At 39.8% G+C, this 71665-nt stretch overlaps 2 protein-coding genes and 1 long non-coding RNA gene across 8 annotated transcripts in view; 1 reads left to right on the forward strand and 2 right to left on the reverse strand.

The window, feature by feature from the left end:
* LOC117877728 overlaps positions 1–1042 on the reverse strand; it is a 73085-nt gene extending 72043 nt beyond the window's left edge. Inside the window, exon 1 of the long non-coding RNA XR_004645799.1 lies at positions 1–1042. This exon is cut by the window's left edge and continues 159 nt beyond it. This is a non-coding gene — a long non-coding RNA (uncharacterized LOC117877728).
* Positions 1043–7400: 6358 nt separating this feature from the next.
* On the reverse strand, positions 7401–18295 carry RWDD4 (RWD domain containing 4). 2 transcript variants are annotated; one of them, XM_034771131.1, is made up of 8 exons: positions 18107–18295; positions 16939–17019; positions 14793–14902; positions 14544–14688; positions 10316–10433; positions 9817–9866; positions 9662–9664; positions 7401–9008 (listed from the first exon to the last, which is right to left on the reverse strand). In XM_034771131.1, the coding sequence occupies exons 1-8, from the start codon at positions 18128–18130 to the stop codon at positions 8976–8978; spliced, it is 564 nt and encodes a 187-aa protein (XP_034627022.1). In that variant the 5' UTR covers positions 18131–18295; the 3' UTR covers positions 7401–8975. The 2 variants fall into 2 exon arrangements, with proteins under 2 accessions (XP_034627022.1, XP_034627024.1); XM_034771133.1 differs by lacking the exon at positions 18107–18295 and adding an exon at positions 17611–17906.
* A 177-nt stretch (positions 18296–18472) lies between these two features.
* Positions 18473–59685, forward strand: TRAPPC11 (trafficking protein particle complex 11). Of its 5 annotated transcripts, none has more exons than XM_034771542.1 (30): positions 18473–18556; positions 19746–19969; positions 20866–21035; positions 21491–21561; positions 22713–22827; positions 24239–24338; positions 25369–25442; positions 26913–27009; positions 28049–28182; positions 29054–29201; positions 33284–33377; positions 34951–35030; positions 35123–35201; positions 35292–35346; positions 38274–38419; positions 39598–39659; positions 39752–39884; positions 40606–40736; positions 42741–42896; positions 43394–43581; positions 44306–44454; positions 45849–45970; positions 48739–48858; positions 49131–49196; positions 49304–49460; positions 53916–54027; positions 54645–54736; positions 55292–55425; positions 56872–57039; positions 58656–59685. In XM_034771542.1, exons 2-30 carry the CDS (start codon positions 19766–19768, stop codon positions 58698–58700), a joined length of 3402 nt encoding a protein of 1133 aa, XP_034627433.1. In that variant the 5' UTR covers positions 18473–18556; positions 19746–19765; the 3' UTR covers positions 58701–59685. The 5 variants fall into 5 exon arrangements, with proteins under 5 accessions (XP_034627433.1, XP_034627432.1, XP_034627437.1 ...); XM_034771541.1 differs by having other exon boundaries at positions 18510–18665; XM_034771543.1 differs by having other exon boundaries at positions 18511–18592.
* Positions 59686–71665: the final 11980 nt, after the last annotated feature.

A 71665-nucleotide genomic window follows, 5' to 3' on the forward strand; every position in this document is an offset into this window, starting at 1 on the left:
GGAAACCACGTGGTTCCAGGCAAAACACTCTTCTGAGCAGCTTCTTAAACACCTTCCAAGAAAATAAAATTAGTAACAGGGTAATAGTAAAGACAGCTGACAAAACATATTCAAGGTCCTCTCATTTAAATGAATGAATGTCAGCATATTACAGCCTTTCAATGTTCCACATTCCTGAATTTTGCCCAGAAAACAGGAGCAGCAGCACTTATTTTCAAAATGTCCATAAAATGAGGAGGTGGTGTTGCCCTCTCATAGATTCTCCTCAAGCAGCAAGGGGAAAATATTCATCCATTTCTCCTCAAGTCCTTCTGACCCTTTAGGAGGTTGAGTTTACTGGCTCCTAAGTAGCTCTAGTCCATAGCAGCATCCTCTTGCTCTACCTGTTTTGGTGGTTTGCGCCTTCCACACACATGGAGTTTCTCTGCTAATTATATCCACCCTTTCAACATACTCAGCTTATATGCAAACATTACTGCTGTCAAGATTCATAACAAACCATTCAACAGGAAAAAAACTTCTGAGTTATTTCTCCAGATGGGGAGAGGCAGTAGAAGACCAATATTTTTTTATTTTACAACTCAATTCCACAAGTCCCCTTTCCCTCTGTGAGAGAGAATTTTTTGTTTAAGAGCTTGTGTATTTTGTTTTTCTGATAAAACATCTACTTTTTTGAGGACAATCTGTCTCTACTAGGTACATATAAGGTGCCTGTCACCTCAGTATCTCAGCATCAAAACAACTACAAATGTTTTGTGCAACTGTTTCACAGAATCATAATTAAAATGTAAAAAGAAGCAGAGTTTTTGTTCTTACTCCAACTTTTAGAATACAGTACAGTCACCTCAGCCCACTAGTCAGCAAAGGCTCCATCATCCTAAATGAGCTCTGTATCTGCAGACATTAGTCTGCTCTAAGAGGGGAACAACAATGTAAGCCAGAATTTAGCCTTATGACCATGGGCAGCACATGACTCCTGCATTTAGAGAGGCTGGACATGAGTGCTGGAATCTCCCTAGAAGAGTGGGGGATGGGGGGGGGAAAGGAATCAGTGCCTGGATTGTGGCCCCACCCCCTACCCTAAGGCTCTGCCCATGCTCCACCCCCACTCCACCCCAGGCCCGCCACTCATGCCTCTCTGCCCTCTCCCTGAGTACCCCCACCCACTGCTCATGCCTCTCCACCCCCTCCCTTGAGGACCCCTCACCCGTTGCTTGCACCTCTCCACCCTTTCTGCCAAGCCCCCTCCCGTGCCCACCACTTCTCTAAATTTAAAGTGATTACTGGGATCTCATTAAACCAGCACAATGAGACTCTATATTGAAGTACATAACTACAAGCATCACTTGTGATTGTATTGCTTGAGTATCCTCTGGCACTGGCCAGATTACCGTTCCAGAATGCACTGGGCTCTGGGTAAAACATAGTCCTATATTAGGACACAGACTAACTGGAAACAGTACCTTTTCTACTTGTTTCAAAATCCTTGTCAAAAACCCATCCCAAGATATTGTATACTGTATCAACTGAGAAGACGTCTCCCAAATTAAGCTCTTAAATTGGCCTATTTGAGCATTCACACAAGTATATACCCAAATTAGGTATTTGTCTGCTCATATCACAAGCAGCTCTCCTTGATACTGAATATTTTTAAACCTTAAAATAAAGAAAATATGATCTTGGAATTGCCAACAATCAAAAATGTACAGAAGTATAAGAAACACAAACACAATGTTGCTGATTTTAAAACAATACCTTTTTAACTCTTCCAGACCATTTGTAATTTCTGCTAATCAGGCCATTCCAGCACTTTTGAAAAACATGTGTTTTGATTTCTCTCCCTCCATTTCTTGGAATAGACTCCATATGCTGAACTGTCCTTCAGCCAGTATCTTTCAATGAGAAGTAAAGAGGTCACATGAATTCATTAATCTATTAGAATCTGTGTCAGTATTTACAAAACATGCACATTAATTACAAAAATTTAGTCATGTGTTCTGGGATATGTGACAACTTGCAGTGTGTTTGTTGTTAGAAAATCTGAACTATTTTGGAAAAATGTTTTTTAAAAAGTGCATTTAGTATTTGTAAAATGTGTTAACCTGCTTCTCAATGAGGTACTTGCCCTAAAGAACTATATTCACCCCAGTCCTGTAAACAACCTCATTCGCTGCATGATGCTAGTTCATTTGCCTAGCACCATCCATCCTGAGCACTGTATGAGGCAGGAATCTCGGGGGGAGGGGGAGTAGTATGTGATCATGTAATTAGAGACTATCACAGTGTACATGCACAAGAGGGCAACCTTCATTCTGGCATTTCCTCACTTTTGAGTGATTGACTTTGCAACCTTAGCACTAGGGTTTTTTTTTATGTGAGATTATATGGGCTATTATAAGGAAAAGATATGGGGGGGAGGGGGGAGATGCAAACAAAACCATGGTGTATATCAGCAGTTTAGCTAAAAACTTATAATACTCTTGTGACAATATTCATTGGAGAAAAAAAATAAAACTGATACTACATCATCTTGAGTTAGCTACAGAGTCCATGTACTTAGCCCACTGATGAAAATCTGATATGTTATAATAGCAAAGGGGGGGACATCTTTTCCAGGTCAAGGGACCAACAATCTTCCAATTAGTAGAGACCAAACAGCTCCCTATGCTGGAGATTGTATCTCACTAGATTAAAATGTTTTTCATTCTTATTTTCCTGACAAGAAATCATAAAATGTATTACTGACATAAAGATACTTATTTCATTTAAACTAAAAGTCTACTCTTAAAAGTGAGTCTATATAAGATGCATCATAGAGTTTGTCTCTCAATGACACCATAACAGATACTTGGATTATGAGAAAAATATCTATTCTGAATGATACTCTGCAAACTCACCGTGAAAGTCATTGTTCAACTCTGTCACAGATAATTATCAGAAATAGAGGCTGCAGACAAAATTATGCCCTCAGACACCTGCACAACCCTATTAGTCTCCAATAAAGTGATGGTTATAATTTGGCCTGCTGTCTCTGCCATACCTTCTAATGCTGTGACCTTATCAGCTCTCACAACCTAGACAGCTTGGGATCCACATCCAGATGAGAGAGAGAGAGATCCAGATCTGTCAGAAATTTGGGGAATGGAACAAATTTATGTATCAAGCACTTGAAATCACACATGCTGCCAACATGGGTGCTCCCATACTATGGTGATGTGCAGCACCAGCGTATAACCTCTAAGGTATATGGGGGTTGGAGGAAGCCCTTTGAGTTCTACAATGACTGTCTGAGCCAAACAGTGATTGGATTTAGACTGTCATGTGACCTGTTTTGGGGTCATTCCTCACTCACTCTGGGCACTGGTACACAGTGGATGCAGTCTATTGTTTCTGTCACCTTCATTAAATCTCTTAACATGCCTCAACCAAAATAAATACTCCCTATAGCTGTTCTTATGGGGCTTACGGAGCATGTTGGTGAGTGTGAGACACTAGATTTTCAAACGGAAAAACTGACAGCTAGGACAGTCTATTTTGGTGTGGTCAGGGAAGCTAGCACAGGAGCATTTATAACGGTGGGAAGAGCAGTGTAAAGGGTCCCTCTGCAGCTATGCAACACCCAGACCTCCCTTCACCACAAATCCTCTCCCATTTCAAAATAAATCTGGAACCATGATATATAGAAAAGGAATATGTTAGAATGGTAGGAAACTGTATCTATGCTTCAATCTTTTGTCCTATCCCAACATCATCACTGAATTTTCAGCTCTGTAGCTGGAGGCCCAGCTTTTATTTTAAGATTCTGGAGCAATGCATATTGATTGTCCTCGTTCCTTCTGAGTTTTGTGCTATATTCTGTGCATTTGTCTTTTGCTCATTTTCTACTCTAATCTCCTCTAATGCTCCCTTTTTCCATCCCCAATTCTCACCCTTTATAATATTTAGTTACTTAACTTTATACTTTACATGCTGTACAAACATTTCCTCCTCACTCTCTCTGCTGTTCCTATTCACTCTCTCATTTGGTTTCAGGCCTGGTCTACACTTGAAATTTAGATTGACGTAGTTACATGGCTCAGAGGTGTACAAATCTCACATGCCTTAGTGCTGTAGCTATGCCAAACTAATTCCTGCTGTAGACACAGCTAGATAGAGAAAAGAATGGTTCTGTTGACCTAGTGACCACGACTGGGAGGAAGTGTCTATGCTATGGCACTGCACTGGTGTAGCTGTGCCCCTGTAGTGCAGACATAGCCTCAGTCCTTTCCTCAGCAGGCTTCCTATTGTTTCCTCCTATGTCTCTCCAAATGCTAATGTGAGAAGCATGGGCACAATCACTGCCTGAATGTGGTGGTGATGCAGCTGAGTTCCTACAGGCTTGCCAGCAACACTACGACTGCCTGAAATCAGAGTAAGTCTCTGAATTTGACTAAGGGGGGGGGGGGGGCAGAGGGGGGAAGAGGGGAGTAGTAACACGTGACAGGTCTTCTGGTGATGGCAATAGTTTCTGCAAGGCATACATGCACTTAGTCATGGTGCTGTCCATGTTTTCCCAATTCTGCTTCTTCGCAGCTAGTGCATCCTGGCTATAGAGTTCACAAAAACCCAGGACAAACATTGCTTGTATAACTGATAAGAACATCCAGACAGCTCCTGACAAAGCGGATGTTCTGGGTTTGTCAAGACACAATCCCCCCCAAAGCAAAGGATATACATGAACTGTGTTGCTACCATGGAGAGGCTGGGAAGTGCACTACCTGGCAATGTGGCAAGGGATGAAGGGAAAGGAACATAGCAGAGAAGGGAAAAAAATGTGACCTGATGCTGAGATGTTTTATTTATTTTTCTAGATAGAAAATGAAGTAAGTTTTAACGTATAAAATTTGAAGAGAGTTGTAGTGTGCCTGAGCTAAACTAACTTCACATAGTACTAGGGGATAAATGGAATTATTCTAAAAGTTTACCATGGACAAAGGTGGCTCACTAAGCAAGCTACTAGAATAGGGATGCATTTTAGTGTTCAGAAAACAATTTTCATTTGAAGTATTTTTTCCTCTAACACACAAATATGGTACTCAAAAAACAAACAAAAAAACCCCCAACCTTCCACCCAAGAGACTGAATCTATCAATTTTCTGCTCTTCAAAGCATTATAAAATTAAGAGGAGGAATCAGAATTTGGTTTAAGGTGTGGCTGTGGCATTACATATCTTGTCTAAAAGAGTAAAAACAACTATCCTGCATAGTTTCTATTAAGGAAAGTACTGGTAAAAGAAATATGTATGAGGGTCCAAGTAAGTGCTGTTTATAGCCCATACTTCACTAAGTTTTAAAGACTCTTTTTAATATTGCTTTCAACTGTGCTCTGGTAGAACGCATCAGGATGTCTGTATGATAAAGAACTACATAAATCCACTTTCCTCTTCATTCCATCCAATAAAACCCTCATCTGAGCTTTTGATCATTCTGCACATTGGATGTTGCAACTTCTTTTCTCTGGCATTCCTCACTCATCCTCCTCCATCATTCCACTGTAAAAAAAAACCCACTCCAACTTTACCAGATATTATGGCCCTACACTCAAGAAACCATTACCCCAGCAAATTCACAGGTTGCCTGACCACCCTATTCCTGCTGCCAGTAATGCTACTGGTTTACCAAGCGTCTTAAAGGTCCTCTTCCTTCAACATGGTTTTAGTTCAGCTTGCCAGTAGCAGAGATCCCTTACTTTCAATGAATGTCTTTCCAGCATAAAGTACTGGAGCTTCTTTTTCAGTTATAAGAGTTTAGCTCTTGTATAATATCAAATGCTTAATTCCAAATGCATTTTCCTTCCCCCTCCCTCCAAACCCCATGATAAACCATTTTCTATTAGAACAAATAACATTACCTTTCCAGCTCCCCGAGAAACCAGCAAGTGTATAGGGCTGAATTGTTCCTTCTCCAGACTACTGTCTTGGAGACAAGCTTGCTACATCTACTAAATTAGTAGAAAGAGAACAGAGCTGGAAGATGGGTTGTTTTGCAGTTGCAGATCTCCTTGAGGTATAAAGTGCCAGGATAACTTCAGAACAGCCCATACTCTAGAAGCCAGCCCAGGCAGCTGATGATTAAGCATACAACTGATCTATTCAGAAAATTGTCATGGTTACTAAATTCATAAACCAAGGAAACCAAAAGAGCACTCAGGAGCTTTTGAATAAAAAAGCCAAATCCTTTCTGAACCTGGGAGAGAGTAAAGTTGAAGTGGTGGTTTTTTTTGTTTGTTTGTTTTCCTCTCCTCTGAAATACACCAGCCCACCGAAGGGACTTTCTCCTAAGGTGTTATTGCGTTACTGGTGTCCTTATCTTGATTTCTTATACAAAAGTACTTTTAGTTTAAAAAGCCAACAAATATATTTGCAGCCATAAGTATTTAGTTTCAGTCATTTAAATTTCTCCAGATGTAATCTTATCTAGTCTATTTTAATTTTTGATAATTGTGGTTCAAAACTAAAAAACTATATTTTCTGATGATTAAAATTCCATCAGAACTAATGGTTGGTGGTTCCTTTATTAAAAGAACCTGCACGTTCAAATCCTGTTCACTTTTGGTTTGCACTGACCTATACATCATTCCAATACAAAGTGCAACACCTTAAATCATTATTTGAACAGAGGTGTGTCAGATCCCACTGTTTTATAGGTCTCCTGGACCTCCCTCTCTTTTGTTGGAATTTGCAACTGCATTCATGTTTGCAGTTTATACTCCCTCTAGTGGTATACTGCTACCCCGATAAAACGCTGTTCTTGGGAGCCAAAAAAATCTTACCGCGTTATAGGTGAAACCGCGTTATAATCGAATTTGCTTTGATCCGCCGGAGCGTGCAGCCCTGCCCGGATCACTGCTTTACTGTTATATCATAATTCGTGTTTTATCGGGGTAGGTGTATATCAATAACCTATACCGTCCAATAATCAAACAAGCCCATTGGCTGAAAATGTAAAGTTAAATTACGCTACTGTCTTTACGGGGGACCTCTCTAGTACTTGGCTGCTCAGAGGCATGACTCAGCCTAAGTCTTCTAGAGGTACTCAGTCTGCATCCTTAACACTAAATGTTGTGATTATTACATGCAACAGGATGCACTTTTTAAATGAACTGTGGTTGCTGCATGCACACTTTGGCATGACATGCAGCTCAGCAAATGTGTATCTGATTGCTGCACACCCAAAAGTGTGACAGACAGTCCCAAATAAGGGAACTGCAACAATTATCCTGAAAAGTATACAATTCACATACTGAAGAAAAAAGGATTCTTAAAGTTGTCAAGAGGATCTCTTATAATGGGAGGTATTTGATGCAAACCTAAATATACAAATATATGCACAATAGGCATTATGCAAGAAGCCTCACACCATGGCAGTTAAATAGGCATTTATTAAGATCAAAATCTCAAATATTAAATGACATTAAGGCATTTAGTATTCAGTTACCATTTATACAGTAAAGAGGATTTTTTTCTTTGATACAAGACAACAAACCTGTACAAAAAATGTTTCCCATCATGGGAGAGTGGTTATTTTTTTCCCCCCCAGTGTCCTGTAATTCAGGAAATAAAATCCTCATGGTAAACCACTGATTATCCAATGGAAAAAGCCACCAAATCGTAACATTCAGAAATTCACTATCAGTACGACAGCTCCACGCAAACACCCTGACCTCCTCTAAAGATATATGTGAGGAGGACTACAACACGTGCACACTGGGCTGAACTGACAACACACACTGGTATTGTAACCACTCATTCTTTCACTTTGAATTTGTCTAGACTAGGGTGTGTGGTCCTTTTTGCACTAGCATTTACAAGTGTCACATGTTGCTACTTTCTCTACCCTTGTCTAGCTGAAACTTTGAGCTAGTCAGTCAAAATCAGAGCCAGAAACTTACTCTGATTTCAGGCAATAGTGTTACTGGCAAGTCTATAGAAACTCAGTTGCATCACCACCATATGCAGGTTGTTTTAACTAGAGTTAAACCAGGACCAAAAACTTCAGGCTTTGTCTACACTAGCACTTCTGCTGGTAAAACTTTTGTTGGTCAGAGGTGTGGGGGGAAAAAAACAAACCCCTGACCGACATAAGTTTCACCAACAAAAGCGCCAGTGTGGACAGTGCTAGGTCTGTGGGAGACTCTCCCACCAACATAGCTACCACTGCTCATTGGGGGTGGTTTAATTATGCCAGCAGGAGAGCTCTCTCCCATAGTCATAGAGCGGCTAGATTGGAGACCTTACAGCAGCGTAGCAGCAGTGGTACAGCTGTGCCGCTGTAAGGTCGGTAGTGTAGACAGAGCTCTCTCCTGGCAACAAAGAGCAGCTACACTGCGCACCTTACAACAACGCAGCTGTAGCCGCACAGCCGCACCGTTGTAAGGTGTGCAATGTAGACAGCCTAGACCTAGACAAATCATTTGATATAATTGTGTTGTGTTCCCTTTCTGCATTTGTAGAGGAACAAATCAAGAAGGCTTTGTTTAAAGGGAGTTTATTTTAAATGAACTATGCTGTCAAGTGATTAATCACTTTTAATATTTTTATTCCATTGGAATGAGAACTTCAGGAAATAGTCACAATATCAGAGGATTCACTAACAGAATTTTACTATATTCTTACTACAGAGTAAAACAATATAAATTAACACGGCATATTTCACTATTCTTTTCAGCATTTGACAGTTAGAAACCAAATAGGCTTTCTAAAAGTTCAATATAAAAATGTCGCACTTATCTTCCCTTTAAGGCAAGTTTTTGTTTGTGAAGAAAAATGTAATAACAGAATAATCTCTGGATAAACATCTGTACTCAGGTTTAATAATTAGGAAATTGTCCTTTTATAAAATGTTCCACTCTGACAAGAGAAAAAAGCTATTAAGAGAGAGATGTTGACCCAAATTGCACTGTATTAAAAGGTGAAGTTTCCTTGTATCAAATTCCATTATTCATCATCTTTAGAACCAGTTTTGCTTAACTATAAAAGACAAAGAAAAAATGTTCAGACATATTGCATTTATGAGGAACTATATTTCTATTTTACACTACATACAGGCATATTAGGTTGAGTTTGTACTAACAACTGAATGCATCAAAAAGTTCAAATGACTCAAAACTAATCTTTTATAGCTTATACATTTGACTCATTGTCCTCTGAACTTAAAACTCTGCTTTCCCATATTTTTATGAACTATTTTACATCCAAAACATTCTACAGTTAATCTTAGAACCAGTTTAAACTTCGTTAAAGACATTAGCTGAAGTTACTAATGTTTCCATTTAATAAGAAAAGGCTGATACCAGTCAACAAACATTTTGGAAAGTCAAACAGATGCAGTTCTTAAAAGTATCCCACACATTTCTGCAACAATTGTCATGAGTGGATTTAGAGTTTAAAAACCTTGATAGTGCCCATTTGCTGCAGTTTCAACACTATGCTCGGAGGTATGCTGACAATAGGTTATACCAATGTTAAATCAAATATGTTTTGTTATAGAGTAGAACTTGTTAAAAATAGCAATGTTAATTTATATTCCAGCAGCAGAAGTAATGGGGTGGAAATGGTAAATGGAGGAACTCACAGACCAATATTGTCTGTTTCCTTGATTTCTAAAACTTGAAAATACTTACATGCTGGATGTATACAGAAATTAATGCGAGACCACAGTCAAATCCAAATGTTGTTAGGAAGAAAAGCAAAAAGACAGATTAAATATAATTTATCATTACATCTGCAGAAAAACAAATGTTATGCAATAGTTTCACAGTTGTAACAGTCATGTTACCTTAATTACATCCACCCAGTTCCATCCTCGAGGAAGCTCCCCTTTGTGATCTATAGAAGAAGCAGTGTTTATTTTCAGCTCTGACTCTAGCAAGATGTCATATCTTTAAAAGCTGAACTCTCATATTACTGATCTTGCCAACACAATATCCAACAAGCGAATGCATGGAAAGCAAGGAACTCTCAGTACTAGCTTGAGGCAGGTGTAGTGTGCAAGTCTGTGCAAACTTCCCCATTCAGGAATTGAGGTGAATAAGCAGACCTAACTGCCATATCACTGCTATGCCAGTCAGTTTCTGCTTCAAGCTGTTGTCACTGGTGAAAAATTGTTTGGTAGCTTTATGAGCAAAGCAAATGGAGACTGGGATGAGACCCAATGCATTCTCACTCATGACTCAAGGTGTATCTGAATCTGTCTTTGAAGGTAGAAAACTATCCTGAACACACTGCACCATTTTCCTCAAGTCTGGAAAAGGAGGAGTAGACTATATTGCACAAACCTGTTTTGTCTGCTAGCTTTCGTTTCTGGGTTTTGGACAACTGCTCCTTTTTGTCTCTTTTCTTACTTGATGGGGCTATTTCATGAGTTCCAATTGCGATGTTATTGCCTACAGATGTCTGAGAAAAATAAAGTATAATTTAAATGTGTCTCCAACGGTGACTGAACTGGCAATTGATATCTAGGTATCACCCTGATGGGTAAACTACAAATAATGTTTGATTATGTCCGATTTCTTATTGAAACATCCCAAATGTTTTAAATTACATTAATACTGAAAGATGCTTGTGTTTTATCACACAACCACCATGATGACCATTCTTAGCAGTTAGTTTAAAAGTAGTACTAATTTCTAATGTGCTTGTGACCGGTTAGATCACAGAACTCCCCTTGAGAGCTGCCACCTGATGTGCCAAGACTACCTCTGCCCCTGCTTTCCCTGCCAGCTCGGGACCCCAGCACCCGGTCTTGCTGAGCCAGACACACCCGTCTGCTCCAACACAGACCCAGGGTCTGCATTACTTGCCCCAACAGCTGCAGGCTTAACTGAAAGCAGCTTACAGAAGTGTTCTGGTCTTTAACACTCAGATGCCCAACTCCCAGTGGGATCTAAAACCCAAATAAATTCAATTTACCCTATATAAAGCTTATACAAGGTAAACTCAAATTGTTCGCCCTCTATAACACTGATAGAGAGAGATGCACAGCTGTTTGCCCCCCCCAGGTATTAATACATATTCTGGGTTAATTAATAAGTAAAAAGTGATTTTATTAAATACAGAAAGTAGGATTTAAGTGGCTCCAAGTAGTAACAGACAGAACAAAGTGAATTACTAGGTAAAATAAAATAAAACATGCAAATCTAAACCTAATACAGTAATACAACTGAATACAGGTAAAATCTCACCCTTAGAATCATTTCAATAAGTTTCTTTTCTCAGACTGGACACCTTCCTAGTCTAGGCACAATCCTTTCTCCTGGTACAGCTCTTGTTCCAGCTCAGGTGGTAGCTAGGGGATTCCTCACGATGGCTGCCCCTTTGTTCCTTTCCACCACTTATATATTTTTGCATACGGTGGGAATCCTTTGTCCCTCTGGGTTCCTACCCCTCCTCACTGGAAAAGCACTAGGTTAAAGATGGATTCTAGTTCAAGTGACATGATTACATGTCACTGTAAGACCACAAGCCTTCATTCCTCCCAGCCTGACTCACAGGAAGGCTTGCCTGTAAACAAAGCCATCCACAATCAATCGTCCTGGTTGATGGGAGCCATCAAGATTCCAAACCACCATTAATTGCCCACCCTTGCATAATTACAATAGACCCTCAGAGTTATTTCATATTTCTAGTTTTAGATACACAAGTGATACATTTATAGAAATAGGATGAACACACTCAGACTGTAAGGTATCATTACAAAGCTTAGAGACCTTTTGCATGAACCATATTCGTTACATTATATTCACTCATTAGCATATTTTTATAAAATCAGAGTGCAACATCACAGTGCTTACAGTGGTAGCTTGAATAATTACTTCCATAACCCCTGCAATTGCATATGTTCTGACTACTGCTTAGTGGGGATAGAAGTGGTTCCCTATCAGTGTTGCCAGTACAACTAACCAGTTTAAAAGATCCGTGAAATGAGTTGGAACTGTGGATCGGACTCCCTACATGCTCATACAATTCTTTATTCACAGCACAAATATACAATGCCACAAGGGCTATTTATAATGCTGCTTGTACAGTAGTGCCAAAAGGCAGAGCCAAAATGGAAAGGCTGGGAGAGTCCACAGAAGGAACCTGTGTGATCTAGGACTGAAAGACAGTATGATTGTACAATCATTTCCAAGGAAGGTTTCAGTAATGTGTTTGAGACAAACACTATCACTTTAAGCAGAGTTAAAATTCCAGTTTCAAAGTCAAACATGAACCAACTCTGCAAAAATTAAATTTTTCAATTAACTTGGTCAGTTTATTTTCAAACCAAGGGCAGGTCTACACTTAAAAAAACTGCATTGGCACAGCTACACTGATGCAGCACTTTAATGAAGATGCTCTATGGTGACAGGAGAGAGCTCTTCCATCTGCATAGTAAACCTACCTTCCCAAGAGGTGATAGCTGTGTTGATGGGAGAAGCTCTTTCTCTGACACAGCACTGTCTACCTCGGAGGTTAGGTCGATATAACTGTCACTCGGAGTGTGGATTTTTCATACCCTTGAGTGACTTAGTAATACCAATGTAAGGCTTTGTCTACACTGGCACCCCGTTGGACAAAAGTTGTAACAACGAAAAGCACCGGTGTAGACAGCACTTCATCGGAGGGAGCCGCACTCCCAGCAATGAAGCTGCCACCCCTCGTTGGAGGTGGTTTTATTTTGTGGGTGACTACACAATGCACCTTACAATCCTGCGGCTGCAGCGGCATAGCCCAGCCCTGCCCGCCGTTGTAAGGTGAGCAGTGTAGACATAGTCTAAGGGCTTGTCTACACTATTGGCTGGATCGATGGGAAGTGATCAATCCAGCAGGGGTTGATTTATCGTGTCTAGTATAGACATGATAAATCAACCGCCGATGGCTCTAGCATCAACTCCAGTACTCCACCTCAACGAGAAGCGCAAGGGGAATAGACGGGAAGACACCGTGGTAAGTAGATCTAAGTATGTCAACTTCAACATTATTCATGTAGCTGAAGTTGCTTAACTTAGCTCAATCCCCACCCCTGTAGTGTAGACTTTAGAATTTGAACTCTGTTAAATTTAAGGCTCTTAGGATGCCTGAAAACAAAGGCCCTTTGTTTTCAAAAAAAGAGTACATTTACTGCTCATCAAGAAGGAAATAGACTGATAGTCATGGAGTGTGAACTCTTATTAACACACACAAAAACCCCTCAGGTACAGTACACCTCTAAGGTCAAAAGCACCATTTAGTTCTCATGCCCATTTGATCCTTGGTCTCTTTAGTAAGGTGGATAAAAGATCTGAATTACTTCCAGAAGGTGGTAGTTGTATTTCCAATATTGACACTTGTTCCATAGGAACCAGCATGAGACCACCAATTCACTATCTTCTGGCCACTGCTAAAGTATGCGGATTTAAATCTAGTCATCTAGGCAGCTAAGGTTCAATATTTTAACCAATACCATTAGCCACTCATCCCAGTCTCTAATCTTTCCTACCTACATTTAGCTTCTTGCTTTCCCAGGCTCTCTACAGGGAAAAACTACATCAACAGGGGCCCAAGCCTAGAGGCTTCTCTAATACAAAAGAATAACCGCGAGCATGGAAAATTTGAATAGGAGGCTGGATAATATGAAGGATAAAGCTTCAAATTTTCCTGGCTCAAGTGGAAGCTCAGGAGTTCTCATAGGTGTTCTCAGGAGTCAGAACACCTATGATAGGATAATTCTAACCTTGTTCTGAACAAAATTATAGATGAAGCAAATAAAAATTGGTGCATATGTGCTTTCTAGAAACAGAAAGTTGTTAAGTTTCCCACTCCAGGTGAAATACTGCTTTAACAGATCAGGTTAGAAGTGAAAGTCTCCACTCAAGCCAGCTTGATGAAATCACTTTGAGCAGAGTTAATGTGCTTGGCATGTGCTTCATGTTCTAGACTACTGAGCCATTTAAAGTAGAATCAAGAAGTGTCATCTAACAAAATGTAATATTTTTATTTCCGTCAGCTAAATAATTTTTACATTGATTGTAACTGATTGGTTGCTTCTGCTAGTCCTTTCCTCACTCTTCTTGTCAAATATTTAATTGTTCAGACCACCCAGCCCACAAGCATAGCTCATCCATTCTAGAGACTTTCTTCACACTGCAAGTCAAAACCCAGATTGGCTCTCATTAACTGTGTCTTGCACTAGTTCTGTAGTCACCATTGGATATCAGTTGGCTGTGTTAGATTAGGGAGTGTTTCTAATCACTGCTTCTCTCTCACTTCTCTTCCAGAAATTTTGGTAAGGTGGCTGAATACCAAATAAACATCCAGGTTACAACCACAGAGCAGTGCTACACTTCCTTTCATCTACTTTTTTTCTAGTCACTATATTAGGGACATAGTATACTGGCTTGCACCTCACAGACATGCTCCAGAAGTTTTCTGTGGCAATGTGAGATGTTTAAATGTAGAGTAACTAAACATTCTATTCCTTTTGTTGTATTAAAAAAAGTTCATTTATAAAACTAAAATAGATCAAAATGCAAGTTATACACTTACCACAATATGAACAGGTTGATTTTCCATGAACAATTCTTTATTATCTTTGGCATATTCAAAAAGTGTGTATGTCATGGCCGTTCCAAGATTAACTTCAACTTCTTCCATTAATTTATCCAATATACTTTGTTTTATAGCTGAAGATCTAGAAGAGACCATAAAATCCAATTACAGGCCCAAAAGAATTCAAGAATATTGTAAGAGAGAGACCACATGTAAAACAAAAGAGGAAGTAACTGAAATACTTACATGGTGTTGTTGAAGAAAGCATTCATGGATATGTTTGGAGCTGTCTGGGGGTATGTTTCTGGCCACGAAATTTCTATTAGGAAGGCTTTGGGATCGCCATTTTCACCTATCTGAAAGGAGATGAAACACTTTAAAATGGGAAGCCTCAGTCTGTTATCAAACCTTAGAGACAAGGTGGGTGAGGTAATCTTTTATTGCACCAACTTCTGTTGATGAGAGAGACAAGCTTTCAACTTACACAGAAGCTCTGCCTCTCAGAACTGAGAGAGAGCTTCTGCCTAGGTCAAAAGCATCTCTGCAGACAATAGCTCATCTTAATTAGCCTCTTAGAGTTGGTAGGGGAACTCCCAGCTTTTCATGTTCTCGGTGTGTGGAGATTATTTCCTCACTATGTTCCATTCTATGCATCCGATGAAGTGGGCTGTAGCCCACAAAAGCTTATGCTCAAATAAATGTTAGTCTCTAAGGTGCCACAAATACTCCTGTTCTTTTTGTGGATACAGACTAACATGGCTGCTACTCTGAAACCTGTCATTACTGATAATCATTTTTAAATTTAGATACACAATAGTATAATCTATACTCAAACTTTTTACAAAACTCAATAGATATGTTTAAAATTTCTATAAAAAGGCTTGTGCAATTTAAACATTTTCTGTCAGTATCTGTAATCCAAATATTCTAACATTCTACATGAGAACCAGAAAATGAAGCTTGCTTTCTCTTCATTGTCTAATCTAAATACAAACCAAGCAGCATAATGCTGCGGGGAAAAAAAAAAAAAAAAAACACATGTTTTAGCTACCTTTGATCTCAAAAGTAATGGGTAAGATTTTTAAGACTTATTAAATTGCAATAATTGTCTCTAGGGGATGGGAGGCAATGAAGACCAACTAACAAGTCAGCTCATAAAAATTGTTCACCTAAGCCCATCATACCCAGGGAAAGCCTTGTCCACATGAAAAGCTTGCATCTAAAGGTGTCGTTATAAACAGATTTAATTAAACCTGCATAAATCCTTCTGTGGCCACTTATTTCAGTTTCTGTGGTGTATTCCTATCCTTGCCCCCACAGGGGTTTTCACTGGCCTAACTATATTGATTTTAAAAGCATCAAGTAAAAGTGTGAAAATTTTCCTTGTGGACGAGGCCTATTCTTTGCAGGGCATGCTGCAAGGCTAACTCTGGCTTTGTTGGATCTATGTGGAAGGAGCAAGAGAAGGGACACCAAAGATTATGTAAAGATGATTGTGAGCAGTAGGAACTTAATATACTCAATATATAGTTTAGATTTACATTGATTCAAAGTTTCAAATGTCTTTATAGTAAGCTTTTCGGGAATAGCATGTTGCATTTTGCCATTATTTGAGAAATCTTTGTCATGTCTTCTTTTGGTCTTATTTTATAATTAACTGTAATCAATGTGCTGTGCAGTACACTAACTATATTCAGGAGAATGGCAGACTAATCCTTTCAACTCTATTCCACTGACTTTCTACCTAATGAAAAGTACATATTGCCAGATCTGATGCTACCATATTATTCTTCTGTTTACAATAGATTGGTTTTCTTTGCCTTTCAGTAAAGATTCAGCAACATTATTGCATTCACTTGACACTTTCAGTTTTGAAAGTTACGATGCTATTCAGATTTTGTTTTTAAATATCATGATCTATTTTCAACATACCTTGTGTGTCTGTAGGTCCCAAACCTGCAAACACTTACAGACATACTTAACTTTACTCTTGTGAGAAAAGTCAGCAGTACTATTCATGTTAGCAAAATGAAGGAAATCTGTGTTTGCAGGACTGGAGCATAAGTTATTTACTTAATCTCTCAGTATTAGTTCCCTACAAGTTCAATTATAGTTGCTCATGTTTTTTCATGACAAGTTATACTTTACTTGTTCCTCTAACTGTGATAATTGCTATTGTAATGTTTGCTTTTGTTCAAAAAGGTAACTTTCATTACATTTAAGTTTGTCATGGCAAGTTATTTTGAAATTATGTAAAACGGCACTTAATGCCTTTATTGCTAAATAGGTGAATATCCATCTGTTTCAAGAAAATGCTTTGTAATGGAAAATGTGCAGAATAATTTTAAATGAATGATATATTACATCTAATTAAAGCTTGATGTGGTCTTACCCTATACTGAAAGGAAACAGGACTAAGTTCTTTGAAACACTCATCTCCTTCATAAATAGAATGTAATGCTTCTAGCTCCATCTGAAAAGAACAGATGGAGAAAAAGGTTAGCAATTTCAATTGGATACTGAACAGATATAAACAGATGAGTGTCAGCATAATATACAGAAATCCACATATTCTGTTTTTCATTTAAAAAATAAACAAATTAAGTTTTAGGCAATAATTAGTCTAGATATCTGGTCTGATACTTCTGTAATCCTATTTTAGGTTAGTGGAATGTGAGTTCAACAAACCTGGCATGCTAGTCTGAATTCAATTTACTTTCTACAAACCCACTACCCATCTTAGCACATTTTACTGAACTCTAGAAGACCACTTTTTTAAAAAACAAAAACTTTATTCTTAACTTCCCCAAGAAAATACCAAACATCTGTTTCAAGAACATTTCCATCCTTCCTGTATTACTTGCTACAAAACTACAAGAAAGGGATTTCATAAGTGAGTAGGGACCAGAATATCTATTAACCCCCAAGTACCTATCAGAGAATGACTTTCTGCATGGTATTTACAGTTAATAAAATCTAACATGCCGTTGGTTGAATTAATACAATCACATATGCTGTGTACATGGATCATATACAGTGTATTAAAATATTTTAAAGAATTTACCAAGTACAAAGATAAGTATATAGGACTATGCCACCTAAGAAACAATATGATTGATGTAGCATTCAATTAAAAGTGAAAATCCTCTGCAGCTGACGGAGGTCTCTCGGAGAGGAGTACGGGGAAAGCGCCTGCCGAACTCTGTCGGTTCCTAGCACAGGACACCGCTGGCTGACTCTGTGTGCAGCTGGTTAGCTAAACTTCGGCAGTAGTCAGGCGTGGTTGCTGCTAACGTTACTGGCTTATTTTTGCATCACTTTCCAAGTTACGTTTATTTGGATTTAAAAAATTCCGTGATCCCGGGGGGGTGGGGGGGAGGAGCGGTCGGCGCCGCGAGTGGCCGAGCAGGGCGGGCCGGAGACCTCGGCGCCCGGGATCACGGAGCGAGGTAGCCTCCGTCCCCGGGCCAGGCAGGGCAGGCAGTAGCCCCAGAGACCCGCCGAGCGCGGTGCGGCTGAGCGGCAGCTGCCGCCGCGGGGAGGCGGGGTCGGTGTCTCACCTCCTGGTCCTCGTTCGCCGCCATCGCCCCGGGCCGGGAGCCCCCGCCTCAGCCCAGGGACTCTCACACAGCGCAGCAACCGGCCCCCGAACCCACACGCGAGCACAGCGCGCATGCGCTGCCGACCGTCACCACAACCCCCAACTGGTTCCCCAAGCCACGCCAGGGCTGCTGTGTTGACTCCTATTTCGAGCTATGAGCTATGATTGGGCTCGTCTTCCATAGTATCACCAATCCCGCACGACAATTGGCTAAAACTTGTGGCCACGCCTCTTTTCTCTTTCTCTCATTGGTTCCTACGACGGTTCTCGAGACCCAATGGTTGACTTTGTCGTTGAGCAGGCAACGCTGATTGGTGGAATGGACTGTCACTCTTATCCCCTTGCTGTGGCTTCCGGAGGCGATTCTCCATCTCTGTTGCTGCCCAGTGGCAGCTTGCGGGCGGCGCCGGTGGGTAGGGGTCTGCGGAGAGCTCACTTCCTGGAGGTGGTAGGACGGAGCTGCTGCTGGCCGCGCCGGCGGCTGTTTACTGTGTGGCTGCCCCGTGCGGCGGGGAAAGGTCCGCGGCCGGGTGGGGAAGGCGGGTTGCCGTGGGTCGGGCGCTGGCGGTGGGTCAGAGGCGGTGCGGGGCTAGGCGGGGCGGGGGACTTGCTGTAGGGGCTGAGCCTGGCGGGTTAGCCCTGGGTGACTCTCCCGCCGGGAGCTGCTCCTGGTCATCCTGCTTGTCACTTGCTCTATGCGCCTTTGGCACATAGTGTTAAAGAAACCCTTTGTCCCCCCCGCCTATGTCCGTTACTGGCAGGTTGGGCTATGTCTGTGGTCAAGCTGCACTGACAAAAACACACTTTGCCTTTAGTGAAAACAGAAATGACCCCTTAATGTAATTTTATAAATTAAACAACAGTCCGCACTGTTGTTCTACCTCTGTTTTTCTCAGTGCACCATGTCTATAGACGTCATGCTTTTCAGAGCAGGGACCATCTTTGTATAGTATACTGCATCAAACGTGAGATTGGTGCTAAAAATGACAATGCCACCGTGAGGAAGAACATGCTTGTTGTTATATACAGTATCTGGCCGATGCAAACCTTATTTAAGCAGACTGTTTCTTATAGTGATAACAGATATAAGCCCTAGCCTGCAATTGACTCTGCCTGAGTAGAACCTGGGCTCTGCAAGCTCATAGGTTTGTTTATGCAGATCCAACTGCAGGATTGGGACCATCAGAGTTCTCAGGCCAGCCCCTAATCTGCCTCCTCAACTTCCAGTGGCCCTTTGGCTCACAACTTTGCTAATAGTGCCAGTGTCTGAGCAATATGAATAAAATCAGAAAAGTTTGATCTTGCCTGAGATGCAATGATTGTCGTCCCCCCCCACCACCACCCATTTTCTGGTTCTTCTCACCCTCCAAAAAACATTATTGACTGATTCTTATCTGAGTTGTTTTTTTTTAAATCCCTGCATCTTAAAATTGTTTGTATTCCTTGCATTTTAAGTTGAGTGAGCAGACTGTATTTAACTTGCGTCTTAAGTAAAAAGACTAGTTTAATGCATTTTTCTTAATGAGATATCATTTGTATCTAATCAGAAATTGCATGTTTGAAAAGGATTTGAGATATGGGGTATTTTTGTTTTTCAGGCATTCTTTAAAACTTCAAGATGAGCCCAACACAATGGGACTTCCCTGTGGAACTATGTTGTCGGCCTATGGCCTTTGTAACCCTCACTGGCTTGGATGTAGTATATAATGCTGTTCATCGTGCGGTTTGGGATGCCTTTTGTGCAAACAGGAGAGCTGACCGAGTACCAATTTCTTTCAAAGTTCTTCCTGGTGACCATGAGTATCCCAAATGCAGAACAAAGGTATATAGTCTGTGGGGTTTTCTTATAAAGACTTAAAATACATTTAACATATTATGCAAACTATAAAATGACGTACTGTAAAGTGTTTGCTGTTTGTGATTATTCTGTGTAAATCTTCAGTCAGAATAAATTAGCTATTAGAAAGTTAATTGAAATCTGGAAACATTGCATGCTAAGGGAGCATCAGTCTTACATCAATAATTTGGACACTTTTCATTTCAAATATCAATTTTTAGATGTTCTGGAAAATTTTTAAAACAGCTGTTTGGGTGAGACAGAGTAAAATACAGTATGTACCTGAATCTCTGCAGTGAAACTGAGACATATCAACTAGTGTGACACTTGATAAGCAGCATAGTCCAGTGATTACTTATTACAGTGGAGAGTTGGAAATAAAGAAACCTGGAGTCTATTCCCTAATTTTGTTTTTAATTGTGATTTAGGACAAGTAACTTGCATCTTTGTCAGTTTCCCTCTCTGTAAAATGCGGGTAATACTTACTTAACTCTATAAAGCATGTTGTGATCTTTGCATGACAGGTACTATGTAAGTTCAAAGTATTTTATATTTCCTGAAGTTGACTTTTCTTTAGTGTCAGAATCTCTCCTTCTGACACTCCTTCTTCCCCCCCCCCCAATGTAAATCTATTTTTGATGATGTTTCAGTGGCATACTTCTGGCTCTTGAGCCAACAATGGGGTGTGATGGTTTTAAAAAAAAAAAAATCCTGCCACACCTTCTCCATTAGGAAGCAGACACTTGAGAGCAAGATTGATAGAGGAAAGATCAAGTCCTCAGGACTGATCATGGACACGTGGAATTCCCCATGCACATACCACAGCGGGAAAAAAAACAGGGTTGGTAGCTCGTTTTAATAAGTTAAATTAATATTTTCAGAGAACATCCTATGAGTGGTACATTCCAAAAGGGATATTGAAGACTGGCTGGATGAATAAACATCTGAATCTGGTGCCAGCTCTTGTTGTGGTGTTCTATGAACTGGACTGGGATGAGCAACAGTGGAAAGAAAAACAGTCAGAATGTGCTACCAGAGTTGAAATTGTCAGGTACAGTTGTTTCAGTTGGGTTATAAGTATTAACTTGTATTTGTATTAAGTGTAGGTTGTAAAGTATTTGTATGTACCGTAAAGCAGTTTCATCTTATTTTTTGTTTTAAAAAATATAATTTTGTGTTAGGTTGATGGGGCTCTTTCTAGATTAATCATTATTGAAATTTTGTTTTGAATATTAGATATATATTTAAGGGGATTTAAAGATGTCTTATTTTAGAATGTAAATTGGCAAAGTTGCTTGGGAGCCACCTTTACTTCCTGTTTTCTAAAATCAGTGAAATTAAGAATGCTGTTGTTACAATCGATCTGAGAAAAGGAGAGAGAATATGTATCTCGTGGATGGTGCATGTGCCTTTTATATGCAATTTTTTAATGACTTTAAAAGTAGACTGAAAGTCATTGTATAAACATGAAATATTGAGCTTGTCATTGCAACTCTTCTATTTCAGACAAAGTTTGCAGGGAAGAAACACAAAAGTTGCTGTGGTTTTGATTCAAAAGAAAACACCCTTACCTCCAGGTACTAAAAGGCTAATCAAACTGCAGTGTATGCAAATATGAGGACCACATTTTCAAAGGGACTTTACCCTGGTCATCATTTGTGCACTTTGCATGCTGTTCTCATGCACGATTTGTGTGAACAAAAATTCACTTGCCACTACACACACATACACAATGGAAAATTTGCTCTGAAAAATTGGCCCTAAAGTCCTGGTGCTTTTTCATTACCTTCTTTTGGTTTTTTAACCAATTTCAATTCCTCAAAAAAAATCATTAGTTCTATGTCCAGCTTCTGATACTGTGTATCAAACCTATTGCAAATATGACTGTAACCTATCCTACAAAGCAGTTGTCCCTTAACGCTTACCTGAGATCAATTAAAAATAAACTGTAATTACAGCTGATTTAAAAGCTGCTCTGAAGCATTTGGTAACTGCATAAGCATTTTAGTGTAAGAATATTCAATTGTCATTATGAATATTTCCTTATTAAAATGTCAGATTGGAACAGACACAAGGCTTAAGGCTCTTCATTAAGCCCATGCATTTTACCATTCTCAGTACTTATTTCTGCCCAATCAAACTGTTATGAGAGCCCCATTTTGAATGGGGGTGAGAGGTGTTTGTTATGAAGTGTACACAGTACATTTTTACCCCCATTGCCAAACTTCGTCAAGGGATAAATTCGTCACTGTCTGACTGAATGTCAGTCATTCAGGAAAGAAATTTGAAGGGATTGCATCCTAAATCAATCTATCCCAAGCTGTAACTACATGAAATCATGGAAGAAGGAGCTTGTTTGTTTTTACTTGTTACATCTCTAAAAGTCACTGGTGCAGAACTACAGAAGTGTGAGGTTTTTTTTTTTTTCTCTCAGTGGTTGTTTTTTTGGATTTTTTTTTTTTTTTTAATCACATGACTAGTACCATAAATTCATCTATAAAGTGCTTTGTGAGTACCCTGCTTGTTCCTCAGGTCTTCTGGGGGTTATTCAGCCACAACGATATTCTGCTAATCAAAGCCTCAGTGTTTCAGATGACCTGAGAGAGAGTCTATCTTTTTAGGTATATCACCTGTTCCATAGCTTGTGATAGTCAAGCTTTGAGAAGAGTGCAATTTGACACTGCTCTGCCAATTGATGCTTGTTTGCATGCTCTTTTGATTTCATTAGGGGAAGATGTTATTGCTTCAGAAAGAGCAGCAGCTTTATGTAATGCTTGTGACCTCTCTGGAAAATCCTTGTTTGTGCTGCCACACACTGATCATCTGGTTGGTTACATTATAAGGTAAGTGATTTGGTAAAAGTCTCTTCCTGCAGTGCCTTTTTTCCAGTCTATTAAGGGACATATGATATGTAGATATCAACTCTCCTGTACGTCAGCTTTAGAGCAATTGTAAACTTACATTACTCATATTTTATTCCTTCGTTGAAACACTTCACATCATACTGAGTCCTGATTATTCCAATAAGTTTTTTTAACCTTTGTCCTTTTTCCATAAGGTCATGTTATGATTGGCACCTTCCCTCTAAGTAGGCCATAAAACCTGCTACTAAATAGACTTCTGAGAGATAGTGTCAGGAAACCCAAAGACTGCCTTTGGTTCACTCTTGGTCTTTTTATACACTTGTATAGTACGTCTAGCCCTATTGGTTAAGGGAGATTGAAGCTACTGCTAGGCAAGTGTTTGCTTTTTCCTTGTCTGCCTTCATTAGGTGTCTTCATTGTTTTTCTGTATATGCCAACTACAGTACAAGCTGTTTTATCTGGCATGTTGAGGGAACAGGGGATGCTGGTAAGTGAAAAATGCTGGTTAACTAATTTAGGTCGACCTACAACCACTGCAGTAAGTCGATTGGCTGTAGTTGGCCAGGAGCACTTGCACTGACTGAAGTGGGGCACTGACAGCTGTGCGGGGCTCACAGCAGGAGCCCCCAACCCACCCGGGATGACAGCCGGAGTTGTGAGCCCAGCCTGGGCTCAGTTTCACAGCAGGCAGAATACCAGCACTGAAATTGACATTCTTGTCCGTTTCATGGCTTCAGCTGTGAGCCCCCTGCTTCTGCTCTGAGCCAGAAGCAGCCATGAAACTGACAAGGATGTTAGCCAACTGCTGATGTCAGTAACAGTGTCTTAACAGACACTGTGATGCCCTAACTCCACCAACTTAAGTCTCTCGTGGAGGTAGAGTTATTATGTCGGTGTAACAGGCCACTTACTTCATCAGCAACAGCATTCTAATGTAGAAACTGACATAATTAGGTTGACATAAACTGCCTTATGTTGACCTAACTCTTTGGTGTAAACCAAGCCTGAGTACCTTTCCCAACCTGAAGAGCTCTGTGTAGCTCAAAAGCAAGTCTCTCTGACCAACAGAAGTTGGTCCAATAAAAGGTATTACCTCGCCCACCTTGTCTCAAAAATATTCTAGGCAGATAATGTAGGTTAAAACAAATATCATAAAAACTTTTAATTTAGTGCTTTCCTAAATTGGTACCTGTATTGGTACCAGTAACTTAAGTTTTTATGTTTTGGGTTTTTTGTTTTGTTTTGTTTTGTTTTGTTTTTTTTGCCAGCTTACAGTTATTGTAGAAGGAATAGTGTTAAAAATAGCCTAAATTAAAGTACTTTAGATCCTGTATATACTGAAAGAACTTCTTTATTTGCTTAAAAAGTGATGAGCAATTCTCTCTTACAGATTAGAGAATGCTTTTTATGAGCATGCACAGACCTACTACTATACAGAAATAAGAAGGGTAAAATCTCATAAAGAATTCTTGAATAAAACAACACATCAGGTAATGCTACTCCTTTTTAAATAAGATAATTCTAAAAATATAGATGACTTATAATATATCCTGTGTATCATATATAGGATGTATTTTTTTTTTTTAAATATAAGAATGCTAAAACAAAACAAAATTATTTTCACACTTTTTTCTTTTTCACTTTTATCCTAGATATGGTCCTTTTTCTTACCTTACATCAACTAAAGTGAAATTCACCTTTTAAAGGTGAACTGCAAATAAAAAATGACAGTGGAATTAAATCCAGAGTTACATACTGAAAACTCCCACTTTGTCAGACTTGTGGTAGTAGTGTTTTTCAGCATAGAAACAAGTTTTCAACTCACTTCTTGAAAATAAAATTTCTGTGCTGAAATTCTTTTGGTACCTTAAGTCAGCCTGAATTATTCCAGAAAACAACACACCAAATTCCAAGTGTCTTGCTGCAATCTCTGATATTTGGGATATCCTGGATCGATGTATTTTGGGATATCCTCTCTGATACAGGAAGTGTCAAGCAGATTTTTAAAACTTTGCAAAAGGGGAGAAATTATAAGGAAGGTTTGTTTTTCTGTGCAGTGCTCTAGCTCAGGCTGTAGAGGGCACTTACTACAGACTTCTGGGCTTAACTTGGTAATCATTTTGTTTCTTTTCAATTCACCAAATACTGGTTTTGACACATGAACTTGTGTTGCAACCACCAGCTATCCTCTATTTTGGAAAACAGGACAAGATTGCCTTCAGAGCCACAAGATGTGTCCTTAAGGTGTCTATTCAAGGTCACTGATGGACGGTACAAGGCTGTCCCTTTCTTTTGGGGTTGGAGCAATAAATTAGGTTCAGCAAAATAGCTCTGTGTGTCGTGCTATTAAACAACTACTCATTATTGTTTTCTGTGATATCTATACACTTCCTTATATTCTGCATACTTCCATCTAAGTTATCTGTGATTTCTCTGAATATTAAATATATTCCAATTTTGTAAATGTTTGTACTACATTTAGATTATTGGTACCAATAAAATATTGGTTGTGTTTTGCAGCTTTTATTTGTGAGACATCAGTTCAAAATAGCATTTTTCAGTGAGCTGAAACAGGATACACAGAATGCTCTAAAGTAAGTAAACTTTCTTTTTTCTCAGTGACTTCTGTTACTATTTTGATAGTTTCAGGGTTAGTGAAATGTAAAACTTAAATTTATATTTGGGCAGTTGTAAAAAATCAAGCAATCAATATTTTGAGCTCATTCTACAGTGTAATGAATTATGCGTTTGTTAGTCTGTTTTGTTCAGAATAAATATTGATACGAAGAATTTTCTTGAGTTTGTGTTCAACTTCTTCATACTTCAAATATGTTTCTAAATTTACATTGATATAAAATAACTTTTAGAAGTACAAAGGTTAAGGTTCCAACTTCAACACTAACTGATGTGTTGTACATCCTGTATTTCTTACGGAGTACATTAAGACCTAAATAGCAATGAATTAAACTCTACCTTTAAAACAAAGGGCATAGAAAATACTCTACACGCATACGCACGCACATGCTCCCTCCTTCCCCCACACAATTGCTCTTGGAGCCTTAACTGTTGCATTTTCTTAATGATGTGCAGCTGTGCAACTTAATGTTGCCTTTAAATGATTTTTGCATCTAATTCCTTGTTTGTTACTTTCTTTAATGAAAATTTGGAGAGGCATGTATTTGCCTATTCTTAATGTCAGCATTTAAATGGTCTCAATTGGGCTTTAAAGGTCACATTTCTATTAAGGTAAATGGAATATAGGAAAAGTAAGCTCCCAACCTTTACTATCATTATTTGTCAGCATCTTTCTAATAAAAAAAGATAACAAACAAGTCAATTGGTGGACTACTCATGTTTTAAAGTTGAGAGTGTACTTAATTGCTTTTGTTGGATAGACTTCATAGTCAGTTGCATGCTTAGAGCTGACCCTCAGGTGGCATTACTTAGCGTATCTTGCTAAGGAAAAGCATTCCATGGATACTTTCTGCGAAGATTTCTGAATTTCACTTCTGGATATTTTTAGATGTATCTCTGAAACCAAACGCTGTAACTAAATCCAAACTTCACAATATTCTAACTTACTATTTTGTTGCTTAACAAAAAAATAGCCAGCTTCTGACTTCTGTGCTACATCTCTGAATATGTGCTACTGTTTATCAAATCTGAAGATTTACTAGTATTTCAGAAATGTTTTTAACGTACTTTTAGGAACGTGTAATCCTAGTGTTCGTTTGACTATTGCAGTTTGTGTTCAGTCTGCCTGTTGGTAGAGATTAATGAAGCAAAAAAGTACAGGGTTTGGGTTTGTTTTTTTCTTTTCTTTTTACATCATTCCTAAACTGCTGATTGGAAAAAGGCAGGAAAGTTTTGTCATGACCAATAAATAGAAATAGAAAGTTTGCTTGAGGGTGTTGTGAATGCAGAGTCAGTTGTATGTGTTACTGTTATCAATGAGCTTTTCACCAGAAAAATTATTTTAATTGAATGCAGATTCTTTCTGTTTTAATAGGTTTTGTTTTGTTTTGGTATACCAACCAATCTAACTTGTAAACATTCATATTTAGAAATTACAGAACTGCATATAATCTTGTACATGAATTGAGGGCACATGAAACGAATATGTTGGAAATCAAGACCATGGCAGGATTTATAAACTACAAGGTAACAAATTGGTTGTAACCTTTAGCAAACCTGTACATTTTAAAATACGAAGGTAGCTGAAGGACTCAGAATCTGTAAAGATTTAATTTAAAAATACCTCTCCTATATTATTGCTTTTAGAGCACTATTTAGCTCTAAGGTACTACCTGGCTGCAGTCCCCCTAAATTCCAGCTTGTGGAGGTTACTTCAAATTCCAAGGAGAAAATATCTCCTCCGTAGAAGTTGGGTTCAGGTGTTTAGTATTGTGTGTTGTTTTTTAAAGGGCTAGAGCTTACATGGAGCTCCATCCCATGAAGAGTTTAGCACCTCCTCAATTCCCATTTGAAGTCAGTGGGAATGAACAGCACTTTACAGAAACAAGTTCATGTAGCCTATAGATTAATGACCCCCCCGTTTTAAAAGGTGGAGAAGGAATAGTAATCCTGAGGAAAGGATGGCTCTTCCTTTGGAAGAACAGATTTTAGAGGACCTTGGGTCAGCAAAGTGTCTTTCTACCTACCAATTTAAAAAAAAAACGTTACTGGAGCTGGTCCTTGACCAGGCCCTTGAAAGGGATATCCAGCAGGTTTGGATTACTGCAGACTTCATAGCCTTTGTGGGGAAGATCACTGCCTCCAAAGGATATCTGGCGCTGTGCATCCCTCCTCTTCCAAATAGTCCAGCAGTTCCATGCTGGATCTGGGAGTGTGTGTGGTGTTCATGCTCTTCTGAGGTGAGTGTGATCTGTGCCTTTTTGATTCCCCCCCCACCCCCTGTCCCCCCCCCCCCCCCCCGGAGAGGACTAATCATTCAGTTCTTGCCATAATTTATATGGAGGGCCATGTGGATATGTGGCATGGAACCCTGTTTGCTTCATATAAAACGCTATCAGGTGTTGTATCCGACCTTCATTTTTATATTGTTTTTACTTCTAAATTGTTTGGGATCTTACCATTTACCTACTACATTTCTAATGTTAGATTTACTTTTAGAAATTTGAACTTTGATTAGACCGTTGATAAAGATTTTAAAGTCTTCCTTTTATTTTGATTCCTGTAGATTTGTCGCCTCTGTTTTCAGCATAACACCCCATTGGATGCAATTGCTCAGTTCAGGAAGCACATTGACTTGTGCAAGAAAAAAATAGGCAGTGCAGAGTTGGCTTTTGAGCATGCTGCCTGGATGTCTAAACAGTATGTTTTTGCTAAGTAATACTTCCATTGTAGCTCATGAATAAGCATTTCACAAAGTTAATTGTTTTATGTCTAGAGAAGCAGTGAAATTCTGAATTTTTCCTTCATGAAAGAGTTGCAATAGATATTAAAAGGTATAATATACTTACACATTTATTAGTTTAATTGTCCTGTGTCAGTGTGCTTTGCATTAATAACTGACAGTAATTCATAACTGGTGGGACTCAACATGTGGTACCTACTGTGAGATATAGAGTCTGATTCTACAGTTGTTATTAGAAGCTTTGTCTAACTGACTTCAGTAGGAATTTAAAACTTCATAATGTATGCCAACCTCACAAAGATATCATAACATTATACTGTGTTTTAAACATACAGTAGACAGCAGGCCATAGCTGTAAAAATTCCCGTCCTCTGAGGGAGCGGGCGGGAGGGTTCTGCGTATTGGGATTGCCTCAAGTTAGTGGGGAGGAGTTAGGAGGCTTTCATTGTCATTGCCCAGTCTTTATTTGTTCTGCACGTAAAGGGAGGACTTCAGTCTCCAGGGCTGTCAGTCAGCATCAGTCATGAGCACTGAATGTATATGGAAATTAAAACCCTACACATTTTACAAAACGTAGTACAATTATTTCAAAATAGCTGGGCCCTGACCCTGGCAGTTTTGCTCCCACATGAATGCAGTTGTAGGATAGGTCATTGAGGTTCAAAAACCTATGAAAGCCTTGGATGAACTGGACCTTTAATTTACAATGACACTTTAGTTCAAATCCATTGTGTATTGTACTTAACCATAGCCACATATCACACAGTTAAAACTTAATCTTACATTTTATAGTAAATATTCAGGTAAAAAATGTTGTTGTTTTTAAAGATTTCAGGCCTTTGGAGACTTGTTTGATGAGGCTATCAAACTAGGTTTGACAGCAATTCAGACTCAGAATCCAGGTTTCTATTACCAGCAGGCAGCATACTATGCACAGGAACGGAAGCAACTAGCCAACGTACTCTGTAACCATGACGTAAGTTGCAAACTGTTTGCCAATCAGAACTTTTTGTTCTAAATGTTTGTTTATTAAAGCTTCACTCTAGTATGGATGAAGCTAAATCCAACAATATGCCTTTATTAGCAACCTACGAACAGAAATACCTAGTACAGTATTTGGAAGAATTGACCATTAGTAAATAAATTAATCATCACTTTATCCCAAATGACCTCAACTGTAAAAAACAATTTTTAGTTATGTAGCAGATTTTATGTAAAATATTTTCTAAATGTTTCTAAATTGTTCAGCACTTATCTGGCAGAAAGTCTGAAAAAGGAGCCAATTTGTATTCCGCTATGAACACTTATGTATAATTATTCCAAACTATACTTTCACACTGACGTGTCAGTCATTTAAAATATGATGCTGAATTCCTACTGATGCTACTTACCTGTCACTGCTGGGCAATCTTGTTAGGAACTGGCTTAAAAAAAAAATAAACAAAACTGCCTATAACTGTGCAGACTTTAAAAGGAAAAGTAATTAGTTTACACCAATTACAAGTTATGCTAAAAACAAACAAAAGTAAATAGGCTGTGGTGTTAGACTGAATTGAGAACGTAAGAATGGTTTGACCCAGTACAGCCAATGGTGCATCTAGCCCAGTATCCTGTCTTCTGACAGTGGCTAGTGGCAGATACTTCAGAGGGAATGAACACAACAGGACAATTCCAGCCTATTGTCCAGTCCCAGCTTCTGGCAGTCAGAGGCTTAGGTACTCCCAGAGCATGTGATTGCATCCCTGACCATATTGGCTAATAGTCGTTGATGGACCTATTCTCCATTAACTTATCTAATTCGTTTTTGAACCCATTTATACTTTTGGTCTTCATAACATCCCCGACAATGCGTTTCACAGGTTGACTGTGTATTGTGTGAAGAAGTACTTTGTTTGTTTTAAACCTGCTGCCTATTAATGTCATTGAGTGACCCCTCATTCTTGTATTATGAGAAGGGGTAAATAGCACTTCCTTATTCACTTTCTCCACACCATTCATTGTTTTATGGTGTCATCTCTCTCCCTTAATCATCTGTTTTCTAAATTAAATAGTTCGTCATTTTAATCTCTCCTCATATAAAAGGTGTTCCATACCAGTCATCATTTTTGGTTGCCATTTTCTGTACCTTTTCCAATTCTAATATATCTTTTTTTGAGATGGGGTGACGAGAACTGCATGCAGCGTTCAAGGTGTGGGTGTACCATGGATTTATATAGTGGCATTATTATATTTTCTGTCTTATTATCTATCCCTTTTCTAATGGTTCCTAATAATCTGTTAGCTATTTTGACTGCCACTACACATTGAGCAGATGTTTTCAGAGTACTATCCACAATGACTCCAAGATACCTCTTGAGTGGTAACAGCTAATTTAGACCCCATTCATTTTTTTTTATTTATATATATATATAGAGATATATAGCTGGGATTATGTTTTTCAATGTGCATTTCTTTGCATATACCAACATTGAATTTTATCTGTCATTTTGTTGCCCAGCCACCCAGTTTTGTGAGATCCTTTTGTAACTCTTCACAGTCAGCTTTGGACTTAACTATCTTGAGTAATTTTGTATCGTATCATCTGCCATCTTTGCCCCTCACTGTTCACCCCTTTTTCCAGATAATTTATGAATATGTTGAACAACACTGGTTCCAGTACAGATCCTTGCAAGACCCTATTATTTACTTCTCTCCATTGTGAAAACTGACCATTTATTCCTAACCTTTGTTTCCTACCTTTTAACCAGTTACTGATCCATAAGAGGACCTTCCCTTTTATCCCATGACTGCTTAGTTTGCTTAAGATTCTTTGATGAGGAAACTTGTCAAAGACTTTCTGAAAGTATAGTACACTCTATCAGCTGGATCACCTTTGTCCACCTGCTTGATGACACCCTCAGAGAATTCTAATAGATTGGTGAGGCATAATTTCCCTTTACAAAAGCAGTGTTGACTCTTCCCCAGTGTATTGTGTTTGTTTGGTAATTCTGTTCTTTACTATGGTTTCAACCAGTTTGCGTGTTACTGAAATTAGGCTTACTGGCCTGTAATTGTCAAGAGTGCCTCTGGAGCCTTTTTTAAAAATTGGCATTATATTAGCTATTCTCCTATCATCTGGCGCAGAGGCTGATTTAAGCAATAGGTTTTATACCACAGTTAATATTAATTTGTTCCAAAACTTTCTCTATTTATACCTCAATCTGAGGCAGTTCCTTAGATTTATCACCTAAAAAGAATGGCACGGGTGAAGGAATCTCATTCACATCCTTTGCAGTGAAGATTGATGCAAATAATTCATTTAGCTTTTCTGCAACGGCCTTGTCTTCCTTGAGTGCTCCTTTAGCATTTGGTTTGTCCAGTGGCCCCACTGATTGCTTGGCAGCCTTTCTGCTTTTGATGTACTGAAAAAAAATTGCTGTTAGTTTTTGTCTTTTAGTTGTTGCTCTTCAAATTCTTGTTGTGACCCACCTAATTATACTTTTACGGTTGACTTGCCAGAGTTTATGCTTCTGTTTTCCTCAGTGGGATTTGACTTCCTATTTATAAAGATGCCTTTTTGCCTCTAACCATCTCTTTTACCATAGTGGCATTTTCTTGGTTTTGGTCATTACTGGGGGTTTTTAATTTGGAATATACATTTAGTTTGAGCCTCTATTATGATGTTTTAAATAGTTTTACATGCTGCTTGCAGGCATTTCATTTCACTCTTGTAACTGTTCCTTTTAAGTTTTGTTTAACTAGCTTCCTCATTTTTGTCATTCCCACCACAGTAGCATTTAAAAAGGGGTTTCATTAGTATTTTCCTCTCTACAAGGATATTAAATTGAATTACATTATGGTTGCTATTACTTAGTGCTTCAGCTATATTCACCTCTTCGTCCAGTTCTGTGCGCCACTTAGGACTAAATCAAGAATTGCTTCTCCCCTTGTGGGCTCCAGAACTAGCTGCTCCAATAAGCAGTCATTAATTGTGTCTAGAAATTTTATCTCTGCGTCCCATCCTGAGGTGACGTAGCCAGTCATTATGGGGGTAGTTGAAATCCTCCATTATTATTGGGTTTTCTCTGTTTTTGTAGCCTCTCTCTGAGCATTTCACTGTGGTCAGTAATATATTCCTACTGCTACACTCATTATTCAAGCTTGGAATTTCTATCCATAAAGATTCTGAAAGTTTGAGTCATTTAAGATTTTTACTATATTTGACTCAACTTACTTTCATATATAGTGCCGCTCCCCCACTAGCACAATCTACTCTGTCATTCCTATATATTTTGCACCCTGGTAGTACCATAGTCTATTGATTATCATTGTTGTACCAAGTTTCTGTGATGCCTACTATATCCGTATCCTCATTTAATACCAGGCTCTCAAGTTCACACATCATAGTATTTAGCCTTCTAGCATTTGAATACAACCACTTAAATAAATGTGTCTGCCTTCATGTGATCTAATTGAATGGGACTCTTTTTTCATTTGAAAAATCAACGAGGAATCCTTGTGGCATCTTAGAGACTAACATTTATTTGGGCATAAGCTTTCATGGGCCATGAAAGCTTATGCCCAAATAAATTTGTTAGTCTCTAAGGTACCACACGGACTCCTTGTTGTTTTTGCTGCTTCAGACTAACACGGCTACCACTCTGAAACCTTTTTCATATGACTGTTTCTCTTTAATTTCTACCTGTACTTTATCAACTTCTATCATCTTCTGTTTGCTAGGATATAGAGAAACCCCTTTAATAAATCCTCCCCGAGGGATGTCTCTATTCACACTATGTGCTACTCTATACCTGTCAGCTTTCCCCTACCCCTTACTCTAAAAACTCCTCTATGACCATTTCAATTGTATATGCCAGTATTACACTTTTCAATTGCTTATCTGGTTTCCTAGTAAGTAGTAATTTACACAAATGGTTGAAAAAGTTAAATACATTAAGAACTGATATTCCTCTTTTTGCTCTAAATGTGTATGTTTTTGCTTATTTACTTCAACACAGTTATCTTTCATATGTTTGAAATATGAACCCTTTTTAAAGACTATATTTGCTGAATTTACAGTCTTCTGTCAGCTATCCCAATCCGGATCCACTGGAAACTCAAACTGGAGTGCTTGACTTTTATGGACAGAGATCATGGCGTCAGGGAATACTAAGTAAATAATTTTTCTGTTTTTAATTCCTACAGAGGTCAGACAAAGGGATTGAGGTCCTGATCCTGTAATTAGCTCTGGATTGGCAGATTCCCTGCACCTGTTTACAGCCAACTGACTTCAGTGAGACTGAAGGGGTGCAGTGGTCTGCCCTGCAGAACCAATTACAGGACTAAGTCCTTAATTTGTCCATTTACTTGGCAGTGTAAATCTCAAGTGTAATTCAGGAAGGTGTACATCTAGAATCTTATTTCTGTAAGTTTTCTCCTTCTGTGTAGATGAATATATCTTGTACCTAACTAGAGAGGTGTTTAAACTAGTTACTGGTGTAATACAAAATAAGTGGTACACAAAATAATGATCGTTCTACAGATCATTTTAGTCTGCTGGTTGTGGTTATGCATATGTTGATGATTTTTGTTTTGTTGTTAATGTCTTTTCTAAAACTGTGGCAAATATAATGGGCCTATCTAGACGTGAGAGAGTGAAGTTCCCATAATATCCCCAGAAATTCTCTTGGACTAAAAGTAAGAATCAATAAGAAGTTAGACAAGAGAGTAAGAACCAAAAACGGGGGGCAGAGAGAGACACACAAGAAAGACAGAGGGGCCAGAGTGTCATAAGGAGGCCTTAATGTTAACGAGAATCAGGCCTGCAAACTCATCCCATTGTAAATAGCACCTCACTGTGGCAGACAAAAACTGCCACTTTCAGCAACACCTTTTCAGGTATCAAAATAGATTTAAAGGGAAAAACTGAATCACTAGCTGTAAAGTTGGGAAGGCTATATATTCTATTTTCACCATCAGTGGAACATTGAGTTTATGAGCTTTGACTTTGAAATGCTCACACTGTCAAATTCAACATTTTTCTCTCATTGATCACCTGGATACACCTTTAGGCATAGCAACTTTTGATGTCCTTAATACAGACTCCTTCTGGTGTTACCAGTCATAATACAGTGATACCATTTTGAGAATATAATTGGTGTGATTTAAAACCTGGAGTCTTGAATCAAAATTATAAATACCAGTGGAGTTTAAAAGTGAATAAAACTTTTTGTTTCCTACTAAGATGTGCATTCAGGGTTCTGTCTTCCTGCAGCAGATGACAGCCTCATAAATGCATAAAATAAACAGGGCGCAGCATTCCTTACATTGCTTTGTGTTGATGTTGTCAACTATTGGTAGAAAAACACAACTGTGAAGTCATTACTTAGAAGCCAGCAAATAGTTTCTTATACTAAAATTTTACAAATATATTATATTCTATCCAGTAATCTGGCCATCTTTGAAAAGTCCGTTTTTAAAACATCTAAGTTCACTTTTAAATTAATAATAATGTGCTGGTTAGAAAGAATGTTTGTTCCAAAATTATCTTTATAGAACAGAGAATATAGCAGAGTTCTCCAAACATAAACATTCTTTCTCCTAAGAGATGGCAATGTGAAGAATCTAAATATGCCTGAGTTAGAACTCTCTTTACGTACACTTATCTTGTTGTTGTGAAAAAACAGTAATTCCTTTTGGGACTGGACAAAATTCCAATTTAATGGACTTTTCATTATCATTTGCAGGCTTTGATCTTTCTGATCCAGAAAAAGAGAAGGTGGGAATTCTAGCCCTGCAACTAAAAGAGAAAAATGTTCCTCACTCTGTAAGTTTATCTTAGAAGTAATTTCTATATTTTTCTAACACTTTTTTGAAGTATAAATATTGCCATATCACTACTGCTAATTTGTCTGTTAGGAGCTAATAATCACTTTGCTGAGTAATGCTGTAGCACAGTTCAAGAAATACAAATGTCCAAGGATGAAGAGTCACTTAAGTAAGTATCAATTACCGAACAAATATTTGAAAATCTTTGCAACAATATTTTAAGTATTGCATTGTAGACATATGACTTTGTTCTTTTCAGTGGTTCAGATGGGTGAAGAATATTATTATGCTAAAGATTACACCAAAGCTCTGAAGTAAGTATTATTTATGAATGATTCCTTAGTGCATTATTTTTCTCATCTGGAACATAGACCTTATCAATTGTGAGATGGTGTTGGAAATTCATTTAAGAGACTTCGGTTACCTTGATGTGATGCCCATGGAGTTCTGGAAGTGAATCTGAGATTGCTAATTCCCGCTTACTGACCCATTGTATGGTCCACTTCAGAAGTTACTCCTGAAAAAGAGAGTAATTCTCAGCCAATGGTCCACAAATAAAAGATTACCCAGTGGGACAAATAAGAGCAGCCTAAAATTTGGAATATACTGTGTGATAGTTGCAAAGAGAATTTAATTACTCATACTCCTCTCAGATTCTTTAGCATTCAAGACATAAGAAAAGAAAATTAAATCTAAAGCTTAAAAGAAAATTTCAGAATGTTTTGTCTATACTTACTTAAATAATTAGGGAAGGTAGTTATATCTATTTAATAGGACTGTCAAGTGATTAAAAATTAATCACAATTAATTGCGCTATTTAAACAATAATAGAATACCATTTATTTAAATATTTTTGGATGTTTTCTACACAAATATATTGATTTCAATTTCAACACAGAATAAAAAGTGTACAGTGCTCACTTTATATTTATTTTTGATTACAAATATTTGCACTGTAAAAAACAAAAGAAATAGTATCCTTCAATTCACCTAATACAAGTATTGTAGTGCAGTCTCTTTATCAACTTACAAATGTAGAACTATGTACAAAAAATTAACTGTGTTCAAAAATAAAATGTAAAACTTTAGAGCCTAAAAGTCCACTCACTCCTACTTCAGCCAATTGCTTAGACAAACAAGTTTGGTTACAATTTGCAGGAGATAATGCTGCCTGCTTTTTCTTTACAATGTCACCTGAAAGTGAAAACAGGTGTTCGAGTGGCACTGATGTTTAAGTGCTGTATGTGCTAAAGATTCATATTACCCTCATGCTTCAACCACCATTCCAGAGGACATGCATCAATGCTGATGGCGGGTTCTGTTTGATAATGATCCAAAGCAGAGCAGACAGACACATGTTCGTTTTCATCATCTGAGTCAAATCCCACCAGCAGAAGGTTGATTTTCTTTTTTGGTGGTTCAGGTTCTGTAGTTTCAGCATCTGAGTGTTGCTCTTTTAAGACTTTTTTTTTAACAAGCGTCATCAGCATGGAAGCATGTACTCTGGAATGGTGGCGGAAGCATGAAGGAGCATACGAATGTTTATCACATCTGGCATGTAAATACCTTGCAAGGCCGGCTACAAAAGTGCCATGCAAATGCCTTTTCTCACTTGCTGGTGACATTGTAAATACACCTCTATCCTGATATAACATGAATTCAGATATAACGCAGTAAAACAGCGCTCCGGGGGGGGGCGGGATTGCGCACTCTGGCAGATCAAAGCAAGTTCGATATAAGGCAGTTTCACCTATAACGCGGTAAGATTTTTTGGCTCCCAAGAACAGCATTATATCAGGGTAGAGGCGTAATAAACGGGCAGCATGATCTCATGTAAATGTAAACAAACTTGTTTTTCATGGTGATTGGCTGAACAAGAAGTAGGCTCTGAAGTTTTACATTGTTTTGTTTTTGAGTGCAGTTATGTAACAAAAAAATCTACATTTGTAAGTTACACTTTCACGATAAGAGATTACACTACAGTACTTGTATGAGGTGAATTGAAAAATACTGTTTCTTTTATTATTTTTACAGTGCAAATATTTGTAATAAAAATAATATAAAGTGAGTACTGTACACTTTGTATCCTGTGTTGTAATAGAAATCAATATATTGGGAAAATGTAGAAAAACATCCAAAAATATTTAATAAATTTCAATTGGTATAATATTGTTTAACAGTGCGATTAATTCATGATTAATTTTTTTGAGTTAATCGTGTGAGTTAACTGTGATTAATTGACAGCCCTACTATTTAATATTAAAAGGTAAAAAATGCTGTTTTTTATTTATTAAAAATAAAACTTGTTAATTTAAAGTTTAAGGTTACACAGGTAACAATTTAAAATCCAGGAAACACTAAAGCTGTTGGAAGTTTAGGAGTTCTGGGTGTGCTAAAGTCATAAATTTAACTTTAATCTTGCATGAAATCAGTGTTGTGCATTCAGCTTCTTAATTTTGTTTCTAAGTGGGAGGGGTTAATGCCTGTGCTACTTAATGTTAAGCATTTTAATACTCTCAGTGAAAAGTTATCAATACAACAGAATGTGATCTTCCAAGAGTGTGTGGGTCGGGTGGGAGTGAGTTTGTCCTATCTTTGCTGTTGCTGCTTAGCTGGAAACAATTTTCTGTAAGGCCTTGTCTACACAAGAAAGTTTTTTACAAGTTATACTGGTACAATTAATTTCTGTCCAGCTGCTGTTTTTAATTCTGTACTTAATGTTAAGGGAGGCAATTTGGGAACTTTTACGGTTGGTTGGTTGGTTGGTTTCCTTCCTGATAACTGAGATTGGAAAATCTCTTGTTCGAAGTGTTTGCTTCATTCTAGCAAGACACTTACATATTTCTCTATTGGTTTAAGTTTGTGCAGTAAGTGCCATTTAAAAAACCAAAACAATACTACCTGCAGGTATTACATTTAACATAACATTTACCATTTTGTGTCTATACAAAGGTAAATACAGTGAAATAAACATCCTTTTTTTAAAATGGTGCTCACTGTCCAATGGAGATGATGCATCTATTTTACAGAAGGTTCTTGATCAGCTATAAATAAAATAAAAATAAGGGGGGGGGAAGCTTTGAGTCTCTATTGGTAAATCTGTAATTGATTAAGCTTTTCGGGGGGAGGGAAAGGTGGGTTTGAGTTGGCTTCAGTATTGTTCACAATATAAGAGGGTATCAAGTACATAAGCCATAACTTTACTTAATTATACATTTGTCCCACTTTTTTCCTCTTCCAGGCTGTTAGATTATGTCATGTGTGAATACCGTAGTGAAGGATGGTGGACTCTCCTTACTTCCATATTGACCACAGCTCTCAAATGTTCTTACCTCATGGCACACTTAAAAGATTACATTACTTACTCTCTAGAGCTGTTGGGTAGAGGTATCCTTTAAAGAAGTGTATCTCATGCCTGCTAGTTATTATAGTATTTGAGTCTTCAACCTTGTCACAAATCATTGTGCCGATCAAATGCATGCCAGTGTATTGACTTTGGAGTTGAACCATCTTATGCCAGAGCTGAATTTGGTCCCTTATTTCTAACATAGAATTTGCACATCTTGCTCTTCAGTTTAATGCACTGTAAAGTTTAGGAGTGAACTGGAGCGCGCTGTAAAGTTTAAGAGTGAATTGGGGTTAGAGAAGATGTAATGCATATAACATTATTAAAATGAGGCCAAAAACTGCGTAACTAGAATAGTGTATAGAATACAATGTCAGAAAGATGTTAACCAGTTGAAAATAAACTTAGTAAAACATAACCATAGAGAGAGACTTATTCCCTTTGTGATAGCCTACTTACCTGACTCATTTTGTACAAAAACAAGACAGCACAATCTCCTCCAGGAGGGGTAAGTGAGAGCTTTAATATTTAAATAAAGAGTATCGATAACAAAATATATAAATGTCACTTTTTAACTCCTAGCCAACTACTGCATGGTGGCTACACTGGAATAATCCAAACTCTGTTGTGTAGTTTTAGTCTCTTGGATTCATATTAACTTGATCTCATTCACTGTACCCTATCTTTTCCTCTACTTCAAGGGACAATGTCCTTCTGCTGTCAATACATTTGTTTTATATCTCTTCTCAGCTGCCATTTTCAGTCTTATCAGAATCTGTTGCTTCCACTACTCCGAACCATTCTGCTTGTACTTATAAGCAGAAACTACATGAGACCATTGGCAATGCGTGGAGAGGAAATTGCTCCCTTCATAGAATATTGCGTTATTCTCTTTGGAATTTTTCCTTCTTGTAAGCTATAAAATACTTCATGTAGCCAGAGTTTGGAAACAGAAGTTTATTTTGCCACAATTGAGTGTTTTCCTATTGGCTGAGGTGAGAATAAGAGAAAAGGCTTAAAATGGATAGAAAATATTAAGTAATGGAATTTGTATTTGGAAATACCAAAGTTCTCCTGGAAAGTGTTGCATGAAAGTGGTAGATTTCTGAAGATTAATGCTTTAGGTGTCTTAGGTCAGGGATTAACTTTCTTTTAATACTGATGAAAGATTGGGATTCTCCTGGTTTTGTAGTTTGCTTTCCTTAATTCTGTTCATTAGCATCCACTTTAAAAGAGGACCAGAAGTCTCGGATAGAAAAGAACCTGATTAAAGTTCTTATGGTAAGCAAGTAGAATTTAGCTTGCTTGAAATGTATTCAAAAGATTTTTCAATATCGGATTAAATCTTTATTTTATAACCTATCTGGGTATAGAATGAGAGCCCAGATCCAGAACCTGATTGTGATGCTTCTGCTGTGAAAGCTTCACAGAAGCTGTGGACTGACCGCGTTTCCCTAGCAGGCAGCAATATTTTTACAATAGAAGTTCAAGATTTTGTACCTTTTGGTAAGTAACAAAGCTTTTAAAACATAGTTTTGTCCTGATAAATTATGCTTTGGTGTTGTAAATTGCACTCATTTGCTGAAGATGCCACTGAGGAGGAATAAATATGCAAAACATGTTCTAACTGCCAGCGTATAGAGCTTGTGGCAACAAATCCATTTCTTCGTTATCTACATCACTGGGGTGGGAGGATGGTGAGAAAATCCAAATTATATCTTTTCCCTTTCTCCTTCTCCCAGATGTGATGTGGATAAATGTAGTTGTTACAAAAACAGTTTGAGAGACCTGTCTCAGGAAGAATCCTCTGAGCTGCAACTGGCCCACTGAAGGCCTAACATACAGTGGAAGAGAGAGAAAGTTCTGCTGAGAGAGGATGCTGTACCTCTGAAACAGAACTTCCCAGGGACGGAAATAACGATATGTACTAGCTTAAACCCCACAAATACAAGAGAATATGGGGGAGGCGTTAGCAGCTGCATAATTGCAGTGAAAGTGTCCTATGTTCTGCTGAACTTGTTTGCCCTTGTGTTTAGGTCCCGAATATTACCTAGCTTCATGTAGGAGGGCAGTATTTTAACCTTGGTATATTTATGAATAGGTGGAACTAAAAGATTGTTCTGTGTAGATGTGTCATGTACAAGGTGTGGGAGTTTATGGTGGAGTTCAGTTTTCCAGCTTCACAGTCTTATCAACTTAACAAAGACCTTTTTGTTTTAAATTCTAGTGCAATGCAAAGCAAAGTTTCTTGCTCCAAGTTTTCACGTTGATGTTCCTGTTGAGTTCGATATTTACTTGAAAGCTGATTGTCCTCATCCAATCAGGTTTTCTAAACTATGTGTCGGCTTCAATAACCAGGTAACTATGTTTTATATGTGTGATCATCTGTTAGGGGAAGGTTAATTTCTCGTAATGAGTCTTATTATAACCTTGCAGCTTCATTATACTTTTTCCAATTTATTGAAAAAGGGACACTTTCACCTTTTATTTTTCTGTTAAAGTGTTTTCTTCTCTGTCATTCTTCTACTGAGGACTGTACTGATTTAATAAAAACATCAGTGATTTAGTAGAGACAACAATACAGCTTTTTGTCTCCTTGTGGTACTCATAAAACAACACTTTTGAAATTAAGTATCAGAGGGGTAGCCGTGTTAGTCTGGATCTGTAAAAAAGCAACAGAGAGTCCTGTGGCACCTGTAAGATTAACAGATGTATTGGAGCATAAGCTTTCATGGGTGAATACCCACTTCGTCAGACGCAAGACAAGGTTGACGTGCGTCTGACGAAGTGGGTATTCACCAACGAAAGCTTATGTTCCAATATATCTGTTAGTCTTAAAGGTGCCACAGGACTCTGTTGCTTTTTAAAATTAAACATTATATTTTAAAATCCTCTAAAATTACAAATAAGACTTTCTATATGTTACATTAACTAAGATAATTGCACTTTAATTACTGCAAAGTGCAATTATGCAGTACTATTGAGACTACTGGTTAGAGGAAACTTTTTATCCTAAATAAACTTGTATCTATCAGTTGCCTAAATAAATTAGATTTATGATCCATAACACTAATTGTTCACTGGTATGACTAGCAGAGACAGGGCCGGCTTTAGGCCGATTCCCCTGAATGGGGCCCCGCGCCCCTAGAGGGCCCCACGCAGCTGTCCATCCGGCCCACTTACCCCTCCTCCCCTGAACGCTCCACCCACCTTCTCCTCCCCGCGAATCAGATGTTCGCGGGAAGCCTGAAACAAGCAGCAGGCAGGAGGTAAGCAGGGGGGTGGAGGAGAGTTCCAGGGGGGCTCAGTGTGGCCCAGGTCGAGCGCGCGGCTCCCTCCGGTCTGGCCCCGGCCGAACACCCCCAGCCCGGTCCCGGCCAAGTGGCTCTGGCCTGGCCTGGCTCGGGCCTTGCGGCGCCGGCCCGGCCCCAGCGGCTCCGGCCTGGCCCCGGCCCGGACGTGGACTTGGCTGAGCGGCTCTAGCCCAGCTCAGCTCGGGCCCTGCGGCACCGGCCCCAGCCAAGTGGCACCGGCCCGGCCCGGCCCGGACATGGACCTGGCCGAGTGGCTCTGACCCGGCTCAGCTGGGGCCTTGCGGCGCCGGCACCAGCGCGGACCGAGCGGACCCGCCCCAGGCCCAGACCGAGCGGACCCGGCCCTGGACCCAGCCCGGACCGAGCAGACCCGGACCCAGCCGAGCGGCTCCAGGCAGCGCGGTTAGGGGGCAGGGAGCAGGTGTTGGAAGAGGACAGGGGAGTTCAGAGGGTTGTGGGGGGGTGTTGGGGCGGTCAGAAGGCAGGGAACAGGGGGATTGAATGGGGGCAAGGGTCCTGGGGGGGCAGTCAGGAAGGAGCAGGGGTTGGGTTGGGCGGTGGGGGGCAGTCAGGGGCAGGGGTTCCAGGGGCAGTCGGGGACAGAGAGAAGGGGTGGTTGGATGGGGCAGGGGTCCCAGTGGGCCGTCAGGAATGAGAGGAAGGGTTGGATGGGGTGGCAGGGGACAGTAGGGGACAGGGAAGGGGGGTGGATGGGGCAGGGGTCCCGGGGTGTGTGTCAATAACTTTAGGTAGGCTTAGCATGCATCCACATACATTTAATTTTATTATTTATATAGTTATGGAAAGTAAATAATACATGGAAGAAATGAAAGGTGTTTTTTACGTGTTTTTTTTTTTTTTTTTTTAAAGTAATCCCTGTCAGGGCCCCGCCGAAAATGTTCGAATTTGGCCCCGCACTTCCTAAAGCCGGCCCTGAGCAGAGAGCTCTAACAGAATTTCAACTTTAGTCCAGTAACACAGATTGTCAACATTCATTATATAGATAATCTCAGCAACAGGATAACTTATTTTTTCTCACTTGCTATAGGAATACAATCAGTACTGTGTGGTAGAAGAAGCATATCAGAAAAGTGACATTCTGGAATATTCATCCCAGGGACCAGTGTGCCTAGTCCCTGGTAAAACAAGAAAGTTCACTTTCAAATTTGTTGCAAAAAGTGAAGATGTGGGAAAGAAGGTTGAGGTTAGTTATCTAGATTCACAGGTTTGGCTCTTCAAGCTCAAAATTGCAAGGTTGACTGACTGTAATTCTTTACTAGTTAGCAATGTCACCATATTGTGTATATTTAAATATAATTTGTTTTGTAAATAGCATTACAAGATTGGCACCCACTTCAAAAAACTGAGTAGAAAAATGGACAGGAGGGAGTGAAAAATACCAAGAGCTTCATATTAAAGGAGAGAGAGAGAGAGAGTGTGTGTGTGTGTGTGTGTGTGTGTGTGCGCGCGTGCACAGAAATATATGTCTGCACACATGCATCCCCATACTGCCACAGTTGCTTAAGTGAAACTGCCTGGACTGTAGAGTGTGTTGAGATTTTAATCTCCTGTGCTGCAAGCAGTTTTAGGGGTATGTATGTATGTATGTTATATATAAAGCAAGTGTGTGTGTGTGTGTGTGTACTGCAAAATGACTGGAGGAAGTGGGGGGAAAGTTTTATCTGAATAAACATGTTTCAGATCACCTCTGTGGATTTAATCCTGGGCACCGAAACTGGCAGATGCGTGATTCTGAATTGGCGTGGAGGAGGAGGGGATGCTGCTTCATCTCAAGAAGCGTTGCAGGCAGTTCGCTCCTTCAAACGGCAACCTAAACTTCCAGATAATGAGGTTCATTGGGACAGCCTGACTATTCAGGCAAACACTATGTAGGTAAACGTTTAAAATGCGTAATGGTGAACATCAAAAATATCTCCTATATGTATTGGATCTTTGTAAAAGAAATAAAAAGAAAAATAAGTAGCTCTTAAGGATTTATTTTCTGACTTACCTGCTTCCCACCCCCCAGTCAATAATCTTCATCATTATTATTATTATTTATTTTTTGTTAAAGAACAGAGCTAGAGCTTATGGAAGAGGTTGATCTCAATATCTCATTTGACATGGCCCAAAGATAGTCCAAACAGGCTTTAGTCTCCTTTTATTCATCCTCTCCAATTTTTTTTCCAGGTAAAACAAACAAGGAAGAGTTATTTACAGCAGTATATAAATACACAAAGAGGCCTGAAATTGCTATACAAGGAAATAATTTTTATTCTATTTACTAACTTTAATACTAACTGGACATTTTCAGAAGAATTAAATCCTCACTTTCAGAACATTTGTTGTTTAATGTGGGATTCTGTATCTCTGGTTACAGAAATGTGAGCTCCCAACTCCTACTGGGCCCCCAGTCATTTTTAATAAGATATGTGCCAGTGTTCTGTGCCACTGATTTTCAGGCATTTCAGAGACTAGTGAAACAGGATATATCTCCCCTGGAGTTCTCATTTGAGCAATAGGCAACTTTAATCCTAACTAAAATGAACTAAAAATTGAGCCATCGAAGAAATGTGGAGTAACTAACCAGTTTTTTTCTTTTTTTGATTAAAGGATCATTTCTAGAGTGCCAAATATTTCTGTTCTTCTCCAGCATGAACCTCCTGCCCTGACTAATGAAATGTATTGTTTGATTGTGACAGTCCAGTCACATGAGAAGACAGTTGCCAAAGATGTGAAGCTCACGGCAGGTTTAAAACCAGGTATTTATTTCTGCCATGGTAGCATCTTAAGGGTCCTGTTGTCCTAGTTATTGTACAAAGAGTTAACACAAAGCCACAGAGAGCACACACTCTAAATCTAGGATTTACACAAATCATGATAGGTCAATTAACAGCTAAACAGGATGGGGGTTAGGTGGACAGGACTATAGTGGAAACAGAGGTGTATGAAGAAATGAGTGGTAACAAAGGTCTCATTCGCCTGCGGTTGCCAGCTTAACCAATACTAGACAGTAGTGTGTTGTGGGCATCAACAAAAAAGTCAGGTTTTAAGGAGGGATTTAAAAGAGAATTTTCTCGTGATCTAACAATACTGTAAAGTTACTTTTGACAACAAACAGATGGTAGATTTTTCTAGCTGAGCTGCTAGCAAGTTTCAGTTACAGAATTAGATTTAAAAGTAATGTTTCAAATACACTTGTATTTTTCTGTTGGACAACATGGGACCAATCCTGTCCCATTTGAAATTATGGGACAGGGTAAAAGTTACATTCCAGGTAGCTTCACATAGTTACATGCTGTTAGTTTGGATTTTGAATTCTTGATGTTATACCTATTGATGACAGTAGTGGTTGAGAAATACACTTTGCTTTGTATGGATAACTGCTAAAATGCATTTGTCTATATATTATAATACACGATCATGCAGAGTCTAATCCAAAGGCCATAGAAATGGGATCCTTCCCACTGATCAACTTCATTGAAGTTTTTCGATCAGATTCATAATGGAGTGTCTGACACCATATCTACGTTCCCCCTTACTCAGAGTCTGATAATTTGATACACGAGGTCTTTATGGGCTTGCTGATTACTTAAAAAGAACCATCAAAATTTAACACCTCTGTTATAGGAAAGACTGTTTTCCATGTGACAAGGCATCCATGACGTGTGACAGGATGTGACTTCTGAGATTTTTTCATAACAAGTCATGGTCTTTGTAAACCCAGTCAACCCATAATTGAGCAAGACTCCCATGAATTTTTACAAATTGGGTCTTACATATGTTCAGTGTTTTTAAAGTATGGAAGACCTTGTTCATTTAAAATAAATAAAGGATATCTTGTTCACAATTTGACCCCTATAACTATGAATTGTACATTTCCCACCAACCCCCTTCACCCATTGGCATAGGTTGCTGAAAGGCCATCAATCTGTGTACAAAAAAAAAAAATTCTTCTGTGATGCATCCATGTTGTAGTTTTGTGTCTTGCTGTTGTTGCTCATTTGGTTGAGGTATATGTCTGGTAGCAGTGGTGGTTGTTTTTTGTGATGCATACCTTAATATGCATAAATAGTGCCTGCTTGTCATGGTGATAAACAACATATAAATTAACAGAAAATTATGTGGGTATAAAAACAGTACATTTGTATTCTAGGGCAAGATGCCAATCTGACTCAGAAAACTCATGTGACCCTTAATGGAACAGAAATCTGTGACGATTCTTATCCTGCATTACTTCCTGATATCCCTGTAGGAGATTTACAGCCAGGAGAAAAGGTGAATTTAATTACTGCCCCCACTCCAATTAGGAAAATGTTTAATAGCTAACTGAAAATGAACATTGGCTAGTAAAAACACTTTCATACAGATATCAGGACCACAATTTAGTTTCAGATGTGATGATGCCTAGTATCTGGGCTTCTATTTAATGCAGCAGTTGTTTTATTCAAGGGATGAGCCTTTGACTTCCTTACATTTTTAGTTCTATGGGCTAGTTCAATGGAATGGGGTGGGGGGCTATGTGTGATACTAAGAGTGAAGCAATCTAATTAATATAATCCAAGGAGGCTGATCTGAACTGTGAACCCTTTAACACAAAGTTATCTCAACTGTGTATTTGACAGACAGAAGATTTTATTACTGCCTTAGTGTTAAGTTTAGGTACCGGAGCGTGCTGAAGAGTCTCACAGAATTAAGGTGGTTGGCACAGAGTGGACATTAGAGGGATTTCATATTGTGATATAAAGCTAAAGAGAAGGAAGGGGATAAAGGAAATACTCAATTTTCATTCCCCACTTTGAAAGAGGAGAATGAGTTCAGGATGCACTAGCTCTTCTGGTTGTGGGTTGAATTTGATGTGCTACATATCATTTAGGAGATGGCAAATATTAAAGAATCACACTATTTTCTATAAGTGCACACTGGAAGCTTTGTAGGCTGTACTGATAATTTAACAGCCTGAGTGCTAAATCTTATAAGAATACAGAGTTGAGTGACACACTGCTTTTTTTTAATGGTGGTGATGGTAGGAAGGGAGAAGGATTGGGTTCATTAAATGGACAGCAATTAATGTCTGCTGCTAAGAGTAATTGTCTTCCTACATCTTCTCCACAGAGTAATACTGTAAAACTCATGCGGTTTGAACTAGAGCTGTCAAGTGATTTAAAAAAATTAATCGCAATTAATTGAGCAATTAAACAAATAATAGAATATCATTTAAATATTTTTAGATGTTTTCTACATTTTCAAATATATTGATTTCAATTACAACACAATACAACGTGTACAGTGCTCACTTTTTATTTATTTGATTACAAGTATTTGCACTATAAAAAAAATGAATAGTATTTTTCAATTCACCTAATACAAGTACTGTAGTGCAATCTCTTTATCATGAAAGTTGAACTTACAAATGTAGAATTATGTACCAAAAAACTGCATTAAAAAATAAAACAATGAAAATGTTAAGAGCCTGCAAGTCCACTCAGTCCTACTTTTTGTCCAGCCAATCGCTCAGACAAACAAGTTTCTTTACATTTGCAGGAGATACTGCTGCCCACTTCTTCATTACAATGTCACCTGAAAGTGAAAAAAGGCATTCTCATGGCACTGTTGTAGCCAGCGTTGCAAGATATTTACATGCCAGATGCATTCATGTGTCCCTTCATGCTTCAACCACCATTCCAGGGGACATGCGTCCATGCTGCTTACAGGTTCTGCTCGATAACGATCCAAAGCAGTGCGTACTGACGCATGTTCATTTTCATTATCTGAGTCAGATGCCGCCAGCAGAAGGTTGATTTTCTTTTTTGGTGGTTCGGGTTCTGTAGTTTCTGCATTGGAGTGTTACTCTTCTAAGACTTCTGAAAGCATGCTCCACACCTCATCCCTCTCAGATTTTGGAAGGCACTTCAGATTCTTAAACCTTGCGTCGAGTGCTGTAGCTATCTTTAGAAATCTGATATTGGAACCTTCTTTGTGTTTTGTCAAATCTGCTGTGAAAGTGTTCTTAAAACAACATGTGCTGGGTCATCATCCGAGACTGCTATAACATGACATATATGGCAGAATGCAGGTAAAACAGACCAGGGGACATAAAATTCTCCCCTAAGGAGTTCAGTCACAAATTTAATAAACGCATTAAATGAGCCTCATCGGCATGGAAGGATGTCCTCTGGAATGGTGGCCGAAGCATGAAAGAGCATATGAATGTTTAGCATATCTGGCAGGTAAATACCTTGCAATGCCAGCTACAAAAGTGCCTTGCAAATGCCTTCTCACTTTCTGGTGAGGTTGTAAATAATAAGCGGGCAGCATTATCTCCTGTAAATGTAAACAAATTTGTTTGTCTTAGCGATTGGCTGAACAAGAAGTAGACTGAGTGAACTTGTAGGCTGTGAAGTTTTACATTGTTTTGTTTTGAGTGCAGTTATGTAACAAAAAAATTGCATCTTCACGACAGAGATTGCACTACAGTACTTGTATGAGGTGAATTGAAAAACACTATTTTGTTTATCACTTTTACAGTGCAAATATTTGTAATAAAAATAATGTACAGTTTGGTTTCAATTACAACACAGAATACAGTATATATGAAAATGTAGAAAAACATCCAAAATATTTAATAAATTTAAATTGGTATTCTATTGTTTAACAGTACAATTAAAACTGCGATTAATCATGATTATTTTTTTTGAGTTAATCACATGAGTTAACTGCAATTAATTGACAGCTGTAGTTTGTAATAGCTACAAGCTTCCATAAGCTTGACACCAATGTCAGCAAATGACACCTAGTACTGGCTCCAGCCTATTAGTGTAAGTAGCAGGAGAACATCTAGTAGAATTGCCAGAGCTGTGCTACTCTTGTATTGGTGTCACACTTTATGCTGCCAGTAGCCAGTGCTGAAGATAAGCAGTTGTTGTCCATTGTGGTTCCCCTACTCTGTGTTAACTGAGGTACACTAAATGAATGAAAGGGCAGCTTTGGACTTGCTGGTTGCATTTTGAGTAGTATTTAACTAATTTCATCTTTATATTTTACAGCTGGAAAAAGCAGTATACATTCGTTGTGGAACAGTTGGTACCAGGATGTTTCTGGTCTATGTTTCCTATTTAATCAGTGCTACTGTTGAAGACAAAGAGATAATCTGCAGGTGTCACAGGGTATGATCTGTTGAGTTCAGCAATTTGGAATGACTCTTCAATTCATGTTAGTTTATATATGAAATGATTAAGGGATTTGGATTACTTGTGTATGATTTTAAGAACGAGCCTAATTTCAATGATGCCCACAGTCTGCCCATCGTTCAGTGGAGGGCCAAAGCAGATGATGCCCTGGAGAGAGCTGGGGCAGGTGGTGATGAATTCAGTCACCTGTAACCTGATGTCAATATCTAGATTTGAAATTTAATACAATCTTTTCCCCCTCCATGCAGGATGAAACTGTGACTATAGAAACTGTATTGCCCTTTGATGTTGCTGTTAAATTTGTTTCTTCAAAGGTATGTGTTTTGAAAATTGATTGACATGTCTTAGAATCACAAAAATCTGAGTAAACCAAACATGACCACTAAAATATTGATGCATTCTTTGTTTCTTCTCTTGGTAGTTTGAACACTTAGACAGAGTCTTTGCAGACATACCCTTTTTACTGATGACAGACATTCTGAGTGCTTCACCTTGGGCTCTCACTATTATAACTAGCCAGCTACAACTTTCAGCTTCCATGGTACCAGTAGACCAATTGGAATCTTATGTGGAGAATGGTGAGAATTTAGATTATTATTGCTTCTTAAATAAGATTTTTTGAGGAGAATGGAGTGGGAATTGGGAAGAAATACATTTTAATACCTTATTGACACATTCATTTGGAGTTTCTCTAAATTATTTGAAGTAATGTTAGCACTTTGAGCTGAACTCACAAAGGGGGGAAAAAAATTAAAGTTAAAGGTGAAACTTTGTTTGTACCCTGTTCAGCTGTTCCTGGTTATTTGGCATGGAGAAGCATGGAAAAATCTACTTTAGACAGTGGCAAATCTGAATTAGAATAGAGACCAATACAGAGTGTGATTGAGTTAGGTAGAATTTTGCTTAGCACAGCTTTCTGAAAGTGGTTGTGGTGACTGACTTCTCACTACTATATAAATTCTAAAATTTTATATGAAAGTCTCTAAAACTGCTGGCAATTTCTTAATAATCTTTTAAAAAACATTATTTGTTGAAAGGTAACATTAATATGGGAAATATAAAGCAGTTTCTTCAAAGATGAGTATTGCTATATGGAGCCACCCTCAAGTTTTGTACAGCTGTCATTCTCGGTACATGAGCCAAATGAATTGACTGACCAACGCTCTTTGTGTTCAGGAGCTATTTACAAAGAGAGAGAAAGAACTGCCTCTGGTTCTGTTGAATATCTCAGGCATGAACTAAATAGGCTTGTTTTAAAATGAGCTAAAAATATCTATCAAAAAAATCCAAATAAACTTCTTTCCCCTCTCTAAATTTTAGTAAAATGGAAATAAAAGGTCAGTAGCCAAAATCCTAAACATCATATCTCAAGTGAAGCACCAGAGAGAACAGCCTCTTAATCAGCCATTCATGAGAAAAGGCATTTGACAATTTTTGGCTTTCATGTACTACATATGCCCTTTGAAATGTGCATACTGTACCTCTATAGAATGAAATTTTAAACAAGTCCATACATAGGACACACACAGACATGAAATAGTGTGTGAATCTATTCTGACTAGCCTTAGAAGAACATGCAAGAAGTTTCTCCATCCTGTATTGAATACTGCCTTATTAGTTAGAATATCTTGTAGTTAAACAATAATGTTCTCCATCCTTCTGAGATAGATAAATTTGAGGACTGTGCAGTAGAGCAGTCAAAAACTTTGACTGCAGTTGTTGGTTGGTTGGTTGATTTCATGGAATCTGTGTTCCACAAGAACGTGCCAGTTCTGTTGAAACTTTCACCAGAATCCAGGCTGGCATGGCAGCCCACCTGCCAACTAATTTCCTAGGCTCCCTGCACAGCCACTTGGCTGGCTGCTGGAGAGCAGTAGCTTCCATGGTTCACAGCTCAGCCAGGACTCCCTGTCTGGCTCCCTTTCCTGGGCTCTCTGGCTCCCAAGGTAGTTCAGGGAGCCAGCTTCCCTGGAAGCCTGGCAGCCCTGGCTCCTGTGGCTTTTTATTTTATTTTAAAATTATATACTCTAAGTAGCTGCAGTTGTTAGTACCCCCGAACGATGGCTGTCTTTGAACAAGAAAATACAATAAGCGCTCTAAATAGCAGCAGCTGTTAATCATTTTAAAAATAAAACTGAACTACATTTTTTAAAATGGTTTAAAAATAACACATGAAAAAGCCAGTGGTGTTTTTTTTTTTTTTTTTTTTTTTTTAGTTTGGTTAGAAACTTCCAAAACAAACCGATTTGGTTTTTTTTCCCCAAAACGATTTACTTTCTGCAGCAAATGTCAAAATTTTTACTTTAGGTTCTGAAACCGAATAAAAACATTTCAAATTTTTGGAATTTACAACAGAAGGGAATTCCTGAGTCTGAATCAGCTGTACTGTGCAGTTTACTCTTTTGAATGTGACTTGGAGATTCTGTCTGCTCTGTGTGGATATTGGATATTCCATGGTTCTGTTCAGAAGGTTCTCTATCATCTGTCAAATCATCATATTTCTATGGCCCTGTCACAGGGCAGGGCTTCTCCCCAGCTTCCAAGCACATACTGCCATGCCCAGTCTCCTTTAAGATGGTTTATTTTCTTAAAACAAACAAAACAGTCTTTTTACTCACTCCTTTGCTTCAAACTTCAGGGTCACTCATCCCAGGGACTTCTGGTGCTCCTGGCAGCTTCCCAATCTTAGGCCATGTCTGTACTACAAACTTACGTTGACACAAGTTACGTCAGTATAAAGCTCCTGCAGTTAGTGTGTTGCTTGTGTGTATGTATGCTTGGCTTGTTGTGTCAGCGGTGCGCGTACTCACCAGGTGTTCTTGTATCAATGCAGTGTAGTGCATCATGGATAGGTATCCTCGTATGCAACCTGCAACCCTCTAGCACGCAGTCTTTTGGGAAATCTTCTCAATGCATGGTGGGGCCGAAAGGAGTTGCACTGGGGAGACTGGGAGCATGGGGTCAAATTCCCAGTTTGCAACTGTCTCCATCCCCCTATTGTCGTCTGTATCCCATAATTTTAATAGTTTTTTTGTTTTGTTTTTTCAAAATCCCACACACCCGTCGGGCCCCCCTCGCTCTCTATTGCCAACAGAAGCATGGAGCTTGCACGGCTCTTCACTATTGTCATGAGCATTGAAACACAGGGCACGGGATCCTGCAGTATTTGCAGAGCTGCAAGAAGAACTGAATCAGTGGGGAACATAATGATTTCTTGTAGGACAGATTGCTGTAGGACATAGCAAGAACCAACTCAAGGTTGTTGGTGGCATTCACAAAGAAGTTGCAGATAATGAAACGCCACTTCTGGGCCTCAAAAACAAGCACTGACTAGTGAGATTGCATCGTCATGCAGGCTTGGGATGACGAGCAATGGCTGCAGAAATTTCGGATGCTTACGGCAACATTCATGGATCTATGGGCTGAGCTTGCCTCACCCCTCCAGGGGAGGGACCGAAAATAAGGATCTGTGCTGACAGTGGAGAAGCGAGTGGTGATTTTGCACTGTGGAAACTTGAAACACCAGACTGATTCTAGACTGACCAGTAGCAATTTGGAGTCGGGAAATCCACTGTGGGTGCCACTGTCATGCAAGTGTGCAGGGCCAGTAATCACCTCCTACATGGGACTGTGATCCTCAGCAATGTAAAGGACACAGTGGATAGATTTGCAGCAGTTGGGTTCACAAACTGCGGTGGAGCAATATATGGCATGCATATCTCTATTTTGGCACAAAATTACCTTGCCACAGAATATATCAATATACAGGGCTACTTTTCTATGGTTATGCAAGCATTGGTGGATCTCCAGAGACACTTCACCACGTCCGTGTGGGCTGGTCTGGTGCATGAGGCTCACATCTTTAAGAACACAGGACTGTTCAGAAAGCTGCAAGGAGGAACTTTTTCTCAACTGGCAGATTACTGCTGGGAATGTTGAAATGCCAATAGTGATCCTGGCATTTCAACATTCCCAACAGTAATCTGTAGCCTACCTGTTGCTCATCTGGCTTGTAAAGCCATACACCAACCACCTTGACAGCACCAAGGAACAATTCAACTACCAGCTCAGCAGGTGCAGAATGACAGTTGAATGTTCTTTTGGACGACTGATGGGATGCTGGCATTGTTTATGCACGAGATTGGACCTCAGGGAGAAAAATATCCCAATCGTAATAGCCGCCTGCTGTGTCCTGCATAATATTTGTGAAGCCAAGGGGGAAACCTTTCCACGGGTTGAAGGTTTCTTGGGCAGTAGAGTTCACAATGGTGACAAAGCAGTCAGCGTGGGGCATGGTGGGAAAGCTGCTGGAGGACTGTTAGGGTCAACATAGGTAATGCAGTGTCTGTGTGCTGTGTTGACCTCTGTACGTTAACCTTGGCGAAATGCTGCTCGGGGAGGTTGTGTTACTATGTTGGCATAAGAGGCCACTTACCTCAGTGGGAGACAAATTTAAGTGTAGACACATGCACAAGTAGGTTGATGCAAGGCAGCTTACCTCATCCTAAGTTTGTAGAATAGACCAGGCTTTAGTTAGCTCTGCTCCCTTCCTGGAGCTTTCCAGAACACCTGGCCTCTTGCACCAGGGACCCACCACCAGAGTTACCTCCACTCCACTGTGGCTTCCCTTTTCCAGGCACAGCCTGTCTCCGTCACTCTTTCCTCCCCCTCTCATTTCCTGCCTTTCATAGGTCCAGGTGTAACCCAGCCCCTTTTAATTGGCTGGATTGTGCTCACTAGCTCTACACAGGGGCACTGGGCCCAGCTCTACTCACAGTGCCCAGGGACCATGTGACAGGCCCCGTTACTGTGCTGACTGAGCACCTCATTATCTCTAATGTTTTCATGTACAGTTTGTGAATTAATTGGGGATCCCTCAGACTGTATATATTGCATATATACAACACCTTTATTCCTAAAATTTATATATAATCTGTATGTATTACTAACTTTAGTTTTTTAGATCTGGATGGTTTCTGTGCTAATATTCAGTGTGTCTTTTACTTTAAAATTAAACAGAATATTGCTGATAGTTGTTTTGCAGACAGGCGAGAGTGCTAGTGAATGCTTTTGCCTTCGGTGTCCATCAGTTACTAATGTTCAAGGTGGAGTGGCTACCGGACGTTATGTAATCTCCTGGAAGAGGTAGGGATTCCTTGTTTGGTTTTTAAAGCAGTTCATGGCTTTTCTTAGGGTCTGGGTGGTCGGGAGGATATATTTTGCTTTTTCTTCTTCCCTTACTAATCCTCAGAGTGGAATCATCTTGGTTGAAAGCGGTAGGAACCATTTTTTAAAATGTGTGTACTGCTGAAATTGCATCCAAATGGTGATATTTACATTTTTATTAAGTTTTCAACTGTCTGATCTCCTACACTAATTCTTAAGTTTTCTAAAGCCAAAGAGTACTTCACATGTGGGGAGGAAGAAAGACAAGTTAAAGAACACTTCCGCTGTATAAAAAGTACTGTTTTAAATGGTCAAACCAAAAAAAAATAAATGAACCTAATATTTTTTCCATCTCAATGACAGCTTTCTGTATGTGGGTTTGTTTTTAGAGCAGACATTGTAAAGTACATCTGTCTTCTCTAGATGTTAACATGTTTTTACAAGATTATTGTAATAAAAACATTCATATAACACTTTTCTCCTTTTTGAACTGTTGGTATTGCTGTAAATATTGCTGGTTTGCTGCTTGATCCCAATATTCTGTTGGCGTAGTCAAGAATATAAATGCAGTCTACATGTGGTGTTTTCTTTGATAGGAATTCAGCTGTGGAAAGTGTACCTGTTGTCTGTACTGTGATCACTCTACCACATGTGATTGTAGAGAGCATCCCACTCCATGTTAATGCAGGTAATATTAACATGCATGAAATATTTAGCCCTGGACTGCATGCATGGAGTGTTCACTCAAGGTGTGAAACCCCATAAGTATGTCTCAGAGCAGAATTTGGTCCGTAGGCTCATTTTTGTCCTTATTGCCACAGACCTGGGATGGCCATATTTCTCCTGTAAGAATAGGGCTGGAGGGGAAAGCCCTGCCCATGCAGTACCTGCCCGTTCTCTAGTCATTCTAATCCATGCTTGTACTGCTTCTTCGCCCCCTCAATTAGTGCAGATAAGTAATATTGTGATACATAGAACTAGTCTTGTAACAGTAATTTCTGATATCTTTCAATGCTTTCTAATGTTAGAGCTGATTCTATTAAATTTGAAAACTTACAACATATTTTCATGATTTGTTCCTGAAACATCTGATCAGATGTACTATAGATAATGAGTTTTGTGCCACTTTTTGCAAACCTTTCTACTTTTATTGAGTGAGACTTGGTTTTTGTATGTGAAACCAAGACATTTATTTACATATCAGATTATGTAACCTTTATATTCAATCCCTTTGTCTCCAAAGATCTGCCATCATTTGGTCGAGTAAGAGAATCCTTACCTGTCAGATATCACCTGCAAAACAAGACCAGTTTAGTCCAGGATGTGGAAATATCAGTGGAGCCAAGCGATGCCTTCATGTTTTCTGGTCTTAAACAGGTACAGATTGTCCTCTTTGTCACTACTGCATGATGATACTTTTTACACCACTGTTAAACTATTCTAATAGACTTCAACATACTCTTTAGATTAGTGGCTTTCAACCTTTTTTCATTTGTGGACCCCTAAAACAAAATTCTCATGGAAGTGTGGATCCCTTTGGAAATCTTAGACATAGTCTTTGGACCCCAAGTTTTGGAAACCACTTTTCTATGGTAACAACAACCTTTTGCAGACCCCTTAGATATAGTCTGCAGAGCCCCCACAGTCCACAGACCACATGTTGAAAACCACTGCTTTAGATTATATAAATGGTATTTAAAAATGAAATGTTTTTAATGTAACTTTACTGTAAAATAGGAAAAGAAATATTAAAAACAAATTAATTGTAACTGTATTCAGAACAAATCTGACTCCCAGCTCAGTTAAATTTCTGTCTACCAAAACAAGGCTTGTGAAATTTACATCTTCTTCTTCTTTTTTTTTTTTTCTTTTTTTTTTTTTCCCTTTTTCCCTCCCCTCTCACTTTGAATCAAAGAGAAACACAGTACACCGTAACAAATACGGGCTACCCTAAGTGAATGGTAGACTCTCAAATATTACCTTGTGATAGCCTATTAGCTTACTCAGGGCCGGCTTTAGGCCAATTCCACCAATTCCCCCGAATCGGGCCCCGCGCCTAAGAGGGCCCCGCGCCTAGTGGCAGGGCCGCCGGGGTGGGGGCAAGTGGCCGAGAATCCCTTCCCTGGCTAGAGGCTCCTTTTTAATTTTTACTCACCCAGCAGCACTCTGGGTCTTTGGCGGCACTTCAGTGGCGGGTCCTTCACTCGCTCTGGGTCTTCGGCAGCACTTCGGCAGCAGGTCCTTCAGTGCCACCAAAGACCCGGAGCGAGTGAAGAACAAACCGTCAAAGACTACGAGTGCCGCCCGGTGAGTACAAGCCCCACATGTTTTTTTACGTGTTTTCTTTTTTTTTTTTTTTTTCAGTCATCGCTGCCGGGGCCCCGTCAAAACTGTTCGAATCGGCCCCACACTTCCTAAAGCCGGCTCTGAGCTTACTATCAACTCTGCTATAGTCTGATCAAATTACCCTAGAGTTATTTAGTAAATACTCATCCTTAAGACATGGTGAACTGAAGACTGAGCAATATATCTGGAGGAACATGCACATCCAAAGCTTTTTTTTTTTTTTTTTTTAATCTTAGGACTGAAAATAAGTCCTCTTAGAGGTGTCTAATTATGACTTTCTGGATAGGCTGAGGAAATTCATATTGATCATATGATACAGTGTGTGCAGTTGGGTAGAAAAGAGAGAGTTGTAATATTTTGAATATTTAGTCAAACCGATTAAAGAGAATATTTAAGAGAATCATTTTTAACTTTGGAGTGTGCAAATGTTTACTTATATTAAACAGCTTTCTTTCCTGGAATTATTCATGATTTTAGATACGATTGCGAATCCTTCCTGGCACGCAGCAGGAAATGTTATACAACTTCTACCCTCTCATGGCTGGATATCAGCAGTTACCATCTCTTAATATCATCTTGCTGCGGATTCCAAACTTCACTAATCAGTTGCTCAGACGATTCATACCAACGCACATTTTTGTAAAGGTAAGATTCTAATGGAGGCTTTTGGCCTCTTTATAACGAATGAATTCTTTCAGAATTTACTTGGGATTTATTTTGCTTTTGAGAACTGCAACCCCAGCTCTACTCTTAGCAGATTAACTGAATGGACAGTTAACTAGAGAGCAGACTTGTCTTGCTTTAAGCTGCACAGGCACAACGCTGTGTGTACATGGAGACCATGGACTTCACTGGGACTCTGTGTGGGCTCTGTGTTGCTATATGAGCAACAGGCACTTTGCTCTTAAAACCATCCAGAATTACTTTACTGAATTACTGTTATCCTCCTGGTCACAGGATATTATCCATTTTCAGAACATTTGGATAATATCTTGTGACTAGAAGGATAATAGTCATTCAATTTAAAGCTTCAGTTAAAATTCTGTCTGCATTTGAGTATTGGTGGAACTGCATTTGGTTAGAATATTTCCAAGTTTTCATTTATTATCTGCCACCCCATCTTATATTTTATATTACTCAAGTGAGAATTGATTGGAGAAAGTGAAGTGTGAGTATTCATCATGTGATGGGTTTTGTGGGGTTCCAGAATATTTCTGAATCTAAGTTACTATTAGAGATGATAAGATCTAAGCGCAAATGAAATTTATTATACTAGACTTTTTCTACAATGTTGCAGCTACTCAGATATTATGAAAACCTGATGATTGAAAATTGCATTTCATCCCATCATGCCAAACAGGTTTCATGCAATCTTTCTGGCCCTTTCCCACTTATTTTAAAGCCTTTTACCCAAAACAGTGCTTGCTAGCTAGCTAGCCTTGAGTCTTTCCTTTACAGAATCTTGTGTTACTGCTTATGCTCCAATAGGAAAGGTTGAGTGAGAGGCCTGAAGTGTTCCTTTGTATCTCTGAGAAAGGCTTGTTCGAACATCTATAATCCTCTCTCTGTTCCCTGCAAACAGTCTTTGCATTCCTCCAATTTTACTGCAGCTAAGAGGGCTGGGTGGAATTTATTATTTATACACCCTGTCAATCAATGTCTCTCCTAGATCAGTCATCGAGACTTGCTGTTAGGTCAACACAAAGGTCTGCACCCCCAGGGAAAGGAGTTCTGAGCATTTACAAGAGAACCTCCCTAGGTTTTTAATTCCTTTCTTCTCTTCTTTGGACTCATCAGAATCCCAATGTTCTTTCTTGTATGCTCCTGTGCACATCCATGCTTTTCCTCTTAAAATATTCCTTTTCCCAAGGGACCCCACTTCAAACTTATCCTAGAACCTTCTGGGGCTGTTCCTGCTTCATGCATGTATTTATCATCAGCATCATTATCAATATAACATTTGTATTGCAGTAGTACCCAGAAAGTCCAATCAAGGTCAGGTCCTATGCTAGGTGCTATACAAACACATATAAAGATATGGCTCCAGCCCTGAAGAGCTTATGGAGGCAGTTGGGAAAGTTAGAAGACTTGAATGTAGATAACATCACAATATTTTTTGTGCTGCCATTAGAAATACTTTGAAGCTAGGAAAGATACAGCACTGATTAGACATTGTAACATCCTGTTCATTTATGATAACGTTGCTAGATAAATTTCATAACTATATATAATCTTTATACTGACTCTTCTTTTCTTTAAAGCCACAAGGTCGACAAGCTGATGATACTTCTATCGCAGCTGCGTAATTGCAGACATGGACTTGTGCACTAGAAGGAAATGGGATGTTGCACAGAATATATAAAATTTTGCTCTTTGAACCATAGCTTTGATCAAACTTTACGAATTCAACTTTTATTTTTAAATTACAATTATGACAGCTATCAGCAGAACTAATGTTTAAACATTTAGTTTTTCATAAACTTTCACTAATGAATAAATATATGGAATAAGTTGGTGCTCTGTTTAACATGAACATTCTTTCTCTTCAAGTTAATTTCATGACTCTTAAATGCTTTTAAGAAGTAGTATTATATGGAATGTCTTCAGAATGAAAATGAAGAAAACCAGGTGCACTTGCCCAAAAAAGAGAAGTGCCACTTTCTTCATTAATGATGGCTTGAGGTGCAATGTCTGTACTTTTTGTTATCAGGATTTACAGCATTGAAAGTGATCGTATCTGATAGAAACTTATTTTTTTGCCATTTATATTCAGAGGGTAGAACAGTATGCAGCAGCCTGGACTCTCAGATCTATAAATGACTTTATAGACTACTACAAATGGATCTGTTGTCACTGAGTGGCTTCCTAATGCTTTAAGCAGAGTCATTAATTTAAAAGGCTCTTTGTACCAGGTGAGCTGTACTTCAAAATGTTTCACTCAGCAGTGACTAGTCAGTAAAATATGGAGTCTTTGGAAATAGCTTCATTAATTACAGTTGTACCATCCAACATTAACCTGAAAGGTTTGAATTGTTAAAAATGCACTGCTTCCAGGACAAAGAAACGTTTTGGCAGTATTCTGGTATGTCCGTTTAGAGGTACGTCCTTGTGTAGCTTCACAAGCTGGTATTTAAAATATTCACAGTAAATCATGTAAATAAAAATTGTTGTGAAATCTTCCATTGTTTAACTTTCTAAATAGTTAGATTAAACAACTGAATTTTGATCTCCTGGAAATTATCGTATTTATTGTCCAAGTGAAGTTATATTAAATGACTTATTGTAACTGAATATTTGTGAAACTGAGTTGAATGTGTTCATTTCCCAATTATATTGATTTGTATGTAATGGATAACTGTCCAGTGTGGTCCAGTGGCTTAGTGGATAAGATTCTGGACTTGATTCTCTTTTATGTCTGCCTTCAGCATCCTTTAGGGCAGAGGTTCCTAAACTTTTCTTATTGCATACCCCCTCCAGAGCTATGAGCTGCCTGCATCTCCCTACCCCTTTCATTACTGATATTGTGTGTTCTTCTTAACACTACCTGTCTTTAGCCATCTGTCCATATTTCACTGTTGTGTACAGATATAGTTATAGTGTGACCTATACAACTGGGGGAGGGGACCCTGACATAGTTCTGAGTTCAATTAGGCTTGACAGTTCCGGGGCAACTGAACCCGCACTGTACAATGATAGGAGGTAAGGGCTCTGTACGTCAGTGCTCTGTGCATCAGTGTTCTCATTGCTACGTCTTGAAGTAAATTAACTACCGTATCTTAGAGAACGAGTTCCCGCACAGCTGTAAAGCTCGTCTGAGTAGACTATTATGAAAATGCAATACAGAAAGTAAGTACAGTAACTCCTCACTTAACGTTGTAGTAAAGTTGCATTTTTCAGGAACATAAAGTGAAACGATATTAAGCAAATCCAATTTCCCCATAAGAATTAATGTAAATGTGGGGGGTTAGGTTCCAGGGAACTTTTTTTTTTTTTTGCCAGACAAAAGGCATTATATACATTTTTAAACAATTTTAAACAAGCAATTTAATACTATGCTGGGGGTGAGTAGTGTGCACGTGCTATGTGTTTACAAACATACTGTACATACAGTACAGTACTATAGTTGGGAGGTGCCCCTGCCTTACCCCACACAGGCACAGCCCACTGGCACTGGGGATGAGGCGGGCAAGGAGGCTGAAGGTGCTGTAGGCTAGGAGAAGCACATTGCGCAGCAGCGGCAGCAGCTTCCCCATCTCTGCAAGCAGCGGGGGGGAGGGGAAGGGACTGAACCCTCAGCCCGCCCACTCCCCCCCCCATCTCCCAAACCCCCATCCTTGACCTGCTTCTTCTCCCCCCTCACCTCCTCCCCCTTTACTTTCCATGCTGTGTTATTGCTCCTCCCCCCTCCCTTCTAAACTCCTAACCCCCTAAACACTGCAAGCCAGCTGATTGCTACCAGCAGGAGGCAGGGGAGGGAGGGGGAGCCTGCATGCTGAGTCCTCATTCCTCCCTCCTGCCTAGGGCAATCAGCTGGCTTGCAGTGTTTAGGGGGCAGGAGGGAGGAGCGAGGACTCGGTGCGCAGGCTCCCCCTTCCTCCCCCCCGCCTCCTGCCCAGGGCAATCGGCTGGCTTGCAGCATTGGGGAGGCAGGGGAGGGAAGGGGAGCCTGCAGGCGGAGTCCTCGCTCCTCCCCTCTCCCTCCTGCCCCCGAAACACCGCAAGCCTGTTGATTGCCATGGGGGGGAGGTGGCACTGATCCGTGGGGTCTGCCAGCTGTGGAGAAAGCAGGCAGCCAAACAACGCAAGAGTGGAGCATTGCACAACTTTAAATGGGCATGTTCCCTAATCGATCAGCAACGAAACAACGGTAACCGGGACGACTTAAAGTGAGGAGTTACTGTAATAAATAAAAGCCACCATAATTTCTCCCTCATACCACCCCTCCCCCCAAAATGTCTCGCATACCCCCAGGGGTATGAGTACCACAGTTTGGGAACCCCTGCATTATTAAGACAAAAATTATAGTGAAGTGGGTAAAAGTTTTTACTTGTAAGGACTTCAGGATCTAGCCCTAGTTGGCTGATTTTTAGAGTGGCAGTAGGTTCTTGAAGGAAGTTGTATACCACCCACTTGTCAGAGCTGATATAGCATTTCCATGTCACATGCAGCTGGAGGGAGGTTGCTAGTTATTGGCATGAAGGAAAAGAGGGCTGCAAACCCTATTGCTGTCTTTCATTCTTCTCTCCCTGATGCTTTCAGTTGCGTTTTATCCTGTAGTCAAATAGGGAGAGTTAAAACACCTATTCAGGTGACTGGTATCCAGCATTTGCCCCCAGACGTGCACCTTTCAACACTTCTTAAAATAGAAGTTAAACGTATTTTTCCCTCTTGGATTGTCCTTGGTTTCCAACAACATTGTTTGTTCAAACTGCAGTTCAGTCTGAAAGAAACTTCACTGAGGCTTCTATGCTATGCGACTTTTTCTGAAAGTGTTTATATAGCTATAAAATAGAGAACTGAGATACCCATGTTCCCATGTACCATTCTAATAGTAAATTATGATGACTTGTATCCTTTCAAAAGGATACAGGGTGTTTAAACACCTCTCAATTCCAACACCTCGAAACATGTCTAGGCACAGAGCAGATTACCATCTCTTATAAAATCACATAAATTAGGAAGGGTGTATTGAAGATCAAAAGTACAATTTCTAATTAACATTATATAGTTAACAGTAATAAACTAACCAGACATGTGAACTTGTAATATACACTGTGTAGGAAAAACTACCCAAGAATTGTATTTCCCTACCCATTGTTCATATTTTTTATTCTCTTTTCTCTCTGCCCCCTCTTCTTCTTCCCTTCCCCAAAGTTATCATTTTGGTTTCAGTTTGATTCTATTCAGACTAAACACCACAAAACAAGGATCTTGTTTTATTTGCCTGTAGTGCTACAAAAATAAGAGCAAACAAAATTATTCAGCATGGGAGAACAGCCACAGTAAGGATACCTAAATGATTAAAGGTGACTGTTACTGGGTTATAGGACTCTACAATGCTGAAGGATGTGTGTGTGTGTGTGTGGGAGTGGAATTATATACACCCATGCCCCATAGGAGCCTTTGAGAATTAATGTATACATAAGGTTTCATCGTCATAGCCCTGGTCTACACTACGAGTTCGTCGAATTGCAGCATTAGATCGATTTAACCCTGTACCCGTCCACACTAGGAAGCCATTTTTTGTTGACTTAAGAGCCATTTAAAATCAATTTCTGTACTCCTCCCTAATGAGGGGATTAGCACTGAAATCAACCCTGCTGGGTTGAATTTGGAGTAGTGTGGACGCAATTTGATGGTATTAGCCTCCGGGAGCTATCCCAAAGTGCTCTATTGTGACTGCTCTGGACAGCACTCTCAACTCAGATGCACTGGCCAGGTAGGCAGGAAGAGCCCTGGGAACTTTTGAATTTAATTTCCTGTTTGGCCAGCGTGGCGAGCTGATCAGCACAGGTGACCATGCAGAGCTCATCAATACAGGTGACCATGGAGTCCCAGAATCGCAAAAGAGCTCCAGCATGGACCGAACGGCAGGTACTGCATCTGCTCGCTGTATGGGGAGATGAATCCGTGTTATCCGAACTCCATTCCAAAAGACGAAATGCCAGAATATTTGAAAAAATCTCCAAGGGCATGAAGGACAGAGGTTATAACAGAGACCCGCAGCAGTGCTGCATGAAACTTAAGGAGCTTAGGCAAGCCTACCAGAGAGGCAAACAGCCGCTCAGGGTCAGAGCCCCAGACAGGCCGAGTCAGTAAACTGTGCCAGCGAGCTTTTAAATGTCCAAAGACACATTCTACCACCATTATGCACTTGCTCAGCGTATAGTTGAACTGCTCTTTACTACTGTCCAGGCTTCATGAGCCATAGGAGCAAGGGGCAGGCTGGGGTAGGTGTGACCACGCGCTGCTGCTGACTGGGAGAGCTGCCTGAGGCAGAAGCCTCCAACTGGCATGATATTCTAGGCAGGACTGAATCTCCATTAGACGAAACTTTAAGAGAATGACCTGGAGTCATTCCCATTTTTGTCCAGGGGCCCCCAACCGACCTCACCGAGGCCGGCCAGGAGCACCCATGTCTGCCCAGGCGCCCCCGACCAACCTAACTGAGGCCGGCCAGGGGCACTTACGGGACGACGACGACGATTAGCAGTTGTATTGCACCGTCCGCAAGGCAAGAGGATGCTGTTGTGTAGCACTGCAGTACCACATCTGCCAGCAGCACCCAGGACATATACGGGGACAGTGAGTTGAGTGGGCTCCATGCTTGTCGTGGTATGTCGTCTGCACGGGTAACCCAGGAAAAAAGGCAAACTATTTTTTGCCATTGCTTTCACGGAGGGAGGGAGGGAGGCCTGACGACATGTACCCAGAACCACCCGTGACAATGTTTTTGCCCCATCAGGCAATGGGAGCTCAACCCAGAATTCCAATGGACGGCAGAGACTGTGGGATAGCTATCACAGTGCAACACTCCAAAAGTCGACGCTAGCCTCGGTACTGTGGACACACACCGCCGACTTAATGTGCTTAGTGGGGGGACACACAATCGACTATCAAATCGATTTCTAAAAAATAGATTTCTATTAAATCAACCTAATTTCGTAGTGTAGACATACCCATAGATACCGAGGCCAGAAGGGACCATTGTGCTCATCCCGTCTGACCTCCTGTATAACACGGGCCCTAGAACTTCTCCAAAATAATTCCTAGAGCAGATCTTGTAGAAAACTATGCAATTTTGATTTTAAAATGGTCAGTGATGGAGAATCCACCACAACCCTTGGTAAATTGTTCCAATGGTTAATTACTCTCTCCATTAAAAATTTACCTTATTTCCTGTCTGAATTTGTCTTGCTTCAGCTTCCAGCCATTGGATTGTGTTATACATTTCTCAGTAAGATTAAAGAACCCATTATTAAATATTTGTTCCCTATGTAGGCACTTAGACTGTAATCAAGGCACCCCTTAACCTTTGTTATGCTGCATCGATTAAGGTTTTTCAGTTTTTCACTATAAGGGCATGTTTTCTAATCTTTTAATCCTTTTCATGGCTCTTCTCTGCACCCTCTCCAATGTACCAACATCCTTCTTGCATTGTGTACTCCAGAACTGGACACAGTATTCCAGCAGTAGTCACACCAGTGTCATATATAGAGAGGTAAAATAACCTCTCTACTCCTACTCAAGATTCCCCTATTTATGCATCCCAGAGTCACATTAGTTCTTTTGGCCACAGTATCACACTGGGAGCTTATGTTCAGATGACTATCCAGGACCCTGAAATCTTTTTCAGTGTCACTGCTTCCCAGGATAGAGTCCTCCACCTGTAAGTATTGCCTATATTCTTTTGTTCCTAGATATATACATTTACACTTACCCATATTAAAACCCATATTGTTTGCCCAGTTTACCAAAGTCAGCTTTTATGATTTCTTCTGGAATGAGGCCTCAAACTTTAGACTCCACTGAAAATATCTTTTAAATTGGAACCTGGTATAAGTTACATGTAACATCAAAGGGAAATAAGCTACTTTTAAAAGGCACTTTTATCAGTGTAATTTTCCACATCCAGTCATAAGCATAAAATTGTGTAAGTTTATACTGGGTCTAGTTTGGCTACGTTAAAACTCCCACTTTATGCAGATCAAATTTGATATCAATTTAGGAGATGAACTGCATTTTTTAGTGGTGGTTACTGCTTTCAAGTGGAGCTGCTTCCCAGTCATTTAGCTGTCCTCTCCTTGCTTTGTTACAAGATGAGATTGCATTGGCCAAAAGAGGTGGATTCAGGTAGTTGCAAGAGTAGAAAGGGGGGGATTCAGAAATCAGACAGCAGGTCGTGCTTACAGGTGTTGCCTGTTATTATGGGAGATGTGATGCTCTAATAATTCATCAGTTTCATGCTGTGGCCTGGATAGACCAGCGGGGCCCAATTAAAGGGAAAGCAGGAGGCTAGAAAAACACCATTTCTTTAATTTTTTTTCCCTCTTTGGAAAATTTCTATAATTGTATTCTCTTTCCGACCTCCACAGAAACAATGAAACCCAACTACTTCAATGCAGTACATTTTCCCTAAAAGGTGGAAGGTGGATGAGAATGCCTGCAACACAGCATTTATCAATAACCCTACTGCACCTGATGTGTACATAATGGATAGAAAAACATTGGGTAACTCAACACTTCAATTACTGGTTTCCAAGTGTATTTTTATGCAGTGCCCATTGCCATGGCATCTGCCTGCTGTCACAGTAGCTTAGACGATGCGGAAATAATCTCCGTGACAGACCTCAACCAGTCTAGGCTTAGAAGGTCTGTGATAATCATTACCCATAGATCTTTTTAAATAGATATCCTATGAATTGTGCCCTAAGCTCTCCAGCATCTCCTTCCCGCTTCTCCACTTGACCCAGGGCAGTTAACAAGGAATGAGTTCCAATTGGTGCCTTTAAGCAGCGAATGACTTTACTAAAATGATGAAACACCTTAAATACCCAAACAATACTTTTTAAAAAGTCCATTTCTTCCTCGTTTCCATTTCGTAAGTAGGCATTTTAATCCAGCCACTTATCAATATTTACATAGAAACCCTAGCTTTCTGTTTAGATCCCTGCCAGTGTTGGAGTTGTTTTTTTTAAAAAAAAAATTGCTAATAAAGTCAAGTTAGACTGCATTAGTGTTACAGTGAATGTTCTGTTACATACTGTATGCTGCTAAATATTGGATATTTCAATACTTCATAAAAAGAGGGAAAAGACTGATCTTTCTGTATGTCCTATACCAGGGGTTGGCAACCTTTCAGAAGTGGTGTGCTGAGTCTTCATTTATTCACTCTAATTTAAGGTTTCGTGTGCCAGTCATACATTTGAATGTTTTTAGAAGGTCTCTTTCTGTAAGTCTATAATAACTAATAAACTATTGTTGTATGTAAAGTAAATAAGGTTTTTAAAATGTTTAAGAAACTTCATTTAAAATTAAATTAAAATGCAGAGTCCCCCCCGGACTGGTGGCCAGGGCCCAGGCAGTGTGAGTGCCACTGAAAATCAGCTCGCGTGCCGTCTTCGGCACATGTGCCATAGGTTGCCTGTCCCTTTCCTATACCATCTGCACAGGGTACTGTCATCAGAGTTTTCCTGATTTGCAGAGTAGTAGAAAGCTTGAAATTTCATCATTTTGTGTCCTCCTACGGTAAAATAAAAACAGAATAATTCAATTTCCTTTCACTAGAGAGGGCAAGATAACATAAGCCCTCTCTAGTGACCTGCAAATAGATACGTAGCCCAAAATAAATATTTGGGACACTGAGAAGCAGCTGGAGAAAAAAATTTAGAATATCAGCCTTAACTATAGCTTCATTATCAATCATACTGTAATACACACATCTGTGTAAAAGGCACAAAATTATATTTAAATAATGACATGGTGGGAGAGGAAGTGATTAATCCAGGAGAGTTATATATGTTGTTAAAAAAACTAATGGTTTGGGTGGTTTTACCTATACATGGGAAGAAATTATTTCTTCCCCTTCAATTTTACATAATGAATGGACTGATTTCTAATTAAATTTTAGAATATTAGTACTGGATATTGTTAAACATCATAGAATAGCTGGGGTAAGAGACTGGAATTAACACCTGCTGCGCCATCAACACCTTTGCCACTTTTCAATCACTGTTTCAAAAATATTGCAGTTTGGTTAGATTGCATAGCACCACACTGCTATGGGTAATTAAACTTTTCTTAGGATGAGTCCTGAAGAAGGCTGGTTTGGTGGATGTCAGCTGTGCTGATAGGAGTGGGTTAGCCTTTAGGGAAATTAATTCAAGAAACCCTTTAGCTAACTGCTTCTAAATGTTGACTATTTTTCATGCTATGGGGATGCAGGGCAGTAGATAGGGCCCTACGAAATTCATGGCCATGCAAAACGCGTCACGGACCGTGAAAGCTGGTCTCCCCCATGAAAGCTGGTCTTTTGTGTGCTTTTTACCCTATACTATACAGATTTTGGGGGAACACCAGCGTTTCTCAAATTGGGGGTCCTGCCCAAAAGGGAGTTGCAGGGGGGAATCACAAGGTTATTTTAGGGGGTTATGGTATTGCCACCCTTACTTCTGCACTGCTGCCTTCAGAGCTGGGTGGCCAGAGAGTGGCGGCTGCTGACTGACAGCCCGGCTCTGCAGGCAGCAGTGCAGAAGTAAGGGTGGCAATACCATACCATGCCATCCTTACTTCTGCGCTGCTGCTGGCGGTAGTTCTGCCTTCACAGCTGGGCTCCCAGCCAGCAGCTGCCGCTCTTCAGCTCCCCAGCTCTCAAGGCAGCACCGCTGCCAGCAGCAGTACAGAGGGTGGCCGTACTGCAACACCCCCTGTGCTCTGTGCCCAGCACCTCTTAGGAATATGTGTTTTTGCAATATCAGCCCTGTGCTTGCCAAATTCTGTGAGCAAGGCCTGCCACTTGCTCATAACCTGAATTTGCTTCATATCAGCAAAGTTTTGGCCACCTCTTTAGTTCAGGCCTCATACCAGGCCTCTGATACAAGGGCTTATGTCTCAGGCTCTCTTCCTACACTGCATAATACACCATTTGGGTATGTAGTGATGCACTGAGGTGAAATTATATAGCTCAGCCAAATGCAAGATGAACGTTCATCAGCAGATACAGGCTCAAGTGTTGTAATGATCAATGCATGTTTTAGAACTAGCAACACTTTATTATGTTGCCATAAAAGATTGATTATTATTGGGAAGAATGTCTCACCATATGTAATGTAGGTTTTAATTAATGTTTTGTAAATATTAAATCATAAATTATAGTCTATTCTCCTATAAAATTAAAAAAATAGTAATTTTAAAATAGAAAATAACTGTCCTTATATTGCCCCAATTTAGCTGTTGGAGGCCAACAGTGGCATGCTTCTATTTGAAAAGAAGTTTATAAATGGCACAGTAGAACTAGTTAGCTGTATTGTCATACTGTGTTGAATTAAGCCCAGTCCAGCATTTTAAAAGCCCAGTAAATAAACGATAATGAACAGTTCCAATGCAGTATTTAATTCAGAGTAGCTTTTAATTTATTCAGTTAATGGCTGGTTGGGATAAAGATTATGATGAAGTGTATTGCAGGATTCAATTGCTATGGTTATTTCAAGGGTATACCTATTATTGATTTAGCAACCAATGTTTGTAGTCAAGACAGCTACCGGATTCTGCAAAGCTGTTTTGAACTACCACCATGTCAATCATACAGTACATTAAAAACCAGATTACAAAGCGTCTCTACCAATCTGATCTTTTTACCATGTCAAACACTCGGATTCAGGCTGTGATTGTAGGCTCTTAGGCCCCTTTGTCAATAGGAATTGAGAACAATGGAGAGGCAGGGGAATGATTTCAGGTTGACTGGTGACCTTTCTGAATGACTAAGGAGCAGCATTGAGCTTCCAGGGCAGTCTCATCAGCTTCTCCATGGTCAAGAAGGTGGTGGACATTGTTAGGTGCCTGATTCTGAGGGCATCAGTGGTGGATTCTCTGTAACCTGAAGTCTTTAAATCAAGATTTGTGCACTTAGGCCCATAACCTGTGGCTGAGTTACCAATTACAGGAGTTGGGTAGGTGAGGTTCTGTGGCCTGCGATGTCAGAAGGTAGATGATCATGGTGGTCCCTTCTGGCCTTAAAGTCTGAGTTTCTGTGGCCTTAAGGCTGGGAAGTAATGAGAGAATACATGGAGCTCCAGCACTGATGAAGAGCCAGTTAATTTTCAGGTAAAAGGACTCAATTATCTTCCTTATTCCAGCATTTTCAATTTTTAAGAAAATTTGAGTGGTACTAAAAGGCCTCCATATCACCAACAAGCATCTAGCGTTAAATAAATAACATGTTGTACAAGGGAAATAAACTCTCAATGGTCTATGCCTATGGGATTCATTGTATCAACATGAAACTATGTTGACTATGCATCCCAATTACTGTGGTCTGAACTTGTTGGTAGGGTGAGAAAATCAGGGAATCAAAACCAATTGAAAGTATGTAATTCTGGTATTCCTTTTGAGTCTATTAACTATAGGTGAAAAATCAGCTCTTATAGGATCTTCAGCAGCATCAGAGCTTAGAAATTGAAACTACCAATGTGCTTTGTAATGTGAGGTCTTTATGCTTTAGCATGCACTGTCTGACATAATTACAAAAATGTGGCTTATATAAGCTAATAATGAATTGGGTTGCTTTTGAAAAAAGATAGGTCCCAACATTACTCCCTGGGTTGTCATGATGTGTAGGTTGGGCACAGACAGCATGGAGACATAGGGCTTTTCATGTGGAAAGAAGGCCCCTTCTTTCTTCATGTACCTTGGGTTCTGGGGGTTGGAACCATAGCTCATTCCATGGGTGGGGGAGGAGAAACCAACCCCACCAAAGTTGAGGGAAATTCCACAAGCAGATCCTCACTCACTTTTTTTCTCTCCAGGCCCTCTCCTGTAGGTGTTTAGGAGATGCTCTGGTCCCAAAGCAGTAGCCACACCTGAGGTTTGTGATGCATTTGTCTGTCTCATCCTCACAAGGATGTTTCCCATAATTCTGCTTGTTAATAACTAAGGCTGCATGTCTGTCGCGGAAGTCACAGATTCCGTGATTTTCCGTGACCTCCATGACTTCTGCAGCAGCCACTGCTGGGGCAGTCTCGGGCCCCTGTGCCCCTCCCCCCAGTAGTTTAGGTGTGGGAGGGGGCTCAGGGTTGAGGGTTTGGGTTCGGGGTGGTGCTTACCTTGGGGGGGCTCCCCGGAAGTGGCTTGTTTGTCCCTGCAGCTCCTAGGCAGAGGGGCCGGGGGCTCTTTGTGCTGCCCCTGCCTGCAGCAGCTCTTAGGTCCCTCCAACAACCACGCTGAAAAGCAATTCTTAAAGTGAAATCAGAAAGAGTGTGATTATCAGAGTGGCAACAATTATAGTCAATGAAAGTCACTGTCTAATCTGTTATAATTGCTGCCCTTAAGCATAGCATCTGAGCCCCTTCCATATCAGTAGCATTAGCAAAGTCCCTAATGGACTACATGGAGTCTCTGGCACTTCTCCCTCTGGGGGGTAAAAACTCTGATTGTGATAGTTGGGTTTTTTAAAGGGTTTATTAATTCTCTTTTTTTGTGGTTGGTTAGTTAGAGTATAAGAGGGTGTCAATGTGAGGGCCAATCTTAAGATGGAAAAGGCCTTTTTGAAGAGAAATGGGTGTTTTGCAACATTTCCTAAACACAACTCTGGACTTGCCTTCTGTAGTGGGGCAGTTACCCTGCTCCTGAGACAAAAGGCTAGGCTGATTGGGGAAGCAGCCACAGCTGGGGCCACGCCCCAATCAGGCCACACCTTGCCCTGCTATAAGGGCTCAGGGAGGAGCTAGCTGAGTTTCTCTCCAGCTTTGGAGAGAGGAGGACCTGGCTGCCTGGGAACTCAGGGTACAGGGAGCAGTGCTGGGGAAAGGCTAGAGGAGCTGGGGAGCTCCAGCCTGGCAAATCCCCAGGCTGCAGGCCTGGTTAAAGGCCAAAAAAGGTCCTGGGGTTGCAGAGGTAGCTGATCCGACCCCCTTGCCAATGATGAGTGGCCTTTTACAGACTGCAGTTTGTCCCAGTGAGTGGGGGCTAGATGATGACTGGCAGTAGCCACTAAGGCAAGGTGGGTGTGAGGGTTGGGGGTTCCCCTGGGAGGGGAGACCCAGAAAGTGGGGGTCCTGTCAGGGCAGAACCCCAAAGTAAGGGGCAGCGGGGTCCGGGAGGGACATGGGGGGCCTAAGGCAGATGAGACACCAGCCTGCAGAGAGTGCTCGGGGCTGGATGAGCTAATTCCCAGGATGACCAGCAGGAGGTGCCATGCCAGTGAGTCTCACTTCGCTACACCTTCCCTTCTGGAACCTTGTTCCATAGCTGGATCTTCTTCCTCAGGAATGCCTCGTCCCCAGCGCTCCATGCTTCATCCTGGACTTAGTTGTATTCCTGTGGGACAATGCACATCAATCGTGGAGCTTCATGGAGCAAAATTCAGTCTGTTTGCAAAATAAGCAAATATTGTAAGCAGCAAACCACAATATGTAAATAGAGGAACATACTTTCCTATTCTACTGCCTCATATGATGTTTTTTAAAATAATTAAAACATTCTTTTGCACAAGTCATGTCATGCATCGGTGTCAATGTACAGCAGGACATAAGGCTAGAAACTGAAAGCTCAGGTC

Source organism: Trachemys scripta, chromosome 5, assembly GCF_013100865.1.
Source record: "Trachemys scripta elegans isolate TJP31775 chromosome 5, CAS_Tse_1.0, whole genome shotgun sequence".
In the NCBI taxonomy this organism is placed as follows: Eukaryota; Metazoa; Chordata; order Testudines; family Emydidae; genus Trachemys; species Trachemys scripta.

Bases quoted from the DNA above. Each gene is read 5' to 3' on its own strand.
- RWDD4 (XM_034771131.1), bottom strand. From the start codon at position 18,130: ATGGCGGCGAACGAGGACCAGGAG. The intron at 17,020-18,106 runs GTGAGACACCGA...TGTTCTTTTCAG, and splicing joins CGGCGAACGAGGACCAGGAG to ATGGAGCTAGAAGCATTACA. The intron at 14,903-16,938 runs GTAAGACCACAT...ATCTCCTTTCAG, and splicing joins CTGTTTCCTTTCAGTATAGG to ATAGGTGAAAATGGCGATCC.
- TRAPPC11 (XM_034771542.1), top strand. From the start codon at position 19,766: ATGAGCCCAACACAATGGGACTTCCCTGTGGAACTATGTTGTCGGCCT. The intron at 28,183-29,053 runs GTATGTTTTTGC...TTGTTTTTAAAG, and splicing joins GCTGCCTGGATGTCTAAACA to ATTTCAGGCCTTTGGAGACT. The intron at 48,859-49,130 runs GTATGATCTGTT...CCCTCCATGCAG, and splicing joins TAATCTGCAGGTGTCACAGG to GATGAAACTGTGACTATAGA.